This window comes from Lagenorhynchus albirostris, chromosome 20 (assembly GCF_949774975.1).
Source record: "Lagenorhynchus albirostris chromosome 20, mLagAlb1.1, whole genome shotgun sequence".
In the NCBI taxonomy this organism is placed as follows: Eukaryota; Metazoa; Chordata; class Mammalia; order Artiodactyla; family Delphinidae; genus Lagenorhynchus; species Lagenorhynchus albirostris.
Window position 1 is genome coordinate 480137 of NC_083114.1, and position 68241 is coordinate 548377.

The 68241-nt window shown below is 55.3% G+C and overlaps 4 protein-coding genes and 1 long non-coding RNA gene across 8 annotated transcripts; 3 read left to right on the forward strand and 2 right to left on the reverse strand.

Moving 5' to 3' along the window:
* Positions 1-18330: 18330 nt before the first annotated feature.
* On the forward strand, positions 18331-28442 carry NATD1 (N-acetyltransferase domain containing 1). Its single transcript, XM_060134782.1, has 3 exons — positions 18331-18490; positions 24505-24623; positions 25961-28442. Exons 1-3 carry the CDS (start codon positions 18385-18387, stop codon positions 26075-26077), a joined length of 342 nt encoding a protein of 113 aa, XP_059990765.1. The 5' UTR covers positions 18331-18384; the 3' UTR covers positions 26078-28442.
* LOC132511446 (uncharacterized) lies at positions 27837-29742 on the forward strand. Its single transcript, XM_060134626.1, has 5 exons — positions 27837-27902; positions 27961-28427; positions 28642-28728; positions 28864-29012; positions 29597-29742. The coding sequence occupies exons 1-5, from the start codon at positions 27837-27839 to the stop codon at positions 29740-29742; spliced, it is 915 nt and encodes a 304-aa protein (XP_059990609.1).
* A 647-nt stretch (positions 29743-30389) lies between these two features.
* LOC132511552 (uncharacterized) lies at positions 30390-32542 on the reverse strand. Its single transcript, XR_009537641.1, has 2 exons — positions 31422-32542; positions 30390-30787 (listed from the first exon to the last, which is right to left on the reverse strand). It is a non-coding gene; the product is annotated as an uncharacterized LOC132511552 (long non-coding RNA).
* Positions 32400-42834, forward strand: TMEM11 (transmembrane protein 11). Of its 2 annotated transcripts, none has more exons than XM_060134780.1 (2): positions 32400-32628; positions 41991-42834. In XM_060134780.1, exons 1-2 carry the CDS (start codon positions 32570-32572, stop codon positions 42505-42507), a joined length of 576 nt encoding a protein of 191 aa, XP_059990763.1. In that variant the 5' UTR covers positions 32400-32569; the 3' UTR covers positions 42508-42834. The 2 variants fall into 2 exon arrangements, with proteins under 2 accessions (XP_059990763.1, XP_059990764.1); XM_060134781.1 differs by lacking the exon at positions 32400-32628 and adding an exon at positions 39251-39577.
* A 1076-nt stretch (positions 42835-43910) lies between these two features.
* On the reverse strand, positions 43911-57483 carry DHRS7B (dehydrogenase/reductase 7B). Of its 3 annotated transcripts, none has more exons than XM_060134588.1 (6): positions 57305-57483; positions 52617-52726; positions 47839-48055; positions 47319-47411; positions 44579-44723; positions 43911-44386 (listed from the first exon to the last, which is right to left on the reverse strand). In XM_060134588.1, exons 1-6 carry the CDS (start codon positions 57456-57458, stop codon positions 44005-44007), a joined length of 1101 nt encoding a protein of 366 aa, XP_059990571.1. In that variant the 5' UTR covers positions 57459-57483; the 3' UTR covers positions 43911-44004. The 3 variants fall into 3 exon arrangements, with proteins under 3 accessions (XP_059990571.1, XP_059990574.1, XP_059990573.1); XM_060134590.1 differs by having other exon boundaries at positions 43955-44386; positions 44571-44723; XM_060134591.1 differs by lacking the exons at positions 52617-52726; positions 57305-57483 and adding an exon at positions 52235-52547.
* Positions 57484-68241: the final 10758 nt, after the last annotated feature.

The following is a 68241-nucleotide window of genomic DNA, read 5'->3' on the forward strand; positions in this document are numbered from 1 at the left end:
GTAGGAGGAAAGGCATGAGCTATGGACTCATCAGGTTACAGGTTCAAATGCCAACCCTGCCACTCAGAGACATCCTGAGCCACTCCGTGCCTGTTGACGTACCTGTGCCACGGGGACAGGGCGGCCTCTCCGAAGTCGGTTCACAAGTGCAAGCTTGGAAGTTCCTGGCTTAGGTCCTGGCACTCACTAGGTGCCCAGCAAATGTTTTTAAAATCCCTACAGGAAGCTGACCCGGCCTCACAACACCTGGGTGTCTGGAGTGGCCCAGGGCGCTCGGTCCCAAATGGGTCCTGCTGCTTTTCTATCTGCAAAATGGGCCCCAGCAGCAGATACCTCCCTAGTGGGACTGCAGGCCTGGTCTGGTGGGTTTTCTGGGTTTGGGCCCCTGCCAACCACTTGGACTCCTGCTCCCCTCGTGCTCCCTGTCACCCCCTCCGCTCCATGCCATATGCAAGGGTTCTCAGTGCTGCCCCTTGTACACGCCAATACCGGTCCTGCCTCACGGTCTGTGCCTCTGCTGTTCCCTCTGCCTGAAACATCTTTCTCCCCCACCCTCCCACCGTGACTGCTGGGGCTGGTCCCTTTCATCCTGCAGGCCTCCTCTTAAATGAACTCCCCTAAGAGGCTTTCCGGCCATACCCCCAAACCAGTTGTAATTCTCTGCACAGCATTCATGCCACCAATGCCTTTCCTATTTCCTCTGCTTTTAATCTGACTCTTAATCTGGACGGTCAACGCCTCCTGGGCGGGGATCTGGCCAACTCACTCGCTGCGGGGCATTCCTGATGCACAGCCCAGGGCCTGGCACATAGTAGGCCAGGAAAAATGTTTGAGGAATGAGCAAAGGACAGACAGAAAGCATGCCACAGACATTGGGAGCAACTCTAGTCCCATGCTGGCCTGCTCCTATGACTCAGACGAGGCCCTGCCGTTGGAGGAGGTGACGGTTAGTCAGGGAGCCTGACAGACAGCCCAAGAATCACAAAACTCCATGTGGGCTGCTATAAATAGATGCATGAGCAAGAGACCCAGGACGGTGCCAGGCTCCACCTAGGTGAGGTCGGGAAGGCTCCTCAGAGGAGGTGACTTTGAGACTGGACCTTTAAGGACCAGTAGGAGCTTGTGAGCTCGTGAGGCAGAGAAGCGACAAACAGTCTCCCTGTAGAGGGTTGGTGCTGTGCAAGGGGCCCCGTGTGAGGGCCCGGTGGGGAGGCAGGGCTCCGTCGTCCCTTCCTCGCTGGTTGCAGCTCCATGACCACTCAGAAACCAGAAGGGATATTGGACAGGGTCCCTGTAACAGGCTGCTTCTTGCCCTGACTCCTAGAAGATAGGTCCCCAACACCCTTCTCCGTGGACTCAGGGAAAGGGGTGTGGTCAGATCAGGATCTGGGTGTGAGCTGAGGTGGGCGGGGCCTGGGGTTACCAAGGGCTGGAGAGAGGATGTCTGCGCCCGGGATGGCGGGAGCTCGTCCCTTCATTAACTCGACAGCTCCGTAGTGAGCACTGACTGTGTGCCTGGCGCTGAGGGCACGACGTTGAAGAGGCAGACACAAGGCCCTGCCCTCTGGGAGGTGACTGGTGGACGAAACACACAAGCGAAATGCCCAAATTAAATTATAGTCGCCGGAGGATCTGCTACCGGGAAAGGAGGGAAGGGGACTGGCGTGCGTCTGAGGGTGGGGCTGTAATTTTAAAGAGGGAGGACAAGCCTCACCGGCAGGTGACATGTAAGCAAAGACCTGAGCAGGTGAGGGAGGTGTCATGAGGGTGTGGGGAAGAGCATTCCAGGGGGAGGAAACAGCGTGTGCAAAGGCCTTGAGGTGGATGGCTGGTGGGGGAGGAACAGGCGGGAGCAGCGGGGGATGAGGGCCCTGCGCTCACCTCTATTCACCCCTGCACGTGCTCACTCATGCCCTCGCCCCCCACCCCCCCAGCTCACACCCAAGTTCACACACCGCCACGTGCATGCACGTGGCCACGACACATGCACACGCTTGTGAGCACGGCGGGGTGCGGCCACGCAGGCTCAGGCACGTGCACAGATACCACAAACACGCGCACACACACAGACACACACACACCGCACACGGCTCTGACTCCGCAAGGGCCCCCTCAGCTTGCGCCCACAGTGCCCTCTGGTGGCCAGCCCTGGCATGGCGGCTGGACGTGAGCTGGTCACTCTACAGAGCCCTGGGCACTTCCGGGACCTCGTCTTCTCCCCCTCCCCCTCCCCGTGCTTCCTGCCCCCAGTTCCTCCACAGCAGCCAGAGCGCCTTCCAGAACACGGCTGGCCAAGCTCAAACGCTGCCGAGGCTCACTCAGCGGAGAGCCTCCCCAGGCTCTCCCCAGTCCAGCCACTCCCAACCCCAGCTCTCCTCCCTGAACATTTCTTTGCAAAGGCTGTTCCCTCAGCTTGGAATGCCCTTCCCTGCCTTCTCCACCTGACTCATTCCTATCCCTCAAAGCCTACTTCTGAAACAGGGAGGGGAGGCTCTCCCTGACACTGCCCCCTGGGAGCCCATCTCTGCCAGCGGCGGAAACCCCACCTGCGTCTCCAGCACAATCGAGCCCCTACTATGTGCTAATCCCTTGAAGCTCATGATTCTGTGGACTCACTAGAATCAAGCTGCATGGGGGCTGTGACTTTGCTCTGGTCACTGCAGTGTCCCCACACACTGCAGGTGTGCAGTGAACAGCTGTGGAAAGGAGGAGCTCACAGTACTGCAGCAAGGGGCAGCTGTTATCATCATCCCAGTGTAACAGATGAGAAGTGGAGGCTCAGAGAGGGGCTGAAGGCTGCTGGCAATGGCAGAGCTGTTGTTGGAACGGTCAGACGGAGACAGAGTTTTCCCTGCCCAAGCTTCCATTAATTAAAGTAGTTTGCGACACCCTCCTTCTGGGCAAATCACATCGCCCTTGAACTCCCTCCACCGCTTTCTGGGAAGATGCCAAGCGCTTCGCTTCTGACTGAGCCCTCAGGTATATCCTGCCTAGGACCCTTCCCGGCTGCACAGAAACCCTGAGGCTTTCCCCCCAGGAAATCTTCCAGGTAGCCAGGGGCTCAGGGCATCCCAGGAGCCCTGGCCCGGAGCCTGTGTGTCCCCAGGCCCTCACACATAGCACTTCACGCCCGGGAGGCAGGGCCAGGGGTTCACTGACACGCGTTATACTCCAAGCCCAAGACTTGACGTGACCTGGCAAGGCCAGTGTGGTTAGACCTTCATCTCACAGACAAGGAAACTGAGGCCCAAGTCTTCAAGCAGCTGGCCCAGGTTCCACTGCCAGGTAGAACAAAGCCAGGCTTTTAGCCCTGGTCAGGAGCAGCCTGTCGTGTATCAGGCATTTTACTAGCAGGCTCAAGCCTGCCCCCTAGAATCCAGGGCCTGAGAGATGTCCTCATCACTGTGGTTTGGGGGAGAAGTACTGCAAACACAGAGACAAGCCACATTCCCAAGATCACAGGACCAGGGAGAAGAGAGAAAGAATTGTGTCCGGACCGGGCTGACTCCACGATCCACACACAGCCCAGTATCTGCCTGCAAAGGGCTGTTTTCCAATCTGAGGGGAGTCCTGGCTCCACCAGGATGGAGGTGAGTGACCTTAAGCCAATCACCTGTCTCAGCCAGGCCTTGGAGGTGATCACATCCATTCTCACTAGAGTTTGCGTCCCCTTTCAGCCATCCCCAAGCCTGGGCTTACATCCCTTCCCTGATGAGGGGTTCACCCTCTCACTGGCGGTGTCTTCCATTCCCAGGAAACTCTGCCCATTAGCAGCTTCTTCCTTAAGTTATGCTGAAATCGCCTCTTGAAGATCCCAGGCTCAAATCCATCCATCCATTCAACACATATTTCCTGAACATCTATTTTTGCCTGACACCATGTTACATGCTGAGGGGGCAGTGAAGAGCAAAACAGACAGGGTCCCTGCCGTCATGAAGCCAGCCTTCTGGGGGAGGTTGAAAAAGAAGGAAAATATATCAGTGAAAGTAAATCTATACATTAATTTCAAATAGTGATAAGGGCTAAAAACAAAAGTAAAGCAGGGCAACATGATAGAGAGGCACTGGAGTGGCTCCATTAGATGGGTGGTCAAGGAGGCCTACCTGGAGGAGGTTTCTTCTGAGCTCAAACTTGGGTGACAAAAAAGGAGCTATGTGAAACTGGGTGTAGGAGCCGACTTTAAATAGTCCACGGCACACAGCAGGTGCTCAAAGAGAAGGTGAGGGGGACTCCTAATTAACCATGAACTGAACAGAGATATTTTTCTCCCTTCCCTCCCAAAACTCCACTAAAATAAAAGTAAAATAAGAAAACATTAAGGCACAAACTCACAAGGACAAAGAGAACAGGAAAGGCAATGACAGGGACAGAATCTATAACACTTTTGAAGCTGTTAAATGAATAGAAAAATGGTAACCAACTTAGGAGAGTAGAGGAAAGTGAAATGAAAGTCTACAGGGGAGGAAGCCAATCTGCGGCCAGACCACCTACAGACAGCCCCTAGAAACAGCAGCCTGGGAGACACCAGGTCCCTCTGGAGGGGAAAGGGCAGGCAGGGATGAAAAGAAAATAAGCTAAGAGTTTGTGAAAGGAGGAGTTATGCCTTCCAACTTCCCAGAACGAAGGTCATGAGTTCCCAGATTGAAACGATCCCCCTCAATGCCCAGCTGGATGTAAGAAGAAAACAAGGCAATTATCAACTCCTGGAAAAACAAATAACACAAAATAGAAAATGTAGTAATTGGGACTTCCCTGGTGGCACAGTGGTTAAGAATCTGCCTGCCAATGCAGGGGACACGGGTTTGAGCCCTGGTCCGGGAGGATCCCACATGCCGCGGAGCAACTAAGCCCGTGCGCCACAACTACTGAGCCTGCGTTCTAGAGCCTGCCAGCCACAACTACTGAGCCCCCGTGCCACAACTAATGAAGCCCGTGCACCTAGAGCCCGTGCTCTGCAAGAAGAGAAGCCACCGCAATGAGAAGCCCATGCACCGCAACGAAGAGTAGCCTCCGCTTGACACAACTAGAGAAAGCCTGAGCGCAGCAATGAAGACCCAACACAGCAAAAAATAATTAATTAATTAATTTTTAAAAAAGAAAGAAAAGAAAATGTAGTCATAAAGTGCTGCACAGCTCAGCTGGGAACAATATTTACATAATCATAATACGTAAACCAAAACACCAAATGCTGATAGATCCACAAATTGTGACGAAAAGAGAGTGAGTACTGGGGGCAGGGGAAGTGCAGGGATCCTTGTGGAAGGGACTAAGTCCTTGCCTGTAGTAGGAAGCATCAGATACTGTCTAACACCGAAAAGAGAGAAAAGAAATAGCAATACAAGCATGTGATTGAGAAGTAAGGGGGAACTACAAGGGTTGGAAGCAGTCGCACCAGAATGGCAGCTGAGGGAGGGTCCGTTTGGGTCTCTGCTGCATCCCCAGTGCCTAGAGCCCAGTATACAGTAGGTGCTCAGTTCCTGTTTGTCAGCGGGTGCAAGCAGGTGGCTGCTGGTTTTCTGTTCCTGGTCTCATAGGCCTTGCAGTGCCGTCTGACTTCTAACACTATGTGCCTGCCTCGATCTAATAAGAATTAGAAGTCACTTGAAGGAACACTTAAAGGCCAGCGTGTCTAGAGTACAGCCCAAGCAGGAGGCGAGGACCGCGGAGTGAGGGCCTGAGGCTACGAGGTCAGCAGGCCCGGGGCGTGGAAAGCCAAAAATGGAATATTTTTAGAAGATCTGGGCTGTCCGGCCTGCCGGCCACCCGCTCAAGAACAAAGACACAAGTCTCCCCAGGGCCCTGCGGGCCAGACGCCCTCCCACAGCCTCGGCGGTGCTGGCCCTGCCACCCCGCCCGGCGCCGCCCTTCTGCCCTCAGCCTCGTTTCCAGCGGAGCCCGAGTGCGGAGCCGGTCGCGTGGGCACGGGGCCCGCGAGGGGCCCGCCGGGGAGGAATCCGGGCCGACCGGCCATCGGACCCCAAGTCGAGCCCCAGATCAGTCCTGCGTGGTACCCCACGGGGCACTGTGAGCAGCGCTTTGCAGCAGAAAATGCTATAAATGTCGAGTTTTTTCTACCAGCGTCTCCCTCCGGCTGCCCAGGCCTAGGGCGAGGGCGCGGCCTGGCGCCCTGAGACCGCGGAGCCCCACCGCGAGGAACGTTCTGCTCCCAGACCCTCTCCAGCGGCCGACACGTCGTCCTCTGAAAAGCCAGAGACAGTACAAGTTCAAGTGCTTGAACTTGGAGGGTCACAAACACTCTCGGGTAGAAAGAAGAATTTCCCGCCCTCCCCCCCTCGGGCTGCTGGGGGCGGGGTGCCTTGATGCCCAGAGGAAGAAATTCATTTCCTCCCCAGGCCCAGGACTCAGACTGATTCTGACCCTTGCTGGGCGGCCCCCAGGACCCCCCAGCTCCTCGGACAAGTGGCTTCCACTGCCCTGGGCCTGGGGGTTATTGTGCTTGGGGCTTAGAGGGCCGAGAGGTGGCAGGGAGGATGCTGGGTCTGGCACCCTCGGAGCTGTCCCTCCACAGGGCTGTTCTGTGAATGACCAGGGCACCAGCTGCATGATGACCTTTTTGTTGGTGGCTGGGCAGGGGCAGGGGAGGAGGGCTCCACGCCGGCCGGGACCACATGCCGCAAGCCTGGCTTCCTCTGCTGCTGGTGGGAACACCCGCTTCTGCCAGCTGGTTTGTGGATTGTTTGAACCACCGGGAAAGTTTGCCCAAAGTTGCAGCCTGGTCCCAGTTGCAAGGGGGGAAGGTAGGAAGTACTCCAGCAGGCCAGCCGTAATGAAATCTGGGCCTAAGTCCACAAGGAATGTGTTTATCTTCGGTACGCTTTTCTTTTCAAACATTTCTGCAAGAATTATTTGTTGTTGTTTCTTTAATAAATTTATTTATTTATTTATTTTTAATTTTGGGTGCGTTGGGTCTTTGTTGCTGCGCGTGGGCTTTTCTCTAGCTGCGGTGAGCGGGGGCTACTCTTCGTTGCGGTGCACGGGCTTCTCATTGCGGTGGCTTCTGTTGGTGCAGAGCACGGGCTCTAAGCACACGGGCTTCAGTAGTTGTAGTACGTGGGCTTCAGTAGTTGTGGCTCACGGGCTCAGTAGTTGTGGCTTGTGGGCTCTACAGCACAGGCTCAGTAGTTGTGGTGCACGGGCTTAGTTGCTCCGCGGCATGTGGGATCTTTCTGGACCAGGGCTCAAACCCATGTCCCCTGCACTGGCAGGCGGATTCTTAACCACTGCGCCAGCAGGGAAGTCCCAAGAATTATTTGTTATTTTTAATATAAATTAAATATATAATATTTTAATATGTTAAAAAAGTCAGTTAATATAATGATATTATTTTGATATTTTAATGTAAACAAGCAAAATGACATCATTATTTTTGACTCTGACTGTTCTTCACAACTAAATCCCGCCTCCTACATGCAGCCTTCCTGGATTACCCAAATTGATCCTCATGAGACTTGACACCACCTAGTGACCCAAGACTCTACTCCAGTGGTGTCAGGGGCTGGGTGTATGTAGTGGTTTGGGGGGAGCAGATGGTCATGGCCAATGTCCCCTGATTCTAATCCAGCCCCGTAGTTTCACAGGGAAGGGGTAAACAGTGGCTCTAGGGTTTGACCCTGGGCCGAGTTCCAAGACAGCACCGCCTCCACAGTCCCCAGCCCCTCAGAGGTCCCAGCAGAAATGTGTCGAGAAAGGAATGACATCAGAGATGGGGAAAGTCACAAAATCCCCCTCTGCTCATCTCCTGCCGCATTCCAACCTCCCTAAACTCACTGGTGTTAAACAACTCTTTTACCATGCTGTCTCTGTCCCACGATGTCTGGGGCCTCCGCCGGATTCATCCGGAGGCCCTTCATTTCCATTCATTTCCAAGTCTGGCACTTGGGCAGGGAGGACTCCTGGGCTGGAGCCGCTCCACACAACCTCCGTCCCTGGCCAGGGCTTCCTCACAGGGGCTGGACAGAGGGTGAGAGCTGCATGGTCCTTTCTGCTGGTATTGCTGCCGCCTGACTCTATGGACCAAAGCAACCCGCCCAGTGCTAAGGGGCGGAGACGTCGACCCTGCCCCACAATGAGTGGAATGACAGAACTTGCAGCCATTTTTCAAAACCTCCACACCCCTTCTGCAGCTGTCATGGGCAGTGACCATTCCCAGAGCTACCTACCGCACTTCCCATGTGACAGCGTGACTCACAGGGCAGGGACCCAGCGGGGACTTCCTCCTCCAGGGAGGAGGCTGGAGCAAGTCCCTGTGGGACAGGAGTGGGGCTGGAAGGTGGGGACGGGATCTGAGAAAGACTCGGAAGCCTTAGTGGCTGGTAGGAAGAGGGTAGAGGCCAAGGGAGGAGGTCAGGGTTACAGGGAGGCTCGCAGCCTCCTCCAGGGCCTGGAGGAGGGTGTCAATCATAAAATAAAATGGGGTGGGGCAGTAGGTGTGGGAAGAGAAGATAGCGAGTTTGGTGGGAACACGTTGGACTGAAGATTTGACGGCCACCTCATCTTTGCAGGCTGAGTACCAGCACCACCTTCCCCAGGAAGCCCTCCCCGCTGCTCCGGGTGCAATTACCGTTCCCTCCCCTGGGCTCCCGAAAGCCCCGTTCTGCCCTCATCACACTGGCTCGGAGACCTCGGTCCCAGGACAGCGCATCTTTGAGGTTCTAGCCTCATCCAGGGCAGGAGAAAGGCACCTACAGACTGAGGGGCCTCGCAGCTCCAGGAAGAGCCATATCCCTCCAAGGGCTGCCGGAAGCCTCACTAGGGTGGAATTCTGGCTCTTCCCTCACTAGTGTGTGACCCCAGGCGAGTTAAGGGATCTCTGAGCCTCAGTTTCCTCCTCCGTAAAGTGGGTATTTTAATGGTCTTCACTCTTAAGAGTCAGGCTGAGGATTAGAATGTGCCCAGCACACAGTCAGAGCTTCAGCGAGGCGAGTTGAGAAACCAGCCCCCTCCTGAGGTCAGGCAGGAACAGGCCTAGGATCTGGGCCAACTCAGAGGCCGCCTAGGGTCTTGAGCTGGACGCCAGGCCCCTCCCTCAGGGCTGCCCGGTGTAACCCAAAGGCCACAAGGGAAGGGCTGGTGGGAGGCGCTCCCCAAGAACTCGTGGGCGGGCAGCAGATTTAGAAAAGGGGGGTTCGTCACCCGACCCGCAAGTTACTCAAAACAGCACTGTGGTGGGGACACTTCAGGGGGTGGAATCAGAGGTGGCCTCCGGAGGAGGGAGACATTTCAGTTCGAAATTCAAACAGGGATAAGACATAGAGTGAAAAGTGTCCCCGGCTCTGTCCCCCGACGCCCGGGTGCCCCCCCGCGATGTAGCCCGTGTGCATCTTTGCGCGGCAAGGCAGCCTCTGTTCTCCACACACCGTCCCAAGGCCCCGAGTGTCCTTTCGGCTCAGCATGGGGAGAGCAGCCGTCCTCGTCACAGCGGCCTACAGAGTGTCCACAGATTGACTCCCCCCGCAAGGCACTCAGTAGTCCCCTGCTGGCAGGCCTTCGGGTGCCTTCCGGTCTTCCGCGCTGACAATGAATGTCTTCGTGCAAACACCATTTCCCACCCACGTGAGTGTATCCGAGGAAGACAGTCCCTAGGGGGCGGCTGGAAAAGGGCACACGCTCCTCAGTGTAGCCAGAGGTGGCTACGGTGCCCTCCGCACTCTGGGGCCAGCAGAGGCTCTGAGCCAGCCGTGTCCGCACGGAAGGGTCTACTGAATAGGGGGTGCTCGGGTCGGGAGGGCAGTCGGGAAGCAGCCCGGCACAGACGAGGGTACAGAGACAGGGAGGGGGGTCACAATGAGCTTGAAGGGAGAAGGGAAGTGGGGAGTCATGGGTGAAGTGGGGGTGGCGTGGCTGACTTCCCACGGGTATCGTGACGGTCATTGAGGTGCACGCCACCCTCACCCAGTTGGGGCAGGCCCCGCAGAAGGGACAGAGGCCATGGGTTCAGCCTGGCCCAGCAGTCGAGCACTCAGGCTGAGGGGCCAGGGTACCTGGGCTCAAATCCTGCTCTGCCACTGATTTATTGAGTCCCTTGGTCTCTCTCAGCCTCAGTTTCCTCATCTGTAAAATGGGACCATAACAGCTACTCCCTGGAGGGAGATCACTCACGCAGAGCCAGGTGCTCAGTGGTCCCTGTCTGCTTCCCCTGGTCCTCCGCTCAGCCTGGGGGACGTTTGCCAAGTGACAGTGCTGCAGATGACACGCTCAGGGCACGAGAGCCAGGGTCTCCGCAGCACCCCTTCTGGGCTGTGGACTCTGGGCGGCCACACCGGCTCCTTGAGCCTCCCCCGTCTCGTCTGGCACACGGGACTCGGATCCTGGGTGCTGTGAGGAGGCTCAGATGAGCGGCGTGTCTGCGCATGCGGACACGAGGAGCGTGGGCTGGAGATGGGAGGGGATGTGGCTCGGTCCAGGGGGCAGAGTGGGGCGGGTGAGGCGAGGCCATCTCGGCAGCCTCCTCTGGGCCCAGCCAAGCGGCCAGGGCCAGCTGGATGGTTTAGATAAGCGAACATGTAAACAACAAACAACACGGATGTCCTGGGCTCCAGCGGAGGCTGGGCCCCCTCAGGGAGTTCCAGCAAAGGGGACCTGGGGGGATGGGGTTCGGGCAGCCTTGTTGCAGGTGCCACGAGGAGTTTGCGCGGAGAGGCGTGAGGTCTTATTCTATCCACAGGACAAAACAGAGTGATAAATAACAGTAGCAAAAAGAATAATAACGATAAGAGTACCCACTTACTCAGTGTGTATGGTGTTATTTAATTCTCAAAACAACCTGAGAGAAAATATTTGCAAAACACATGTCTGATAAAGGGTTTGTACCCCGAATATACAAAGAATGCTTACAAGTCAATCATAAGAAAACAAACAACTTAATAAAAAATGTGCAAAAGACCTGAACAGACACCTCACCAAGGAAGCTATCCAGACAGCAAACAAGCCGATGAAAAGATGTTTTCACCACCAGTCACCAGGGATGCAAACTGAGACCGCGGAAAGCGTCCATCACACATCTGTTAGGACAGCTAAGGTTTTTTTTATACACAGATTTTTAAACATTGAAGTCTAGTTGATTTACAATGTTGTGTTAATTACTGCTCTACAGCAAAGTACTCACACATGTACATATATTTTTTCATACTCTTTGCCATTAGGGTTTTTCATAGGATATTGAATATAGTTCTCTGTGCTATACAGTAGGACCTTGTTGTTTATCCATCCTATATATAAAAGCTTACGTCTGCTACAAACATGTTGGCAATCTCCTATAAAATCAAATCTATACCTACCTACGACCCAACCATTCTACTCCTAAGAGAAATGAAAACCTACACTGACACACACACAAAACTTGTATGTAAGTATTAATAACAGCTTTATTCATTATAACTAAATCCTGGAAAGACCGCAAACGCCCACAGAACTTGCGAATGGACAGACGAATGTGGTCAATCTGTCAATGGGCGACTCCTCAGAAACAAAGAAACGAACTCCAGATGTGGGAACAACACGGTGCGTCACAAGGGCGTTGAGTCCAAGATGCCAGACCTAAAAGGTGACACTCGGCAGGATTCCGTTTGAATGCCATTGTGGAAAAGGCAAAACTAGACACAAGACAGAGCCGTGGCTGCCAGGGCGGGGGCGGTGGGTTAACCGCAAAGGAACTCAAGGGAACTCGTGATAAAGGAAATGATGCTGGTGGTGGTCGTTGCTTAACTATACATTTGCCAAAACTGTCAAACACACTTAAATGGTGAATTTTATTGTATGCAAATTATACCTTATTAAAGCTGAGGGGGCAGGGTGGAGGGAAGCCTGTCTTCCCTTCCTGTTGGGGCAGTCCCTGCTGTGTCACAGATGAGGAAACCAAGGCTCAGAAGGTGACGTGATGGCTCCGAAGCCTGTGGCAAATGCTGACCTGAGGGGATGTGGACAGGCTGGCAGTGAGGCTGGTGGGAAAGCCTCAGGTGGAGCGAGGGCTGGGGCAGCCAAGGCTGTGGAGGGAAGGGCTCAGGCCCAGGGCAGCCTGTGGGAAGGCTGCCGGAGATGCTGAGATTTCAAGGACGCAAGGCAGAGGGACATGTGACAGCACCAATGTGCACAGGGCAGCAGGCAGGAGCCTTCTCACCCGAAGCTGTGGCTCAGAGAGGTCAGGTGAGTCCCCCAGGTCACACAGCAAAGCCGGCGACAGAGCCGGACCTGCTGACTCCAAAGCTAGTGTCCTTGCTCTGGGGACAGAGGGAAAACGGGAGGCCTGAGGCCTCTGATGAACAGCCCAGTCCATTCACTTCTCTCTGGGCCTCAGTTTCCACCTCCATGAAGTGGGGGGAGAGAGACGAAGGCCTGGAAATCGCTGCCTGGGCCCCGTCCCCACGTGGCCAACACCTGCTCTCACGCTGGGTGGGGAAACCAATCAGGAAGGTAGGTCAGCGGCCAGAGGGGACACTCCCTCCTCCCTGGGCCTCAGTTTCCCCGGCTCGTGGGAGCAAACTGGCTAAATGACAGGTGGAAAACTGGGGGCCACAGTTAGCACCCACACACATTCTGCTTTCCCTCCATGCCTGCCTTTTCCCCCCTTTCCCCTCAAATTTGTATTATGCAAAGCTTAAAGCACACAGGAAGTAGCAGCCTGGGCCGGCCATGTTCACGCGGAGCTCCTGGGCTCTCTCACCGGCATAACCTTTTTCTCTGAACCCTTCAGCATGTGTCCCTGGAGAACAAATACATTTTCCTCGTAACCACAACACGATTATCCCACCTAAGAAAAAAGCCATCATGCCACACACACCTAATACACAGGCCACCTTCAAGTACCCCATTAACCCCGCATGTTTTTTATGGCTGATTTCTTTTTCAAACCAGGATCTGACAAGATTCACATATTCTACTTGGTTTTATCTCTTTTTTCCCATAATTTTTTTTTGGGGCCGCGCTCAGCGGCATGTGGGATCTTAGTTCCCCGACCAGGGATCGAACCCGTGCCCCCTGCAGTGGAAGCATGGAGTCCTAACCACTGGAACGCCAGGGAAGTCCCCACATTTTTAATTTTAAAAAATTTACATCTCCAGGGCTTCCCTGGTGGCGCAGTGGTTGAGAGTCCGCCTGCCGATGCTGGGGACGCGGGTTCGTGCCCCGGTCCGGGAGGATCCCACATGCCGCAGAGCGGCTGGGCCCGTGAGCCATGACCACTGAGCCTGCGCGTCCGGAGCCTGTGCTTCGCAACGGGAGAGGCCACAACAGTGAGAGGCCCGCGTACCGCAAAAAAAAAAAAAAAAATTTACATCTCCAGAAAACGGGCCAGAATCCTGCAATGAACGTGTAGAGGGACGTTGCCTGTCAGACCCTCTGTCTCCCTCTGCTAACCTTTTACGAGCAGGCAGTAGCCACGTGTAATTGTGCAGTTAGTCAGTTGCCATCATTTGAGCATTAGGAGGCCTCGCTTCATTTCTTCTTTCCAGCTCTCACTGAAACGTCAGAAGACCCGGCCAGGTTTCCCACGTGAGCTGTCAGCCCCAGTGGGGGAGGCAGGGCAGGAAGCCCCACTTTGCCACACTCCGCACTGACCCCTTTTGCCTAGCACCCGCCTGCCTTCCCAGTCCCTGCGCCATAGCAGGCCTGGGCCCGCCCCCATTGCACTGTTGACCCCGATCTACCCCAAGGGCCTCAGGGCCTCCGGCCGTCTCGGGAGGCTCCTTGGCCAGGCCTGCCCGGAGGCCCGACCTGTCCTCCACCTGGAACATCAGCCCTGGACTCAGCCTTCCCTGGTCTGAGTCCTGGCTCCACCACCTCCCCCCAGAGAGCTTCAGCAGCCCCTGCTCTCGCTCGATGGATCCTGGCCCCTCACGGGGGTGAGAGAGAAAATGAGACCTTGCCCGGAAGCACCCAGCACACACTCAGTGCAGTGAGATCCTGGCGCCTGACCCAACGGCCCAGTGACAGGGGCCGCTCAGAGGATCATTGTCTCCTTAAGATGGAAGAGCCGCCGTCGTGACAGAGGCTGTATTTAGAAATGACTCAAGTGCCTGACAATAAAGGGCCGTGGGGCGGGGGGGCTGCCAGGGCCTTGTCCTCTGCTACTGACGTCATGGTGTCCACTCAGCGGATGACCACACACCGGGCGGAGGGCGGGTCCTCGGCACGTGCTAGCACTGACCGGGCTGCAGGACCTATGGCTCAGTGACAGGCTTCACTTTGGGTTTATATGCTAACTTCGGGGTTCAAATGGGAAGAAAGGATACACATTTGTATTTACTTGGGTTTATGTGTGGAAAACTGGAAAAAATTCATGACAAGTGAGAATGCTTCCCTCTGTGAGGCGGGGGAAGATGGGAGAGGGAGGTTGAGTGTCCCCGGGGCTTGTGTACATTTTGTTTTAGTTTTGGAAACATGTGAATATATTACATAATCAAAAATTAAATATAAGAATATTCTTAAAGAATGATTCTGTGGTTTCCTATCTATTAACAAAGGAACTTGCTCACATTATACTGTTAAGTGGGAAAAAAGACTACAAAACAGTGAATATGAGTCCACATGTGCTGGAGGAAACACTGCCTGTGTGTAAAGAGCTCACATGAGCAGTGTTGGTACCTTATTTGCCGAGTTCCAGACTCTAGAACCAGGGCACTTACTCCATACAAGGAAGGAAGGAATGACGTCGCAGGAGGAGAAGCCACCCGGGAGGACACGCCACCCCAGGCGTGGACCTCGGAGGGGCTCAGTCTCCTGGATATCTTCCTGATTATTCGGAAGATTGTAAGTCAGGCCCCTCGTGCGTCCACTCAGGCAGGAAGGACAGGAGAGGCTCTGTCCCAGGGTGGAGGCGGGGAGGGGCCGCTGGGCGGGACGGTGAGCTCCCCGGGAAGGATGTGGGGCTGGTGAACAGCACGGGGTCGGGGGTCATAAAAGTGCTTTACAACTGGGTTGTGATGCAGCTGCACGGGGTACACATTTGTCAAAACTATAAAAAGGGGGAATTTTTGCTATATGTAAACACTACCTAAAATGTTTTTTAATAAAAGAAAAAAACACAGAAACAAACACCACAGCCACGATGGGTACGCTGGGCTTCATTTTATAATTCTCTCTACTTACATATGTGTTTGAAATTTTCCAACATTAAAAAACAAACAAACAAAAACCCTAAGATCCCTGGTCTGTTCAGAACCCTCCCACGGCCCCTCCTGGCTCAGAATAAAAGCTGGAGACGGCATATGGCCTCAGCTCTTTAAACCCACCCCAGGGTCTTTGCACTGGCTGTTCTCTCTGCCTGGACCAGGCTCCCTCACTTCCTTCAAGTCTTTCATTAAAAAAGCCCGGTCTGTAGAGGTCTGTCCTCGATACCCCCTCTGAAACCTCTCCAAAGGCACCTCCTCCCCTCCCCCCGACTGAGTCTCCCTGGGCCCTTGTCTCAGTGAGATGGACCACGGATTTATTTCCTTCTTGGGGCCTCTCCCTCCCCTAGAATGTCAGCTCCTGAAGGGCAAGGAGTTTGGTCTGTTTGTTCACTGGGTGCCTCTAGAATAGTGACTGACACATAGTAGGTGCTCAATAAATATTTGCTAAATGAATTAATGGCTGACTGAATAAATGATACCCTATATACAATACATGGGACCCGGTCTCCGTGTGGCCCCACCAAGCCGTAGCCATTGGGGCTTTCATGACCCAGGGCCCATCTCCCCAGGACTGCTGGGACCCAGCTTTGCTTTCTAACTTTGGGGGGGGGTCACAGGTTCATTCAGGAGCCCCTCCCCAAGGCTCCTCCATGACCAGCATGCTTTGGTGTTGAAAGATAGAGGCAAGTCCTTTCAACTCTGTAAAGACTGATCGCTTGCTTTATTCTTTGATTGATCCACTGCCTGTTCCACAAAGGATTTCTGCAAGGTTTAAAGACCCCAACAAGATAATAGACATTTAAAACTAGGACAGAAAGAAGGGAATCAAAAACAGGGAGGATCCTGGGCTCTTATGGTGGATTTGGTGTGCCCTCGGCCCTGCCAGGAATCTCCCCTGTACCCAGGAGGACTGAGGAGCTTCGATGAGGGCCTTCCAAGGGAGGTGATGCTTGGACAGCAGCTCATGCAAAGGCCCAGCATGGGAAACAGCATAGCCAGTTGATGGAATTTCCAGAAACTTCTTCTGGCTTCCCCACACCACTCAAGTTTATTTGGAGACAAAGAAATCACCTGAGACACACACAAGATTACGTCTTGCTCAGGATTGCAGCCAGCCCTGACTCAGCTCAAGTCAAGACCCCCTCTGACCCCAGGATCCTCTTCTATCTCCTTGTACGTTATGACTCACTCCTCAGCCTTGTTCTGTTTCCAAACTCTGTGACACAACACACACTTATTTTTTTTTAATCTGCTAGGATAGGATATGCTCAATAAATATATCTGACAAAGGACTAATAACCAGACAATAAAAAGAACTCCAAAACGAAAAACAAACAAACAAACTTAAACAGGCACTACAAAAGTAGATATCCAAATGGTCAAGGAGTGGATGAAAAAGGTTCAACGTCATGGGTCATCAGGGGAATGCAAACTTAAGCCAGTGAGCGACGACTTCACACTCATCAGATGGCTAGAACTAAAGGGACTGACAGCACCAAACGTAACTCTCAAAATTGTTGGCAGGAGTGTAAAAATGGTACAACCACTTTGGAAAAAGGCCTGGCAAGTCCTCATAAAATTCAAGGTACACTGACTACAAGACGCAGCCACCTGCAAGGAGCACCATGTTCAAGAACGTCCACAGTACGTTTATTCGTAACAGTCAAAAACAACCCAAACGCCCATCAACAGCAGGCGGATAAATTGTGGAATATGTACACAATGGAATACTATTCAGTGATGAAAAAGATACAACCACAAGGATTAACCTCACACATAAAATGTTGAAAAAAAGAAACGACCCTGAAAGTGCAGACTATATGATACTGTTTACATGAAGTTCTAGGAAAAGCAAATTAGTCAAGGGGTGGGGCACTGGCTGGAAGGGGGAAACACAAGGGTCGGGTATCTGGTATTGGGCAGTGGTCACGTGGGAGTGACGTCATGCTTACACCTTCATGAACGAACTAGTACAACCTGCAGTCACCTGACTCGGTGGGCTGCTTCTGATCTGAGCGAAGCTGGGGGTGGGGAGGGGTTGTCCAGTCCCCTTTCAAAAAAGTAGTCTGGTCCTCACACCCCCAGTCCTGTGTGTCCTCAAGCAAGTCCCTGGAACTCTTGGGACTCAGTCCTCCCCCCCCCCGGCCCCGCCTTGAGTGGCTCCAGGGATCTCCAAGGCGCTTCCCGCGCTGCTGCCTCTGGGGTAGAGGTGGCATTTCACCGGATCCAAAGCAAGCAAGGTGACCTGGCAGATCTCCCCGGGCCCCTGTCCTGCCGGTGACAAGGGGTTAAGCACACCTACTTCCCAGGCTTCCCTGGGGCTTTGCTGAGGCCAGGCACACAGCAAGCGCTTAATAAGTGGTGGCTGCGAGGAACTTCCCTGCTGGCGCAGTGGTTGAGAGTCCGCCTGCCAATGCACGGGACACGGGTTCAAGCCCTGGTCCGGGAAGATCCCACATGCCGCCGAGCAACTAAGCCCGTGCACTACAACTACTGAGCCTGTGAGCCACAACTACTGAAGCCCGCGTGCCTAGAGCCCATGATCCACAGCAAGAGAAGCCACCGCAATGAGAAACCCGCGCACCCCAAAAAGTAGCCCCCGCTCTCCACAACTAGAGAAAGCCCGCGGGCAGCAACGAAGACCCAACGCAGCCAAAACTAAATAAATTTTAAAAAAACAACAACTGGTGGCTGCGAGGGGACGGTGAGAATTGCCCTACAGGTCGTCACGTGTCTTTTTTTTTTTTTTGCTGTACGCGGGCCTCTCACTGCTGTGGCTTCTCCCGTTGCGGAGCACAGGCTCCGGACGCGCAGGCTCAGCGGCCATGGCTCACGGGCCCAGCCGCTCCGCAGCATGTGGGATCCTCCCGGACCGGGGCACGAACCCGCGTCCCCTGCATCGGCAGGCGGACGCTCAACCACTGCGCCACCAGGGAAGCCCCGTCACGTGTCTTTGAGAAGGGGTCCGTGCGGGCCCCAAAGTCTCCTGCCAGCTGAGGCCAGAGGCCCAAGGGCCCAGGCGCGAAGCGTGAGCGGCGCGGCGCCTTTAAGAGCCAAACGGAATGCACCAAAACAGAGCGGCCGCGCGCTTACTGGCTGCGCGCTGCACGTGACCGCACAGCTGATTTCCTGCCCCCTTTTTGTTGCTGCCGCCGCCGAGTGTCAGTTTCTGCGCCGCCGCCTGCGGTCGGCCCACTGTGCGGGTCCGCGCGCCTCTCGCGGAGCCCGCCGCGCGCCCGCAGCCCGGGTCCCAGCGCCCATGGCGCACTCGCCGGCCGCCGTGCCGCCGGGCGCGCCGGAGCAGGGCTGCCCCATCCGCGTGGAGCACGACCGTAGGCGCCGCCAGTTCACCGTCCGGCTCAACGGTAACGCGGGGCCCGGCCCGCCCCCGCCTTTTGTCTGCGCGCCGCGGGGCTGGGGGCGCACTCGCGGGCCGGGTGGAGGCGGGCTGCCGGGAGAGTCGAGCCCGCGCCGGGCGCCCGGGGTGGAGAGGGCCCCGGGGAGGCGGAGGCAGAAGCCGGGCAGCTCCGATCCCGCCTCGGCCCCGGGGAACCCGCACCTGCTCGGCCTGGCTGTTTTCCGGGCTGCTGCCGAGGTCCTGGGGAGCGTGGTGAGCCACCACCTCCCCTTTCCCCGGTGTTCAATGGCTTCTGGCTGCACCTGGGAACCTTAGCTTTTCTGCACCAAGGGGATTGGAAGAATCCTCTGGGCCGACCCGGGGCTGACAGACAGAGGGACTTCTGCCTGGAAGGGGCAGGGGGTGTAGGGGGATGGTGTCGCCATCAGACCCCAGAGGCTCTGGGACTTTGGCTAAGTTGCTTCATCTCTGTGCGCTCCAGTTTCTCCATCTCTACAATGGGGTTAACCCCAGCGCATAACTCCTGGCTGGTGGTAAGGACCAGATGCCCCAGTAAGAGTAAGGTTCAGAACAGCGCCTGCGGCAGGTAGTAAATGTTGGTGAACACTGACTGGGTATTATTATTATTATTATTATTTTGGCCAAGAGGTGCAGCATGCGGGATCTTAGTTCCCCCGCCAGGGATTGAACGCGTGCCCCCTGCAGTGGAAGCACTGGAAGTGCAGAGTCTTAAACACTGGACCGCCAGGGAAGTCCCTGGGCATTACTTTTTAAACCAGAAGCAACGTCAAGTCCTCATTTCCTGTAGAGAAAGGTTCCACCACTTACTAGCCCACACTCCCTCTGCCTAAGAGGTCTGGGGATGGGAAGTGGAATTATGAAATGGAGGAGTGAACTTTCATCCCTGTGTCCCACCCCTTCTGCCTTAATAACTTTTTCTTCCCTCCCAGCTGGGCCCCCTGTGGCAGTGTCCAAGCTGGAAGGGTCCTTATGGGCCACTGTGCCCATTTCTGAGGAGGGAAGGGGAAGGCTTCCTGAGGTGGGGGGGATGCGCAGAGCCTGGATGGGGTCCTGCTTGGGCCCACTCCTCCCACCTGCACTTGGACAGCCGGGAGGGGCTGGGGCCTGGAGCGCGGACCTTCCTCAGAAGCCCCCTTTGGGCTGTGCTGTGCATTGAGCTGGGCCCAGCACATCCCTGTCACAACATCGCTGTGACCTGGGCATCACCACCGCAGCTCAGGGGAGTAAGCCGAGGCCGGCGCAGGGGAGGAGCGCAGGCCGGAACTCAAACACGCGTCTTTCCACCTGGAGGCATGTACTTCCACCGCCACGCTGCCTGCAGTGGCCCGGCTGGCTGGCTGGCCGTGACTCTCCGGGCCCCGCTGCTCTCGTTGGACGAGGCCCCATGGCTTTTCAAATCCTCCTTTTGAGGCTCCAGAGAGGCCTTAGATTCCCTTGGGGGGCTCAGGAGGCCCTAGACACTCAGAGAAAGAAGAAAAAGGGAATGTTTTGGGGTTTCCTTCTTTCTTTTCCTAGTGAGTACAGCCAAAGGACACCCCTCTAGACTTGGCTGTGGTCTGAGCTGGACGTGACCAGCCATCTTTCTAAACTTGCACCTCTGTTGCCTACTGCTCATTTGGCTAACTGTAAAGTGGACCGGGATCCCCAGCCACGCCCGGGAGTAGCTCCTTGCCCGCCCGCGAGGCGGGGGCTGTGCAGCCAGGCCGGACCTGGTCTGGGTGTATATGGGGGGCGGGGAGTCATCTGTGCCCAAGCCCCCACCCCGCCCCAGCTGGGGAGGGGAACGGCCTGCCATGGCGTCTCCTAACCTGCAGGCAGTTCCCGGAGGCCAGCTCACTGCGCCTGTGAGAGATGTGGGCGCTGAGGCCGAGAGGCAGAGCGGCCCTGGGGCTCCAGGTGCAGGTGTGTACCGGCCATCCCCTGGCACAGGTGGGCTGAGGAGCCTCCAGCAGCCTCCAGGTCTGGGGAGGGAAGAGGTTTGAGCAGCTGTGCGCATTCGGTCCTCAGGAGGCCCCACGCACGCGGAGTCGCTTTATCCTCAGCCTTGTTGGTGGGGGGTGGCGGCGTTGTCCGAACTGCTCTGCCCATTTTACAGAGGAGGAAGCTGAGGCAGGGAAGGTGACTGACATGCCCAGGGGCTTGCACCTTGGAGGTAGAAGAACTAGGATTCATTCCACAAGTGCTTGTTGAACACCTACTGTGTGTTGCGAAACGTTGTTGTAGGTGCTGGGGGCTCCTGGGACCGACCATCTGGGGGGCAGTGGACGATAAAGTGTAGAGCGTCCTAGAGAGCAAGGCTGGTGAGAAATAAGGTCGGGCGTCAGGAAAGGGCTCTTCTTTGTTTGTTTTGGCTGCGCTACGCATCACGTGGGATCTTAGTTCCCCCACCAGGGATCGAACCCTTGGCCCCTGCATTGGAAGCGCAGAGTCTTAACCATTGGACCACCAGGGAGGTCCCAAGGGCTGTTGTTTAGAGTCAGGTGTCTGGGACGGCCGCCCTGAGAAGGAGGCAAGGAAGGGAGCTACGGTGGGAACAGCACTCCACGTGGAAGGGGTGGCAAGTGCAAAGGCTCTAGGATGCCTGGTGTGTATTGGGAGCAGCAGGGATGGGAGGACAGAGAGGCCGCATAGCAGAGGACGTCAAGAGGTCCCAGACGGGGCCGTGGAAAGCATTGTGAGGACTTGGCCTTGACTCCGGGTGAGGTGGGTGCCTGGGAGGGTCCTGAGCAGAGGGCGGGTGGGATGTCCTGGGCTCCCTCTGGCTGCTCTGGGGCAAGACAGGAGCAAGGATGGCTACTGCTCTGGAGCAGGCGGTGTGAGAGGAGGGGAGAAATCCCAGCTCCTGGATGGTTGCTGAAAGAAGCGTGGATGGGTCTTGCTGATGTGGGCTGTGAGAGAATGCAGGTGTCCAGGCTTGTCTGGTCCCCAGATCCAGGGTCTGAAAAGCTAGCTTGTATCACTGTTTCATCAGTGGGGAAAGCGCAAAGCCAGAACTGAGCTCCCACCCCTGGGCGGCCCCACCCTTGGCCTTTGCTTTCCCCTCTCAGCCAGCGCCGAGTGTCCCACTTGCTCCAAGAAGCATCATTTGGGGGTCCTGGAACCCAGCGCCTTCCACATCCTCTCCAGCCCCCACTTTGCAGATGGGAAGACTGAGGCCCTGGGGGCAGCAGGGCTGAAAGCGCAGCAGAGGCCTCCTACGTTCAGATCCCAGTTCCCGGGCAGGAGGCCCCTGCCCGAGCCACGTTGTGCTCCCAGGGCACCCTCATGCCCTTCGCGTCCTGGGATGCATGCTAGAGCGGGTCCCTGGGCAGGGTGCCTGGGGGGGATGGGACCAGCTGGGCCTGTGGGTGGGCTTCCTGGGCGGCCCCCAGGGTCTGCCCTCTCACGCTTCCCAGCTCTGAGCCACCAGCCCATGGCCCCTGCCCACAGCAGGCTCTGCAGGTGGAGATGCCCAGAGAAGCCAGGCGGTGCCGCCCGCCCTGGGCTCCCTCGCCCAATTGTCCTTGACCAGCTACGTCCCAGAGGGCACAGAGAGCCTGGGTTCTGGCTTTGCCTCTGCCTCATCGTCTGTATAACAGGCGTTTCGATCTGCCGGGCCTGCTCTCGGAACTGGTGCAGGCAGGGCGGAGACGGAGGGAAGGTCTCCTCATTTGCCAGGTTGCTTTAACTTTTCTCAAAACCAGTCACAGCCCATGATCTCGACGTGACTCTCAGGAGGGAGGTAGCCGCTGTCCCAGACCTGGTGACGTCTGAGGTCTCCTGGCAGAGCTGGGACTGGAAGCCGGGGCCCTGGCTGGCTCCATGGCCCCCACATGGCAAGTACTGGCCCAGCCCGGAGAAGGGCCTGGGGTCCAGCCAGGCTGCCACACGCGGAGGCTGTGGGATCCACGGACCCAGATGCCAGGGATGGGGTGGCCGTGGTGCCCAGGGGGGCAGGTCAGGGGGTTCTCCGGTGGGAGGCGCCAGGCAGAGGGAGCACCCGACCGAGGCTGGGTGGACGTGAGGGGCCACGAGGAGGCCCCTGAGCAGAGGACGGACGGGATGTGACTCGGCTTCCACGGGGGGCCCAGGGGCCGGCGGAGGTATGAAGTGGCCAGATTCCGGGCATGTTTTGAAAGCTGTTCCCACGGGCCTGCCGGAGGTCAGAGCAGAGGCTGAGAGACGTATGAGAAGCGCCTCGGGGGGTGGCCGTCTCCAGGCAGCGTGGGGCAGTTGGCACTGGGCAGCCTCTGCGGTCACTGAGGCCCAGGTGGTGCAGGGCTGTCCACTGGCGTCTGCCTCCTCCGCAGCTCAGGGAGGTGTGGGGCGGGGACAGCGTCGCGCCCTGTCCCTCACACGCAGCCACGTCTGCCCCGCGGCCCGATGCCCTTCTGCTCCTCTCAGCCGCAAGACCCGGGGTCCCCAGACAGCTCCACACATGCCGAGCTGCGCCATAGCCTCTCAGAGCCTCGGTTTCCCTGTTTGTCGATGGGGCTGTGAGAACCCTGCCCATCTTGTAAGGTTCTCGTGAGGATTGGTGTGTGCAGGGGCTGAGCGGCCCCAGCAGTGTGAGCTGCAGCTGTCCTGTCCCCGTGTCCCCGTGTCCCCGTGTCCCCAAGGGCGTGGGGTCGGGCTCCGGGGAGGCACTGGGCGCACAGCAGTCACGAGCCGGCCTTCAGCTCCTGCTGTGTGTGCGGCACAGAGAACAGCAGGACTTTGTGAGGCAGGTATTTCTTGGGCATCTGCTCCGGGCTGGGCACTGGGGATGTGGTGGTGACCAAGCCCCTGGGACCACCAGGAGCTGGCGGAGTGGGAGGGGCAGAGAATCCCCCAGGCCATCCTGGGATCTGGTCCATCTGTGGCCCAAGTTGTCACTCAGGAATGCTGAGGGAGGCGATGGGTGAGCGAGTGAGCAGGGACCGCGAGAAGGCTGACAAGTGCTCCAGACCCTGCCCCCTGTCTGCAGGGGGCCTCGGTGCAGAAGCGGAGGTCTGCGCAGTGCCTGTGAAGCCCCCACGTGGCCTGCTGCCCTGCGTAAACATTCTGCCTCGGGGCCTTTGTGCTGGCTGTGCCCTCTGCCCACCCCTCCCCTGCTCTTCCCTCAGACGTCTGCTGCTCCCCAGTTACCCCTCAGCTCAGAGGTTTCCTCCTGGGAGGTCTCCCCTGACTACCCTGGCTAAATGCCCGTCTCCCCTGGCCCAGATTATTTTTTCCTTCATACACTTGAAACTTCCTGAAATAGTAACCCATGGAGTTGTCCTCAGCTCCTGAAACAGTGTCTGGGGCTCAGTGAACTTTTGTCAAGGGGAACAGGTGGACAGATGGGTGGATGGGATGCCTGGGCAGGTAGATGGGCAGGCAAATGGGGGCCGGATGGGTGGGTGGGTGTGTGGTTGGATGGACAGACAGACAGGCGGATGAGGAACTGAAGACTTTGGTTGGAGGAACTCCAGTTAAATGTTTTTCCAGCAGGAAACCAGGGTAGACCAGAGTGCCAGGCCTGAGAGGGCATGAAGGCCAGTTTGCTCTCCCTCCTGTGCCTGGCGTGGCTTTCCTGTGTGCCCCTCCTTCTGCCCTTCCCCAGGTCCGGTGGGAGGTCCTGCTCTCTTGTCTCTTCAGGCTCTGGTTTAGTTGGCGACTTGCTGAGCTCTGCTCTTCATCCAGCGCTGGGCCTGGGGCTCCCAGTCCCTCGGGCAGGTGCTCCGGTGGGGATGCAGAGAGCTGGGCTTTGGGGGGCGCCGGGGGCCCTGGGATGCTGGCTGGAGGGTAACGGGAAAGGCCCACGGGGGGCTCGGTATGTTCGGTCGCTGTTCTAAGCATTTTACGGAAATTGCCTCATTTAACCCTCCACACACTGTAATGAGGAATGTTATGTTACATCCATACTTTATGGACGCGGAACTGAGGCGCAGAGAGGCGATTCCAGACCCAGCTCCCCAGCCGGGCTCCAAACGCCTGCGCCTCCAAGGCCCAGGCCTCCGTGCCGGCTCGGGCCTCACCCGCCAACCACCCTCCCCACAGGGTGTCACGACCGGGCTGTCCTGCTCTACGAGTACGTGGGCAAGCGGATTGTGGACCTGCAGCACACGGAGGTCCCCGACGCCTACCGCGGGCGTGGCATCGCCAAGCACCTGGCCAAGGTAGGGGCGTGGGGGCTGCCCCCCACTCACAGGAGACCACGCCCCGGGGGCCGGGCCCCGCCCTCCAGCGGCTGCGGCCGCCTCGCCCCCTTCCCCTCCTCTCCGGGCCAGGCCCCGCCCTCCTCCAGCGGCTGCGGCCGCCTCGCCCCCTTCCCCTCCTCTCCGGGCCAGGCCCCGCCCTCCTCCAGCGGCTGAGGCCGCCTCGCCCCCTTCCCCTCCTCTGGGGGCTGGGCCTCCGAGCCCCCACCACCACACGCACACACCTGCCCGGTGCCGGGAGCTCGCTGCCGGGACCCCGTGTATGGCACGTGGTAGGTGCTCCGTGAACCCTTGCTGAACAGGTGGACAGACATTGGGGTGACTTGGCTCTTGCCCCTGCGTCCCCAGCCGCTAGGAGAGCAGCTTGGGCTTCAAGGGGCTTTGACCTGGAGCAGGGCTCGGCCTTGCGTTCCCCTGACGGCTGACGGGGCCTAGCCCCTCCCCCTGCTGCCCCGTTGCTCCCTCCGCCCCCTCCCCCCTGGCCCCGGGGACAGGTGTCTTTTAGTAGCAGCTCGAGCTGGTCTATGGGCCCACCCCGTTACAAGCGAGGAACCCAGAGTTGCTACCTGGGTAACAGGAGAAGGGATCTGCCAGGGGTGAGGGCGCTTATCTGCAAAATGGGAGAAGAGCCTGGAATCCTGTCACTAGAGGCCCTCGGGTTGAAACCCGGGGTCAGGTGTGGGCCGCTGGGGGGTGGCCGGAGGGTCAGACGGCCGACCAGCAGCCCAGGCGCCTAGTCAGCCCTCGGCCTTTGTCATCAGACCCTCCAGCTACACCCAGACTGTGCTGTACTGTTTCAGCAAACGTTTATTGTGCACCAGTGTGTGCAGGGCACTGGGGCAGGGAGGTGCACCAGACCCACCAGGACGACACCTGCACGCTGACATCCCCACCCCCGGCTGCTGCTCTTGGGATCCCTGTGAAAACTGAGTGACCTCTGCCAGGGGCGGAGGGAGCCCCGGGCGCCCCAACCCAGCCCATAGGGGAGGCTCCTAGAGGAGTGTCCAGTGAAGAATTAGCGGAGAAGAGGAGTTTGTTGGGCACCCCGGCTCGCTGTGGAGACGGGCGGGCGGGGCTCTCCCGGGGCGGATCCGACCCTGGCCCCTCTCTTCCCTGCCTTGTTCCTCCGGCAGTTCACCAGAGCTTCCTGCCCCGGCTTCCCGACTGTAACGGGGGTGGTGGCAGCACCCCTGGCTCCATCGCAGACCCGAGGGAAAGCCCGGGGCCTGAGGGGCTGGGCCTCTGAGCCGAGGTGCCGCTGGGGGCCCTGACCGCTCTTCTCTCTGCCCGGCTGCCAGGCCGCTCTGGACTTCGTAGTGGAGGAGGACCTGAGGGCCCATGTCACGTGCTGGTACATCCAGAAGTTCGTCAAGGAAAACCCCCTGCCGCAGTACCTGGAGCGCCTGCAGCCGTAGCCCCGGCCCCGCGGGGCCCGAGCCCGCCCACCGGACCCTCCCTCCGGGCCTCGCCCCGGCCTCTGCGTGCTCTCAGGAACCTTGGTCCCCACGGGGACAGACTCAGAGTTATTTTTGTAAGGACGTTTGTCTGTGGCCGTGGCCCAGCTGCCGTGGCGAACGGGGCCCGGCTGTTCCTGCTCTGCAGACACCGTGAGGGCCCGCGGTCAGGACCGGAACGCGGACAGGGGCGTCCCTCTGGTCTTTCTGGGTCCCACCTGCTGCTCCCCGCTCCGTGATGGGCAGGGGGGCTGATCTGGGACCCTGCCAACATGCCCAGGCCGGGTCGTCTCCGCAGATGAGGAGCCACGAGGAACCTTGTGTGCCAACTGCTGGGGGCGTCGGGCCAAGCGCGCGCGCACATGTCTCCTTACTCCTTGCAACGCCCTTCAGCTCTGCAAGAGGCAGGCCCCCGTGGCTGCCCTCCCCCTTCCAGCCCGAGTATCTTGGGGGTCCCCGCCCCTCGCTGTGGCTGAGCTTTCTCAGAGAGGGCCCTTCCGAGCTGGGGTGGGAGGGAGAAAACCGTCCTCCACGAACCAGCCGCACCACCCAAGAGGAAGAAGTAGTTCTGCAGAGGGATTTCCTGTGCAGCCGCCAGACATCAGAGCGTCTTTGCCTTCCTGCGAGCTCGTGGCCCGTCAGGAGTCCTGGGGCCCCTCCCGGACCAGCCTTCCTGGGAACAGCCTGGGGAGCAAGCACCCCAGCACCCTTTGTCCTGTGGGGCCAGCCTTTCTGGGGGCTGGTTAGGGCTCAGGGTACCAGCCTCCGCTGCCGCGCTCCCCACGAGGGCTGAATCCACACCTGCTCTTCTGTGGGGCTGGAGGGGAGCCCAGGAGTCCGGTCCCTCTGGGGTGAGGCGTGAGTGACGTGGCCCCTTCAGCCCTCTGGCTAGGGTGGGCTGCTTGCCCCGTTGACACCTCCCTGCCTGACCTCGGCAGGCACTGGCCTGTGTCCTCTTCCCACTCGTCCGCTCCCAGTCTTGCACCAAGCCCCGCTCCTTCACTGCAGTGGCCCGGGGCCCCCAAACACCTGTGCGCAAATGCCTTCTCACCTGGTGGCGGGAACCTCTCTGCGTGCCTGAAGGCCTGGCAGCCCCAGGATCTCCGTCCTCAGCACCCCACCTTCCCAGGTCCCAGCCCCCAGCCCCACTCTGGCCTCCAGGAATCCCTGAGAGGGCCGAGGGCAACCATTGCACTCCCAGCTCTGTTTGCAAAGGGCTTTTGGGGGAGTCAGGGAGGCCCCTGGGCCTCTACCGTGCTGGCAGGAGGTGGGCTCGGCTGCTGGGTCCCCTCCGAGCCCGGGGGTGTCCCCTCCCTGGTGCAGCATAAGGAAAGAGTGGGTTGTAGGCCTGAGAGTGGACTGACGGGCAGCCCAGGCTCTGAGCCATTTCCCTCTCCAGCACCACCCGCTCCCTGTCCACATATCCCTCCCAAGTTCAAGCACAGACTCCGTCATGAGAACTTCTCTCCAGTAGCTCAGCGAGCTGGTGCTGAGCCCTCTGCAGCCTTTGGGGCAAGGTGGCCCAGTTCCAGGGGGCGCTGTCCGTAGCCGGGTGTCCTGTCCGTAGCCGGGTGTCCTGCAGCAGTGGCGCAGGGGACCCCAGGGCTGGGTGGCACCAGGGCCCACCAACCCCCGTCCCAGCCTGCACCTGTGTTCTAACAGCAGGTGACTGGGTGCCCAGCCGGCATGCAGACAAAACACTTAGTACTTGAACCAGGGGATGTGCGGGGTCTCCAGGGCCCCTGCAGCACTGGACCCAGGGACAGCCTGTCCCCAGTTTCTGCAGGTGCGACCCGGGCCTCCTCGCCTCGGGCTGCCTTAAAGTGCCGCTGCTGCTCCGCTAGAGCCCTCGGCGGCAGCAACGGCCAACTCTCCCAGGTCGGGCCGGGTCCACTGCAGACACCTGCACCAGAGCCCCAGCCCCCCCTGCCAGCACGCCCAACCCCATCCCGCTGTGGCTGGCTGCCCCCCCACCCCGTGCTACCCTGACTGACTGGCGTCCCAGCCTCGGGCCCCAGCCCCACCCATCCCGGGACACCTGGGGAACCCTTGCTCAGGAGGCAGGCCACGTGGGCCAGTTTGTGTGCCACTGGCAGGGCAGGGGGACACTCAGAGACCCACCCAGGCCCCCCAAGCAGATCGCCCCCGAGGCCCCGTGCCCTCCTGCCACAGCTGACTGTGGGTCTCTCTTTCTCACCCGGTCGAGACAGGTGGTCACTCACGTGCCTTTCCCACTCAGGACCTGCTGCAGGTGGCGTCTGGGCCAGGGCTGGTCTCCAGACGGATTGCATGACGTACATTTCAATAAAAGGTGTGACCCAGTGCAGCTCCAGGACTGCTTCTGGAAGGGCAGGGGCACTCCTCCCCACCCCCCCGCCCCACCTCCCCCGCCCCACCTCCCCCGCCCCTGCCTCTGCTCCACCCCCATGACAGTCGGGCTCCACCCAGGTTGGGGGGGGGCCCTCAGGTGTGAGGGAGGAGTGAGAGGGCAGACCTGGCAGGTGCTCTGTGTTCCCGCATCCTAGCTGGCGGCAGGGGAAGCAAGGCTCTGAGAGGCGCAGGTGGCGTCAGGATCTCGGGGCTTTGCCGGCCCGGCCCGTGCCTCCTCCCAGGTATGGGCCCCTCTAAGGCCACAGTCATGCCCCTGGCACTGGCTCCCCTCGCTGGGAGTGGCTGGATGGGGTGACCAGGAAGAGGCTGTCAGGTCACATCAGCTGCTGCTCTTAGCCCTGTCCCTCTCTCCCCAGGAAGCCTTCCCTTGGAGCTCCTGGCCCAGGGGGGCACAGGCCAGGGGCAAGCGGCACTCAGAACACAGACGATGGAGAGCCTCCGGCATGGTGTCTGGAGCCTGAGGACTCCTGGATGGGGCGTGTTCCTCTAGGTCCACCTGGCGGGGGTGGGGGTGGGGGGGAGGGGGTCACATCGCTGCCCCAACGGAGAGGAAGGGGCTGTGCGGTCACCAGGTCGCCAGCCTTCCATCATGGCCAGCTCAGCTCCCACAGCAGCTCCGTGAGACACCAGGTATTGGGGACCAGAGGCTGGGGGCGGGGGGGTCACAAGGCTGCAGGAAGGCAAGGGGACCAGGACCCACACCCAGTTCCTGGCCCTCCACGTCTGCATCCCGTGGCGGAGACTTCACAGGGCAATACCCGGGGACACCCCCAGCACCCGCCCTGCAGCAGCCTGGGGTCTAGAAGTAAAACCCAAGTTACCGTCTACCCTGAACCAGAATGAAACGGCGGGGCAGGGACAGGACAGACCCAGTAAAAGTCCCACCGGGAGAAGGGAGGGCAGGAGCCGGCAGCCGGGGCAGGAGTCATGGGTGCTGAGTGACCCCTGCCCACCCAGCCCTCCTCGTCCTGCTTCCCAGTGGCCACCTCTCAGGAGGAGCCTGCACACTTTCTGCAGCTCTTTCCCGACCACGTGGGTGTGACTAGGCTTTCCTCTGAGCAGCAACTCAGAGGCCCATGTCCCCTCCAGCCTGCAGAGTCCCCATCCCCAAAGCCGACCACATCCAGCTGTGGAACGGGCAGGATGGGGCCCAGGGGCCCCTCGTGTTCCCAGCACGGCTTCAGGGCAGGCTGGGGGTGAGTTCCAGCCATACAAACAAGGAGCCTGCGTTCTGAGGCCTGGATGGGGAGAGAGGAAAACGCACCCCCATTGGGATGCGGGGGGATTGGGGGAGGGCTCTTTGCTCACAGCATGGGGCAGGGTCCCCTCAAGGCAGCCTGGCTGGCAAGGTGGTCCTGGGAGGTTCTAAGCCTGGAGTTAAACGGCAGGACAGAGCTGCAGGCACAGCGTGCAGACTTTGGGTAAAAGAAAGCAGGTTTTTTTAAATTGAGGTATAGTTGATGTACAATATTGAATAAGTTTCAGGTGTTCAAGATAGTGATTCAGCCAGCCTGCCCAACACCTCCACAAACAATGGCCTGTATTAAATCCCTTCTGTTTGAAATACCTCGGGTGGATTTCTTTTCCTAATTAGACACTGACTAATATTGATAAAACTACCCCCATTTTACAGTTGAGAAAAGTGACATTCAGAGAGAGGAAACGACTAACCAAAAGCAAACCCAGTACCTCTCCTCTGTCAGTCTGGTCCCATTACTGGGTCACAATGCTGTCCCCAGCTCTTCCTTGCACACTCTTCATCCAGGCCCCATGCAGATGCTACCTCTTGAAAAGACCTCTAACCAACTGTAATCTCCAAGTCATCTATTACATCATCCTGCTTAGTTTCTTGTTAGTATTTATCATGCACTGAAAACTCCTAGTTACTTAGTTGTTTATTCGGCTGGACTGGAAACTCCATGAGACCAGGAAGTGTTTGTCTTACTAAGTGCTGTGACTCTGGTGCCTGAGAGTACCTGGTACTGACTGTGCACACAATTATTTGCTGTAAGAATGAATGAACAGAGGAGTAAGGGAAGTGGCAGAGATTTCTGAGCACCAGCTAGGACCCACCTTTCCTGCTGGCTGCTTCTCTGCCAGCAATCAGGGCTCTCTGGGGGCCCACAGGAATTTCAACTCCCATCATTCAGGTTGTGCCCTCAGTGGGAGCTCAGTTTCTACACGCTGCCCGTGAATCTTCCAGGTGTCTGTGCACTAGTAGTGATGAACAGGTGACATTCTGGGTGTCTCCACTCAAGTCAGCAGACTGCGGCAGATGGCCTGTTAGAAGTTAAGTGCAAGAGCAGGGAGATGGGGAGATGGTCCCAGGCCCACAGTTGCTTGAGCACTTTCCTCTGTGCACTAGATCCTGGCCTGACTCTTCCTGAGAGACACCATAGCATAGCGAAATCTCGGCAACCAGACAGCTTGGGCTCAAATCCTGGCGCATGACTTTAGCGAGTCACTCAGGTAGGGCCTCCTCATTTGCAAAATGAGAATGTGGATAAAAACAGTATCCCTTTCAGAGGGCTGTTGTGAAGATTTAAGAGTTAATCACTTAAAATAATTAGAACAGGGCTTGGCCTGACTTAAACGTCCGTTGACTGTTACCTTGTGTGGTGTTCTGAGTTCTAAGGTGTCACCTTATGTAATACTCATACTGGTCCTCTGAGGAGAGGTGCTAATATCACACCCAGGTTACAAACTGGGAGGCTGAGAAAGAGAGGTTATAAAAGCAGCCCCCCCCCAACACACACACAAAGCAGCCCCAGGTCCAGATCCATGCTTCAAACCCAACTGTTCTAGAATCCCTAGAAACCCTCTGAATCAGCAAACTGGTCCAGAGAAAATAGACTAATCACAAGGCGAGATGGTCATTGTTCGGAGGTCACTAAGCAGGGCCGCACACTGTTACCTGGAGGCGGGACTGTGACCCAACAGGAAGAGCAGGTGCTGCTGAAGGATGGTTGGCAGGGAGAGAAAGGCATTTTAGGCACAGCATGGACCGTCTGGGGACCTCCGAATCTGCTAACCTGGCTCTGGGCAGGGAAGGGAGGCAGTTGAAGCCGGAGAGGGGAGCAACCTCCACATTACGGAGGGGCTTCTGGGTCGCGCTTAGGAGCTTGAGTTGCATCTTGTAGGTACTGAGGGCCCGTGACAGACTCTTAAGACTGTTGTAGACTGTGAACCGAAAGGAAATCCTGAGGAATCCTCAACGATGGGAGCCGCATCTACACCCGACAGCCCTCGGGCCCTGGTTCGCCCGGTTCGGCGAGACCCGGGGGCTGAGAGCAGGCGCCGTGCTTCTCCCGTCTCTGGACACGGCGCTGATTTCTGCATGAGAGTTGCTCAAATGCTTATGGGACCAATTAATATGTCTAGCAACGCTGTCGGTCGGAAGCAGGGGAGGGACTACAACTTCAGAGCTGCGAGGGGTCCCCCGGATCAGCCCCTGCTCGGAGGGGACAGCGGGCAGGAGTCACTGGGCTCCGTCCGCCCTCCCGACTCGGCAGGGTCCAGGCAGGGCTCCCGCTGGCGGGGTGAGGGGCCAGCACCCGCCTTCGAAGACGCCCGAGTGCGGGGCTGTGTCCTCGCCACCACGGCCGAACGAGGGTGCGACGTGCGCGGCGCCCTGTCTCTCCCAGGAGTCATCACACGTTAAACTCTCCCCTTTCTCCGCTTCCAGACACTCTCTGCCAACAGCCTGCCAGCAGGGACCCCCTGGCGGCGGGGGCCGCGTCTGTCTCGCCTCCCGAGAATTTGGGGGATGAGCGAGAGTGGCCCCTCGGTGACCTCGGCGGTCGAAGCTCTCGAAGCGCAGGAGGCCTAGCGGCGGCTAGTCCGGAAGTGGGCCCTCAGCTCCTCCTGTCTGGGCCCGCGTTTCCCAGGCGGCCTCGGGGTGGGCTTCCGGCGCGCAGTGTATTGTGGACCTTATAGTCCCGCGGGGCCCGATCCCCAGCCGGCGCGCCGTCCGGGGCGGCGGCCGGACTACAACTCCCTCCCGCCCGCGTGGTGTCGCGAGGCCGCCCGGCGTGAGGCGTTCGCGAGCGGGGAGTCTCCAAGATGGCCGCGTGGGGAAGGAGGCGTCTTGGCCCGGGCGGCGGCGGCGGCGCCCGAGAGAGGTGAGGCGCGGGTTGCTCCCTGGGGGTGGCTCGGGGCTGGAAGCCGGCGGGGCTCCTCAGGCTGCAGCGCCGTCCCCGCCTCCACCCCGCGGCTCGCCCCGGTCCGCCGCTGGGCGCGCGGGGTCCCGGTCCTGGCCGACGCGGCCTCCGCGGAGGGCTCAGGAAGGGGCGATGGCGGGCTGGGCACGGCCGGGCCGCGGCGGGACCCGCCTGAATGCCGCGGGCCGAGCGGCGCCGGAGACCCCGGCCGCCTGGTCGCGCGCGTGGTCCTCTCAGCCGTAGCGAGGAGTGGCTCCTGGGACGGAGGAGGCAGGGGACGCCTTCCCATCGCGGGCCGATGCGGGGCGGGCGGGGTGGTTCGCACGGTCACCGAGGGGCCTCAGCCTTCCGCGCTGTGACTCCGGGCGGGGAGCCGGCCGCTTCCCCCGGGGGTGATCCTTGGGACTTTGGAGGCGTCTCCGCCAGCGCCCCTGCCGTGGAAATCCTTTGCAGCGACCTTTCGTAACGAACGGTGCGTGAGTAGGGCAGGGAGCCGGGAGCTTGTTTCTAAAAAGGTAGATCTCGATTTGAAAGACTCATTTCTAGAAGATAAGATTGGAGTCGTCGTTTTCGTGTTTCGTGTTGAATTTACAGTTTTTGCTTCTGGTGAACAGTTTCAGCTAGTAGAAGAAGCCACTAGAACCTGTTCAGGCCCCAGAAGTTTGGGAAAGGATGTGTATTCGTGGAGTCATCCGGTTTGCACTGTCCTGACCATTCTGTTACGAGTGGGCTGGTGCGGTAGATATAGGTCAGCAGGATCTCCGGGTTTGCTTTTGGGTTTTTTTGGTGAGGATTGTTGAACAGAAAAATTCTCTTTCTTTTCTCTTCCCTCTTTCTCCCCTCCCGCCCCGCTCTCTTTTTCTCTCGACTATTCTGCGTTATTCTCTCTCTTTGATTGCATTACATACTCATTGTGGTCGCCTTCCTGTTTGGTTAGCTGTGCTGATAGACCCCTCCAGCTTGCATTTTATTCTCGAGCTCGGAGTTATCCAGCCTTGTCCCTGCCGCACTTCCTCTTGGAGAAGGAGCAGTGAATGGCCAGCAAGTATTTTTGTTTTTCCATCTCCCACCTGGTTATTTCTTAGATCAGACCATACAAAGTTAAAGAAGAGATCTCGATGGTTTCCAGATGGCCTGAAAAACTAGCAAACATTTTCAAGATCTTTAATGCAAACATTAATCCTTTAGTAATAGGAAATAACTGGTCTAGAAGACTCAGTTGCAGAGAGAGAAGCATTCCTCCTTACTGGATAAAAACAGCAGAAAGGGCCAAATGAGGACGCCCCAGACACCATACAGGGGCCGTGCCAGCAAAAGTTACAATTTTACTGATCTAAGAAATTGGATATTGGGTTTTTTCCCACTTTGGTTTAAGACAAGTGTTAATTCGAAACTGAGTTTGCAAACCAGGATCCCAAAGGCTGAAACTAGTCCTTGACTGTGATCCTTAGTTTTTAAGAGAATTTAAGTTAGTTGCTAGTGGTTATAAATGGAAATAGTTCACATAAAACTCCTCTGGAAAAGCTGCGTGGTGGCTCTTTTTGGTCAGGGCAGGTGCTCATCATTCCTCACCTGCCAGCTTGACTCATTGCAGTTACCTGCCTGGTCTCCTTAGGTGTTCAGGTTGCACCCTTTGGCCTGACGGCAGGCTCTGCTTGCACATGCATATGTCGTGTGTCAGCCAGGAATGGGGCGTCTGGTTTTGTGGTTTGGGGGGCACCATCTGTCATCCTTCCAGATAACCGGGAGTGGCTGGGGGTACCCCTTTGTTTGCCTCTGCCATGAGGCCCTAGCTGGGCTCTTTTGGAGGAGTGTTTGCCTGGGCTGTTTCCCAGAGATCCTTCACGCTGAGTAGGGGATGGAAACCTAGCCTGGGCACACCTCCATTCCTGCTCAGTGGGTGGGAAGACTTCCGGGTGGGGCAGGCTGGATTAATTGATTGCCCACACCATAGATTGAGGCCCAAGCATACCTAGTGGCTCCTGTGACCGAAGTAGGCCGATTATGGTGTTCTGAAATGACTTTGTCCCATGGCATGTTTGTGCTGACTCAGATTTCAGCTCCACGCTGTAAGACCACTTTCCCGAGTTGCTGCACACACTTGGTTGCAATCTGCTTTATGCTGACACCCAAGGAAACGTCGTCTAATTTGGGGCATTGGCTGGAGCAGAGCAACGCTCTGGGCAGACTTTCCAGATTTCCCTGTGGCTGCAAACTCTGAAGCCCGCATTGTATTTGAAGGCCCTGCTTGGTGCCAGACCTTCCGCAGGAGTTACTGTTGTCAGCTGTGTGCTAATGATGGTCCAGTTTAGAATACATAGTGTGTGAATTCTTGCTTTACCTGGTTCTTGAGTCTAGAGCTGTGTTAATTCAGTGCCCACTAGTCACTTGCAGCAATTAAATTTAAATTAATTAAAATTAAATAAAGTGAAAAATTCAGCTCCTCAGTCACACTATTTACATTTCAAGTGCTTGGTAGCAACACATGGCTCGTGGCTAATACATTGCACAGCGCAGATAGAGAACAGAAAGGTCAGCGCTGGTCTAGACCAAAATAGGAGAGGGGTGGAAATAGCAAAATGAGAGCTGCTTGCACGCTGAGTTTTCTCTTCAGTCCACTAGATCTAGGGAACCCACAGTGTTTGTAATGAAGAACATCAGACCCTGAGCTGTAACCTGAATTCTTGTCCAAAACTCCGCACAGTGGCAGCAAGCACAGCAAACAGATTGCCACTTGTCCTGTCGGCCTCTTTGAGACAAACTTGCCCGTCTGGGAAGGCGCGGTGCAGGTATCTGTGTGTTCTGCCGCTTGGTGCCAACCTGGGCCAGCTCACAGAGTCGCCGCTCTGTCCCGTGTGGGCTGCCTGTCCTCCTCCTGAAGGGCCCCCGAGTGTCCCTAGTTCTCTGTGACTGTTGAATGTGAGTGCAGCCCGTGAGGATGCATGGGATCTGATTCTGATCACGATGTGAGGCAGCAGCACTGTTTAAAGGCCTGGAGTGTTCAGAGGGCCGGGCTCTGGCTTTAGGGTGAAACCACTTTTTGTGGCCTTTCCCCTCCCCGGCTTATGTGGGTGTCTGCTCCAGCATCTCTAGGCAGCCAGTTCTGTGGGGTTACTTCCACATCTTCTGTGCTACGCTTTATTCCCGGGGACTGGGCCGTCCTCTTTGACAGCTTTGCTGTAATCTTTGAACTGGATGGATGTGGTTCTGGCTGGCTGGTGGAGGGTTTAGTTCCCAGAACAGGTGGACCACGAGCCACGTGGGCAGGTGGCTAACATTCCCAGGGCGATGTTCCCCTCATTCTGACCTGGTCGTTTCCTTTAGAGCTGAGGGCCTCCAGGGGATTTGGATGTTTTCTTTCTCTTGCGTTTCTTTCCTCCTGGTCTGTATGAGTCGTGCCAGGGCAGCATCTGCACCCAGGTCCGCGGGTGTGCAGGCCTGAGAGTGTGGGTCCCGCTCAGCTGGCTGCCAGAAGGTTCTGATCCTGGAAGTTGGATGTTGTGGGTTAGGGTCTGCTGGGGTTCGTCCTCTGGGGTGAATCTCCATTTTCCTTGATTCGTTCAAGCCGTCGGGGTTCCAATGGCAGTAACTCGTGCCTCTATAGTTCAGTCCTTCAGGCCTGACTTTCTGAAGGAGGGAGGGTGGTCTTGTGTCCTGAACCGGGCCTCTCTGCACTGCCTCCTGGGTAGTCTCGGCCATTCTGCTCAGGGCTGTCCACTAGAGCAGCCATTGGTCACTTGCGGCTGTCAAGCATTGGAAATGTGGCTGGTGTGTCTGAGGAACTGAATTTTTTTTTTTTTGGCTGTGTTGGGTCCTCGTTTCTGTGCGAGGACTTTCTCTAGTTGTGGCAAGCGAGGGCTACTCTTATTCGCGGTGCGGTGCGCGGGCCTCTCACTGTCGCGGCCTCTCTCGTTGCGGAGCACAAGCTCCAGACGCGCAGGCTCAGTAGTTGTGGCTCACCAGCCTAGTTGCTCCGCGGCATGTGGGATCTTCCCGGACCAGGGCTTGAACCCACGTCCCCTGCATTGGCAGGCGGACTCTCAACCACTGCGCCCCCAGGGAAGCCCAGGAACTGGATTTTCAATTTCACTCCATTTTACTTAAGTTTAAACAGTGCTCGGGCCTTGCGCTGGGTGGCGCCTTGCAGCTGTCACCTTGTGTGCGTGCCCGGCCCAGCCCATCTCACCCCGTCTGCACTCTGCGAGCTGGGGCCTTTGCACGGTTGACACGACGGAAGCTGGCTCAGAGCAGCAAGGGGGTTTGTCCTTGGACACAAAGCCAGTGAGTGACTGAGAGGAACTCTTGGTGCGCCGTGGTCTTGTCCCCAAAGCAGAGCTGCCCGGTCCCTGGAGCACCACGGGGAGCCTGGTCCCTGGAGCACCACGGGGAGCCTGGTCCCCGGAGCACCACGGGGAGCCTGGTCCCTGGCACGTGGCTTCCTCTGAAACAATGAGAACGTCAGGTGCCAGTTTGGAAACGTCCTCAGTATTTGGAGCTACAAGCCTGTGCCTTTCAGCCCTAACTGGCCTTTGAATCCACAGCATAGGAGTTTACTGCTTTCCTTGGCTCCCAAGGAAGTGATATGGGGTTTGCCAGAAGTGGGTTTCCCTAGACCAGGGATGCAGGGGTGGCACCAGGCGGCATGTCACAGCTGGTCATGTGACCCTGTGCTTATTGGGTGGAAAGCAACCTGATGCATGGACCTAGTTTACTTTTCAGCCACAGGTGCTCTTAATTACTGTTGTTTTTCGTCTCCTGTCAGTCCTTTCAAACGTACTTCCTCTAAGTCTGTTGGGAACCTGTCACATTCAGGCCCAGGGTGGGGTGGGGCGGAGCAGACTGCGATGAAAACAGTCACTGCCCTCAAGGAGCTTGGCATCACCTCCTCCTCTGTTTGAGCTGAGACTGTGAGCCCAGGGCCGCTCCAGGAAGGGGCCTTAAGGCAGGTGTTTGGGTCGGTTCTTCTGGTTCCAGCATGACCAGAAAAGGTGGTGGGTTGCAGGGCCAGTGCCCACTGGAGCAGGAGGGGGGCCCCCTCTCCTCGGCTGGGAGGGCCTGCCCTGTCTGGTCTCTTCCACCCCAAGGGATACAGAGCTATTGGACAGGATCTTTCTTTTTATGAAAAAATTTATAATTAATTTTCCCATTACAAAAGAAACACGTTTATTTTTTCTTTTTGAAAAATACAGAAAACTAAAATTTAAAAGTTACCTGTTGGGCCACCATCCAGAGAAAACATTATTGGCCTTTTTTTATGCAGAGCATCTTTGATGCTTCCCACCAGATATTTTGTCTTGGAATTTTAAAAATTATATGTTAAATCCATCAAAAGTATGTCTTTACCATATGAAAAGTTATAAACTTGCTACCATATGTATGACCTTGGGAACACGAGGCTAAATGAAGGAATCAGCTCCAAAGCCCACGTGCCACGTGATGCGTTCCTGCAGAACGCCCAGAAGAGGCAGATCCGCAGTCAGAAAGTAGGTTGGTGATCGCCATGGACGGAGGTCAGGGGAGAATGGGGAGTGACGGGGTTACTTTTGAGGTGAGGAAGATGTTCTAAAATGGATCGTGGTGTTGGTTGCACAACTCAGTGAAAAGTGTCGAGCCACTGACTTGTGCAGTTTAACTGGGTGAATCTATCACAATTAAGCTGTCATTTAGGAAGCACAAGTCAAAACCACCATGAGATGCCACCTCATACCACTAGGATAGCTACTATGGAAAAAACAAAAGTGTTGGCCAGGATATGGAGAAAAGGGAACCCTTGTGCAGTGTTGGTGGGAATGTACATTAGTACAGCCACTGTGGGAAAGTGTGGAGGTTCCTCAAAAAATTAAAAATAGAACTACCACATGATCCAGCAATCCCACTTCTAGGTATGTATCCAAAATAATTAAAAGCAGGGACTAAAACAGATATTTTTACACCCGTGTTCACAGCAGCATCGTTCACAATAGCTAGAAGGTGGAAGCAACCTACCGACGGATGGATGGATAACGAAATGTGGTCTATACACACAGGGAATATTACTCAGCGTTAAAAAGGAAGGAAATTGACACTCGCTACAACGTGGATGAACCCTGAGGACATTATGCTAAGTGAAAGAAGCCAGCCACAAAAAAAGATACTGTGTGACTCCACTTACATGAGGTCCCTCCCTGAGCAGCCAAATTCATAGAGACAGAATGTAGAAGGGTGGGGTGGGGTGGGAGTTGTGGTTTAATGGGGACAGAGTTTTAGTTTTGTAAGACGAAAAAGTTCTGGAGATTGGTTGCCCAACAGTGTCTAAGTGTACTTAACCTTACTGAACTGGACACATAACACAAAATTTACAGATAGTAAATTTTGTGTTATGTGTATTTTACCATAATTTAGAAAAAAATTAATAAACCAAGTGCTAGCATCTCCCTGGCCCACACTTCCCTCCCGAGCGCAGGCAGCAGCCACCTTCCTCCTGAGTCCTCCATCGTCTCCGTGACAGCATGTGCTTGGTTCTGCATGCTCCTGAGCCGCGTGTGTGTGAGTGTGTGTGCGTGTGTGTGTGTGTGTGTGTGTGTGTGTGTGAGAGAGAGAGAGAGAGAGAGAGAGAGAGAGAGAGGGAGGGAGGGAGGCGTTCACGGGTGTGGTGCACCCACTTCCCCTCAGGGTCGGGAGGGACTGGGCGGCTGTGCCTCCACGGCTTTCCCTCCCTTGGCTGAGTCACGGTCTCTTTCTCTCTGCTCTCAAGTCTTCTGCTCTCACCAGGAGTGCTGCTTTGAACATTCTTGTGCACCCCTGACTTTTGGAGCTGTCTCCCGACTTTGTGGGTCCCATGTCTGAGGCTCCTGTAATCCCAGGTTCCTTCAAGACTGGCTTCGAGATGGCGTGGGATCCCCTGGGCCGGATTCTGTGCTGGCAAAATGAGGTTTGTTCTGTGGGCTCTTCGTGGTGGCTGCCACGTTCCCCAGGATTCCTTTGAGGACTGTCTCCTGGGTGCTGCTGGAACCGATTCTGATGAGGAGAGGAGACTGACCCCAGCTGGAGGCAGGTTCACAAGCCCCCAGGGGGAGCCCGTGATGCTGACCCGAGGCAGCGCCTGCAGCAGCCCCTGTGGCCCGGCAGGCTGTGCTCTTCTGTGCAGGCCAGTTCCGTACTGTAAGCTCCATGGAACCTGCCAAATTCAAAGAGTTCTAAAGTCATTTGGTAAGAAGGGGCCCCTTTTCTTTCTGGAGCCCCTCCATTCCCCTCCTCAGAGACAGTCGTAACTCTTGGGTCTTTGTGTATCAGCCCAGAGACATCTGTGCATCTAAAAGCAAACGTACACTTTCTCAGAAAGGCACTGAAGATCACAGGCTACAAACACTGGTCTGTACTTGACTTTTTCACTTTAAAGACCTCTTTCCATTATCGATGCGCTCTCAGTTTTTTCAACGTGAACCCTTTTTACTATGCTCTCTTGCTGGTCACTTCACACCTGCAACAAAATGCAAAAATATATAGTCGCTTAGGAAGCCCAGGACTCAAAGGATCCCAATTGGCTATTAGTTGTTGGGTTTTTTTCATCTGCTTTTGTGTACAGGGTTCAAGTTGGGGGTTGGCTGGTGGTGCTCTGAGATGGTTCACGGCAAACTTCTGACTGGGTTCTTTCCTTAATTGGGCGCTGGGGTAGCCGGGCAGAGGCGGCCATGGCTCACTCTTGAGTCCTCAGCCACCTGGCTTGAGAAGCGACAGTCCCTGTCAACTGCAGGACTGAATCTGGTGGTCCAGGCAGCCTTTGAAACTACATTTGCAGGGCAGAGGGTTCTCCGGCCCCCCCAAGCAGGTGGGGCTGTGGGTGCTGACCGCAGGGTGGGTCCTCTGACAGAGGGGGCGCCTGCTGGTGGGTCTGGGTCTGTTTTGGACCCTGTGCTGCTTCCCTTCCCTGCACACTGTGTGGAGTCCTGGAAACCTGCTGCTTTATGTGTCACGGTCCATCCTTTCCTGAGCAGGTAAAGCAGGTTTGGCCTCTAGAGCAGAACTGGTGGTGAGCCCAGGGCGGTGTGCCCGCTGGGCTGGCTGGCTCCTGAGCCTGCTGTGTCGGAAGGCGCCGGGGAGGGGTCTCCGCGCTGTGGAAGGCTGGTCACTGGTTGGCGGTGACGGACAGGAGTGGGGTGACCGGCCCAGCATAAGACTGGGGCTCCAGGCGGCTTTGGTGGGCGAGCACGCCATCCACACACCCTCAGCTGTGCAGTCCCGACTGCCCGTGTCCACTGGTAGTTGCTCCCGTGCCATCAGGGCTGAGCCAGCAGCCTGGAGGGACTTGGGGGCACAGCCACCAACCTGTGGAGATGGGCTCGCCCAGCACGCTGTGGGAGGAAGCAGGAGCCCGCCCCAGGGGTGGGCGGCAGAGGCGAGGGTGGGGCAGACGGGAAAGGAAGGCCTGGGTGAGCGCCAGGTGAGGGTGGGGTCTGCCCACTGACGTGTCCCCGAGATGCTGGGGCTTCAACTGGTGCTTCCTTGTTGGGCCTGTTTTGTCACTGCACTCAGGTGGGTTAGGGTTTGGGCAAGAATGTTCTCTAATCCCGGCCTTGACACCCGCGCCTCGCTCTGAGCGTTCCAGAGGGACTGTGTGGCCGGAAAGCTCACCTTGGACGCCGACAGGGAGGCATCGTCCCCTGGCCTCACTCTGACGGTCAGCGGGGCGGCACAGACCCTGCATTTTCCCGTGCTTCTCTCCCTGGGCCTGTCTTGGCTGATGAACTTGCCAGAGCTGCTCCTGCCGGGAGTGAGGCCCTGCCTCTTAGGTTTGCTTGTCTGCTAAGGTGCCTTGTAAGGTGCTGGATCCCACCTGGGAGCCTGTCTCCATTCTGAGTTAAAACCAAATGGGGAGGGGGACTTCCTTGGCGGTGCAGTGGCTAAGACTCCATGCTTCTGATGGAGGGGGCATGGGTTCAGTCCCTGGTTGGGGAGCTAAGATCCCACATGCCGTGCAGCACGGCTCCCCCAAAAATCCCCCTGGGAGCACAAAAGGGCGGGCACCAGTGGCCGGCTCTCCCTCGCCTGTCTTTCCTCCCAGGAGTTTACCCAACAGTCCGGTCTCCACTGCCTTGAACGCGTAACAGCTTTCCTCTTTGAAGGAAATGCTGACCCTGGAGGTTCTGGGGTGACCTCGTTCCACAAGCCTTCCCTGGTACCTACGCGCGCGGCCCCTTGTGCAGCCGCTGACCAGGCAGCTCCGAGCCCCGCTCCCAGCGGCCGCCTGGTGTGCTCAGGGCAGGCGCCTCTCCTCTGGGGACGGCATCTCTGCAGAGCAGCAGCCTCTAACCAGCTCTTCTTTTTCCCGACCCCTTCCTCCTAAGGGTGAGCCTGTCGGCCACAGACTGTTACATTGTGCATGAGATCTACAACGGGGAGAACGCCCAAGACCAGTTTGAGTACGAGCTGGAGCAGGCCCTGGAAGCCCAGTACAAGTACATCGTGATCGAGCCCACACGCATCGGTGACGAGACGGCCCGCTGGATCACTGTGGGCAACTGCCTACACAAGACCACCGTGCTGGCGGGCACCGCCTGCCTCTTCACCCCGCTGGCGCTGCCCCTGGAGTACTCCCACTACATCTCCCTGCCTGCGGGCGTGCTGAGCCTGGCGTGCTGCACCCTCTACGGCATCTCCTGGCAGTTTGACCCCTGCTGTAAGTACCAGGTGGAGTACGACGCCTACAAACTGTCCCGACTGCCCCTGCACACACTCACCTCCTCCACCCCGGTGGTGCTGGTCCGGAAGGACGACTTGCACAGAAAGAGACTGCACAACACGATAGCACTGGCGGCGCTGGTGTACTGTGTAAGGAAGATTTACGAGCTCTGCGCCGTATGATCGGGGCAGCGTAGGGGGAGCAGGCAGCCCGGCCCGCGAGGTGGCAGAAGGAGCCCGGGAAGGCGTCTGGCTGCACGCTGGTTATTTTAAAGAAATAACAGATCACAAGTGTACCAGGGGTTTTTTCAGCTCATCACACTAAGATGTGGATTCCCGTAACCCACGGGGGCCTGAGGTTGTGGAAGGCCGACCAGGCAGCAGGATGTGATGGAAGCAACGCTACTGAGGGGATGTGAACGCGCTTGGGGGGTCGTTAAGTATGTTGTTTAACTGTACCATCCAGAGCCAACCAGAAGCTATTGACCATTAAAATTATAAGAATTTCAACTCCAGGTGTCTGCTCTCTCCGTGACGGTCCTGGTGGGAGCATGCAGGTGGCAGGAGGGGCACCACCTGTAGTGCGAACAGGCCTCTGGACAGGCAGGCCCAGCCCCTCCCAGAGCAGCCTCACGCCTTGGTCCAAGGCAGCGCAGCTCAGTGCCGCTCAGGGGTGTGGCAGGACAGGTAGGTGGCGAGGCCTGGCAGTCGCTGGGTCTCCATTGGGCTCACCTGGAGAGCTGGGGCCTGGGACCTCTTGTCCAGATTCTGATTTAGGAGAACACAAACTAACATCTATTTTTTTTAAAGCACTGAAGCTGTCCTGAGTTCAACCTGCTGCCCCCCTCGTGTTCCACAGAAAAGGGGGCCATGCCGGCCCGAGACTCTGCTCGGTCATCCCTAAGGGGCACTTTTCTAAGCGGCAACCAGACTGATGTTCACGTGGTTTTAAAGGATCCCTCAGGAAGATCAGACACCAGAGAGTAACAAGGGGTGCTGGGAAGGTGTCAAAAGGGTGTATGGGGGTGATGGGGCCATCTGTTCACGGGAGGAGAGCCAGAGATTTTAGAAGAGTGAGAAACTTTGACTTAATTCCAAGGGCCTGGAAATGCTGGTCCCTCAGTTGGGTGCTGGGTGGCAAATGGTCTGGAACAAGGGTAAACTGGCAGTGATCCTAAACAGACCTATCTTGACCGTGCAGTGCCCACCACCCTCCTGAGCCTGCTGGGTGGACTGGGAGCTGTTTCTGTAACAGGGAGCCTGTGGTCTGCCCGCAGATCAGATTCATGGGTAAGGCAGCTGGAGAGGGACCATCTGTGGCCACCTTGGGGCAGCCGAGCAGAAGCTGTCACCAGACACAAGCCAGGTGCGGATAGGTGCGGATAGGCGGCCCCAGCACACGCAACGATGGGACACGTCGAGAAGCCAGCCGCATGCCGACTGCTGGCCGCGCGAGCAAGATGCTGGGGGGCCCCGTGAACGGCGTGAAGGCGGCAGCAGCCTTCTCCCCAAGCCCCCAGCGCTAGGTGAGTCAAATACGAGAACTGGGTCAGATGACAGGAAGTCTTCTGATCTCAAGACCCGAATTCAAAGGAGGCGCGGTTCTGCCTGCCCTCAGGGACCACAGCTCCACAGCTCAACCCTTTACTTCACGTCCTAGAGTTTAGATCCAGCTGCATTTTACCCCTCCCCCCGGAGGAAGCCTGTCCTCCTCCAGCAGGACAGGCTGGGGGTCTGCGAGAGAGGCATGACTCCCTCCCCACCCCCGCCATGAGGCAAGAGTCCAGTACAGTCCACGCAAACACCCCTGTCCCCGTGGAGCAGCGGTGCTGCCGCGCCACCTGCCCGGACAGGCACTAGCAATGCTTGGGTTTCTGCTCCTTCCTGGCCCGGGAAGCCATGAGGCTGAAGAAGAGCCTGGGAGCCAGAGTGCGCAGGTAAATAGCCAGGGAAGGCGCCACATCGGCCAGGACCACGTCCTTCTTTTTCTTCCCCACGGCAGCCAGCACGTCTCGGGCCACCTGCGAGGGGCTTCGGCCCTGGGCCGTGGTCTTGTCCATCACTGAAATGAAACGAGAGACTCACTGAGCTCGGGTTCAGCCGAGTGAGGTCAGTCTTCAGTATATACGACCAACACCCACACGTCAAGTGGTTTAGTTTTAAACTTATTTTCTGAAAGAAAATGAAAACGACCACAGAATCATCAGGTAGCTTTGCATAGAAGAAAAGCGACACCAGGGCCTAACCTCCGTACTTGGACCCGTCGGCCATGATGGCGTTGAGGGAGAGGTTGGTGTGGATGTATCCGGGGCTGACGACGGTCACCTCGATGTCATGCTGCTCCACCTCGGCCCGCAGACAGTCGAAGAAGGCCTGGGTCGCGTGTTTGGAGGCCGCGTCTGCAAAGGTCGGTGGCCAGAGAGGCAGGTGAGTGAGGGGCGGGGACGCATTCGTTCCCTGAGTCAGAGGCGCCCAGCCTGGGCCCTGGACAGGCGCAGGGGTGTCAGGTCTCCTGCTCTCGTGTGGTTCAGGGAAAACACTGTACACGATACACTGACCTACAGGTACACTCACACACAACATGACACAGCACACATGGTCAAACGTGAACCACTGGGGATGTATAGGAAGGGTGCATGGGTGTTCTTTGTACTGTTCCTGCAAGGTTTAAGTGTGAAAGTAATCTAAATTAAAAGTTTAAAAAAAAAAACACTTAATGCCTACTGGGTAAAATATTCAAATAGTTCAGGAGGAAATAAAGTAACCAAGTGAAAGTCCTCCTCGTGCCTTCCAGTACGGTTCCCCAGAGGGAGCCAGGCTGCCGGTTTCTCAGCATTCATTTCTCACATCAACCAGGTACCTACACGGGGTGCGACACAGAAGTCATATTTGTGCGGACATGGCCTCACGCTGTGCCTGTTTCCGTGTCATTCCTGCACGTAGCTCTCTCCAGCGGGGGACAGACGGGGCAGCTGCCATGCCCCTCGTGGTCACAGGCCACACTGCAACAGTGCGTCCAGGGAGGCTCCCTGCACGTGCAGGAGCGTGTGTACAAACCCGCATCTGGCCTTCTCACGTCTTTTGCCTGACAGCTTCCACAGGATGGCCTTTCATCTGGAAGAGCTGTCTGGGCCCCCTCCGCTCCCCAGCAACAGCCTCTCTGCACAGCGTCAGGTGCTCTGAGGGGACAGTGGAGCCCTCCGATGGCACTCCTGGGAAACAGCATCTCCACTGACGGTTTCCGGACTTGGAGCCCACACGTTGGAGCTTGAAGAAAGCGCATCCATCAGCCACGTAACTGTAGGTCCTGTGAGCAGCCCAGCAGCGTCCAGACTCTGCAGAGCCTCTGGAGGAGCGGCCTGGCCGAACGAACGCTCTGCGGGTGGGTGGCTCGAGACACGCTCCTACCAGCCGTGATTCCAGAGGCACGGCCCAGGCCGAGGCCCGAGAGGACCCCCGGTCTCCATGCCTCTCGGGCTGCATGTAGGTCCTCGGCCAGGCTGTGCGAACCGAAACGCCGTGACTGTGGTCCCCAGGGCTCCACGCGCTCTACACACATCCTGGATCCTCCCACTTGGCCTCACAACAGCCCCGAGAGGTACACGAAGCCACCCCCACTTCACGAGTGGGGAGACTGCTGCCCGCTGGGTTGGCCGACATGCCCAGGAGGCACCGCCTCGTCCGGCCTGGTGGTTATAGAGCACCCAGAACAACCAAGTGTGACCTACACAGTCACAGCCAAGGGGAGGACAAACCTCAGTGGGACTAAATCCAAGTGAAGTGTGGAAATAATTCAGTACAAGAACACTTTAAAGAACTCCTGTAGCCGTATGCCCTTTTCCCTATTACTGCCTCATCTGCTCTGTCCCACGTGATGCCTGCAAAGCTGTTCCTCAGGAGGCTGCCCTGTGCCAGCGAAGTGACACGGAACTGGCGCAGGGACAACCGCCCCAGAAACGAGCACGACTCGGCGGTGTCTCACGGTGTCCTGAGCACGGCCGCGGAGGGGGCAGCGCGGGCTCAGACGAGTCCCACGGCTGACCCGGACACACAGCACCAGGAGGATGGCTGCGCTGCGTTCGGGCTGGCAGGTGGTTCCCAGTCGTCCAGCTGGGTGTGCGTGGCCGTCCTTTCACGGTGTGGGGGCAGCTTCGCCCCTCCCCTCCCTTCCCGTGGCTACGTTGAGCATCTGGAGAGGGGGAGACTGTGACAGTTGAGTGTTTCCTTGCAGACGGTGGAGCAAAGAATGCAGTTCCCAGGACAGTTTGTGAAATCACCTTTCAAATCCTTTAACAAAAGTAGAATCTGCTTGCTGGTGCTCGTGATGGCGCAGTCTCAACATTCTGTCGTAGCCACTCACGCAGGGAGGTGAGAGTCGGGACGGAAGTCAAGCTGGCAGCGTTAATTTTTTGGTCCTATGTCCACTTTTTGGAACTAATCTTACTGAAACCCTCCCATGAGAGCCCAGAGATAAAAATGCTGAAGGATGCTGTACACAGCACATCACTGCTACTGGTCACCGACTGAAGGGAGGACACAAATCCTCACGTGTCACGAAAACTACTAAGGAAATGACGCCACATCCATTCGATTAATGACTGTGTATCCACTTAAAGGAACTAGGTAAATCCACATGTGCTGATGCAGAAAGACACTGTCAAATGGAATGAGCGAACCACAAAGCTACACATAACGTGCCCCGGTTTTGCACATTCGATCCCATGTAGAAGAATTCTGGAGGCACATGCGGCGAAGTGGCGGTGGGGCAGCACCTGGGGGCCGACACTCGGGCACAGCACGGGGGCCACAGGTGGCACGAGGAGCAGAGCTGGGGCTGAGCCCAGGCCTCTGCTCAGGAGCACACGCTGATGACGTCCCTGCACGTTCCGTGCTGAGTGTTTCTCTAACGTCTGAATTCTGGACAGTGAACGTGTTGTTTTTATAACAGGGAGAAAACAGTAAAGGGAACGTGGGAAGGAGAAGGAAGTACTCACACGCGGATCGGAAGGGAACGCTGATTTTGCCCTGGATACTGCTGATGGCGACAACGTGGCCCTGGCGCCTTCTGATCATAGAGGGCAGGAGCGCTGTGGGGAGAGGGGAGAGGTCACTGCAGCTCATGCTGAGAGCCTGGGTGGGGGGGGGGGGACTGTTTACTGGAACTCTTAGCCCCCTGCGCCCAGGAGGGGAGGGAAGGCCTCTCCCTGGAGTGAGAACCGTGGCTGGACGTCAGAACGCCCCACTCTGTAGGTGTGCAGACACAGTGGAAAGACGTGGAGCCAACACTGTGCAGATGAGGCTGTTGCTGAGGAAAACATCTCGATGTAAGACCATAAAGCAGTGGAAGAAAATGCAAATATAAGCCCAGAAAAGCCAACACCCAGGCTGTAAGGACACCACTGACTCCAGGGTCAAAGGGATGGGACAGGCCAGGTCTAGGAAGAAGGAACCAAGGGAAATACAAAGAATGCCGACGTACCTGTGCTCATCTTCCTTTTCACCCAAGACCATTACCTTTCGTCAGAGCAACCGGACCAAAGTAGTTTGTCTCCATGACTCTCTTGTCCACGTCCAGGCTGGTGTCCACAATGGTGCCGCGGTAGCTGATCCCGGCGTTGTTGATGAGCACATCCACATAGCCAAAGCACTGCAGGATCTCTGCAGCGGCCCCCGCTATGGCCCCAGGGTCCGTGAGGTCGAAGGTCACCATGTAAGGCTTGTGAGTCTGCACCTGGGCAAGAACAACAGAAGCCAAACGTAGCTTCAGAGCGACGGGCGTGGGAGCCACAGGCCCTGCTTCTCAGTGCTGGGAGGGCCTGGCTGTGAAGGGACAGGTCACAACACTTCTCTGAAGGATGTGACCTGGAGGAGCCTGCCAGCCCTGCTCATACCTCACTTGGGCAGCCTTTCTCCTTAACTGACTGTAAATGCCATGGGGCAGGGGTCACGTATGATGGAAGCATGGCTCCCCTTGCCGCCCAGTGCCAGCCTGGCGCTGACCTGTCCTACGTCACAGAGCTGCTATCCTTCTCAGGCCAAATCAGTTTCATTCTTCAGTCACAAAACATTTTTTGTTTGTTTGTTTGCGGTACACAGGCCTCTCACTGCTGTGGCCTCTCCCGTTGCGGAGCACAGGCTCCAGACACACAGGCTCCAGACACGCAGGCTCAGCGACCATGGCCCAGTGGCTCCGCGGCATGTGGGATCCTCCCGGACCGGGGCACGAACCCGCGTCCCCTGCATCGGCAGGCAGACTCCCAACCACTGCGCCACAAGGGAAGCCCTACAAAACATTTTTATATGCCCCTATATGCTCAACACTGGGGACATGGCAGAAAGCAAGACAGACGTGCTTCTGTCTTCCTAAAGCACGCAGTCTTGTGGGGGAGACAGACAAATTCTGTAATTGAAGAGAATGACTAGCCAAGCAGTCTAACTCAGGGGCTGTCGCAGAATCTAAGAAGATGAGGGAGGGGATGGAGTCAGAGGGAGCACGGAGACGGAAGTGCCTGGAGCCCTCCCTCTGCCTGGACAGCTGCACTGGCGGCAACTCTCTGGAGTGAAATGACGTCGTGACTCTGAAGTCTGTTTGAACGCTTGAAGCTTCCAGGGGAGTGCTCGGCTGGCAAAGTATAGACAATTTTGGCCAATTTCAACCATTAGCTCCATGGTGGCCCCACCCCTGTGGTGGGCAGCTGTGGGAAAGGCAACCCACATTTCTCTTGCAGCTTGAAGGAGCCAAGGTAGACAATAAGGACCTTGTCTTCCACATATCAGGACTGCATTCTGATGGTGGATGCTGTTCTGATCGCCGAGCTGCAGCATGGAAGCAGCCTGCACTCTTTTAACCACCACCTGCTGAAGTGGCTTCCAGTAGGTTTAATGGAGTTGCACTTGCCTTCTGGTATTCAAAAATGTAGATAAATCCCCAGAAAAACATTCCTCAGGAAGCCCAGACAATGAACTGACTAAAACAACTGTCTTAAAGATGTTCAAAGTGCTAAAGGAAGATGTGGACAAAGGCAGGAAACTCATGTATAACAAAATGAGAATATCACTAGAAACAGAAATTATTAAAAAATTCTGGAGCTCAAAAGTACAATAACTGAAATGAAAAATACACTACAGGGGTCCAAAGGCAGATCTGGGCAAGGAGAAGAGAGAATCCATGAACCTGAAGAGGGGACAACTGAAATTCTCAAATCCGAGAACAAGAAAAATGAAGAAAAGTGAGCAGAGCCTAAGGGATCTGTGGGACACCACCAAGTGGACCAACACACTCCTAGTAGGAATCTGAGAAGGAGGAGAGAGAGAGAAAGGGGCAGAGAAAACACTGGAAGAAATAACTGCTGAAAAAGTCCCAAATTTAATGAAGGACATGAATCTACACATCCAAGAAGTTCAACACCAAGTAGGATAAACTCAGAGACCCGCACTATGACACATCACAATCACAGCCAAGTGACAGAGAATCTGAAAACTGCAAGAGAAAAACTACTCCTCACATAGAAGAAATCCTTACTATCGACTGATTTCTCATTAGAAACCTTGGAGGCCTGAAGACAGTGGGTCGATATATTCAAAGTGCTGAAAGAAGAAAAATGTCAACAAAGAATTCTATATCTGTGTTCTATAATGTCAAAAATGAGGGAGAAATTAAAGTTCCCATATAAATAAAAGCTGAGGGAGTTTGTTACCACTAGACATGCCCTGCAAGAAGTGCTAAATGAGGTCCTTCAGGTTTGAAATGAAAGGAAGCTATACAGTGTAACTCAAAGCCATTTGAAGAAATAAAGATCTCCAGGAAAATAAATACATGGGGAATTATAAAAGCTAGTAGTATTTTAACTTTGGATTGTAACTCTACTCTTTATTTTCTACATAATTTGACAAATGCATTTTAAAACTTATTAATCTATGTTACTGGGCAAACAATGTATAAAGATGTAATCTATGACATGAGTAGCAGAAATGGGGGAGGACAGAGTGGAGTTTCTGTGTGCTATTGACATTAAGTTGGTATAAGTTCTAATTAGATTGTTACAACTTCAGGATATTCAATGTAATCTCCATGATAATCACATAGAAAACAGCTATAAAATATACATGTAAGGAAATGAGAAGGGAATCAAAGCATTTCACTCAAAAAAAATCAACTAAACACGAGAGTAATGCAGGAAATGAGGGACAAAAAAGCTACAAGACATATAGAAAAAAATAGCGAAACGGCAGAAGTCCCTCCTAAATAGTAATTACTTTAAATGTAAATAGTTTAAACCCTTTAATCAAAAGACTGATTGGCAATTTAAAAAAAAAAAACACCTAACTATATGATGTCTTTTTTTTTTTTTTTTTTTTTTTTTTTTTTTTTGCGGTACACGGGCCTCTCACTGTTGTGGCCTCTCCCGTTGCGGAGCACAGGTTCCGGACGCGCAGGCTCAGCGGCCATGGCTCATGGGCCCAGCTGCTCCACAGCATGTGCTATCTTCCCGGACCGGGGCACGAACCCGGCAGGCGGACTCTCAACCACTGTGCCGCTAGGGAAGCCCCTCAATAACATATCTTTAATATATCTTTGCATCTTAGGAAAACAGAGCAAACTAAACTCAAAGCTAGCAGAGGAAGGAAAGCAGATTAGAAAGAAGATAAACAAAATATAGGGGACTTCCCTGGTGGTCCAGTGGTTAAGACTCCACACTCCCAATGCAGGGGGCCCGGGTTCGATCCCTGGTCAGGGAACTAGATCCCACATGCTGCAACTAAAGATTCCACACACGGCAATAAAGATCCCGAGTGCCTCAACTAAAGATTCGGCGCAGCCAAATAAATAAATAAATAAAATATTTAAAAACAAAGATATATATAGAGAGAATAGAAAACAAAGAAAATGAATGAAATCACAAGTTGGTGTTCTGAAAAGATCAACAAAATTGAGAAACCGTTAGCTAGACCAAAGAAAAAAGAAAAGGTGCAAGTAACTAAAATTAGAACTGAAAGTGGGACCTTACATAGATAAAAAAGATTATAAAAGAATACTATGAACAACTGTATGCCAACAAATTAGATAACCTAGAAGAAATGGACAAATTCCTGGAAACACACAAATTACCTAAACTGAGTCAAAAAGAAACAAAATCTCAGCAGACATGTGACGGGTAGAAATTGAATCAGTAACCTAAAACGTCCCAACAAAAAGTATCCTGAACCAGATTCACTGGTGAATTTTATCAAATTTTAAAGAAGAATTAACACCAATACTTATACTCTTCCAAAAAACTGAAGAGGAGGGACTTCCCTTGTGGTCCAGTGGTTAAGAATCTGCCTTCCAGTGCAGGGGCCGCGGTCTGATCCCTAGTCAGGGAACTAAGATCCCACATGCCACGGAGCAACTAAGCCTGCACACTCTGGAGCCCGTGCAATGCAACGACAGATCCCGCATTTACACAACTAAGGTCTGGCGCAGCCTAATAAATAAATAAATATTTAGAAAACAAAAAAACAAAACAAACCCGAAGAGGAGAAAACACTGATTCATTCTGTGAGGCCAGCATTACTCTGATACCAAGGCCAGATAAAGACACCACAAGAAAATTACAGACCAAACTCCTTTATGGATATCGATGCTAAAAGCCTCAACAGAATACTAACCAATCAAATTCAACAGCATATTAAGAGGATTATTCATCATGAGCAGGCTAAATTTATCCTAGCAAGGCAAGGGTAGTTTACCGTGAGGAAAGCAGTCAGTGTAACCCACCACATTAATAGAACGAAGGGGGAAGGGCCACGTAAGCATCTCAATTGATGCAGAAAAGAGATCTGACATAATCCAACACCCTTTCATGATAAAAACTCTCAGAAAACCAGGAACAGAGGGGAAATTCCCCCAAGGTATTTATGAAAAACTTACAACTAACATCACGTCCAGTGGTGTAAGACTGAAAGTGTTCCACTGTGCTCCAGAACAAGACAAGGATGTCTGCTTTCACTGCAGCTATTCAGCAGAGCTTGTTGTTCTAATCGGAGCCGTTAGACAAGAAAAAGGATAAAAGGCACCTCAACGGGAAAGGAAATGTTAAATGTCATCTTAACTTAAAATGTTAAAAGTCATCGCCAGCCTCCCGGCTACCACGGCCAAGAGGTGAACAGGTATTAGCGGAGACATGGGGGAGGAAGAAGGCACTCACAGGGGGGCCTCCCTAAACTCGCGGCACTGCGGAAGTGGTGGATTTGAGCCCAGCTGGCCGACCAGGGCTGCACCTCTCCCCCATGAAAACCATCCCTGGGCTCACCTCGGTAGCCCGGGAAGCAGCAAGTTCTCGGGTGAGCTCCTCCAGGGCCTTGGCGTTCCGCCCACAGAGCACCAGCTTGGCACCGGCAGCGTGGAGAGCTCTCGCACATTCTAGAGGGAGAAGCAAGCGCGTGGCAGCTGGGGAGGCCCGGGCCTTCACCATCAGCTCAGCTCCCCGCTCCCAGCCCCAGGCCACAGGGCTGCCTGCTCCCCAGCCATCGGCCCCGGCCCGCCGTGGAGGCTGGGGGGCAGGGCTAGGGACCCGGCACAGGGAGCTCTGCTGTCACCACTGCAGAGCCCACGTTCGGGGCCGCGACAGACGTCCACAGGCAGGAGGGAGGCAGCAGCTGGGGGACAGACTGTTAGGTACCGGGCTCAGAACTTTCCGGCATAACCTTTAGCTCTGATCCACCCTGCGAGCAGTATCCCCACTTTCATGGCGAGGAGCTCGGTGAGGCAAGGGATGTGCCCGACGGTCAGGCAGCGCCAGCTCGGGGATGCCGCCACCTCAAGGCTGCTAGCAGGCACGTACCTGCCGGGGCTGCTGCTGTGGTTCTGCGCACGCACAGGGGACACAGGACTCTGGTGAGAGGGGCGGAGAGGCTCCCCCGAGGCCTGAAGCCTGCAGGCTGTTCCTCCCGAGAGTACACAGGCCCGAGGGATCGTGGACACACGCAGCGGGGACAGGACGTGGGGAGGCTGACAGCCTTGCGAGGAGGTTAAAGAGCTCAAGTATGCCGAGCGCCCGCGCAGCAGGGCGGCATTAAGGGTGGCGTCAGTTTATTTTGGCTGCGTTGGGTCTTCGTCGCTGCGCGCGGGCTTTCTGTAGTTGCGGCGAGCGGGGGCTACTCTTCATTGCGGTGCACGGGCTTCTCATGGCGGTGGCTTCTCTTGGTGCAGAGCACGGGCTCTAGTAGTTGTGGCACGCGGGCTCAGTAGTTGTGGCTCTCGGGCTTAGTTGCTCCACGGCATGTGGGATCTTCCCGGACCAGAGCCTGAATGCGTGTCCCCTGCATCGGCAGGAGGGTTCTGCGCCGCCAGGGAAGTCCAAGGATGGCATCATTTTAAAAGGTTCCCTCCTGCGGGGGGTTCCTCTGAGTCACTACAGCATCCAGGTGACAACTGATGAAGGCCATGGCGGGAGTCCAGAACTATCTGGGCACCTCTCTTAGTCAATATTCTTTGGTGGCAAGAAAAGGGACTCAAGTCACCCGGGGCAAAGCAAAAAGAGGATTTATCAGGAGGATTCCAGGGTAGCTCAGGAATTCAGGGAAGGAGCTGAATGGTTCAGATGCGAAGGACAGGAGTGGTGGTGGCCCAGGGTCCTGGGCAGCAGGAATCAAGCTCTCTGAATGCTAGCAGGTCCCTTCCCCACTGCATTCCCAGCCTGGCCTCTCCACCAGATGGGGGCGGGGCTGCAGACAGCGCTGCGTTCCCGTGGACACCACTCCTCGGCCAACAAGGGTGCCCTTGGCCTGTTCCCTCCAAGCTCTGGTGTCCAAATCCTTGGGAGGGACCAGGTCAGCCCTGGTGGGGGCGGCATCACTAGGACTAGGCCAGCCAGGGTCACGTGTGACTCCCAAGGCCACGACAGGAGGGGCAGGGAGAGGGAGGAAGCAGGGGCTGAGGTCCTCTCGCCCTGCCCCCAAACACAGCCGAGCGCTTGGTGCCCCGAAGCTAAATGCCCGCGGAGAGCCGCACAGCCCTGCGGTCAAGAGGACGGACACGAGCGAGACCTCCTGTGTCCGACTCAGACCCCAGCCCTGACGGCCCTGTGACGTGGGAAGTTTCGACCTCTTGGTCCCCACTTCCCTCTTCTGCAGGCGCAGGTCAGCAGCGCTAGGACTGAGCGGGTTACAGCGGCCGGGCCAGCACCGCGAGGAGAGAAAGCACTGCACAAGGGCTTCGTTGTGCTTCTAAGCTGCCCTCTTAAAATGTTCCAAAGACTGGCTGTTAGTGAGAATGGAAACGTGGGGCTTAAAGGGGCACAGTCTGTCCTCGCTAGAGGCCTAGTCTCCCTCAGGTGCCCAAGAGCAGGTGCGTGCGGCCCCAGCTGACCATGCGGCCACCCCCGGGGCCCAGACTGAGTCTCAGGGGCCGGCTGGCCAAGCGGAGTCTTGGTGCCGCGGGCTGCTAGGAGGGCAAGGCTGGCCCCAGGGGCCCACCGGAGGGTCAGGGATCCAGGAAGGGAGGAGGCTCTGGGGTCCAGACGGGGTCCTTCCCCCACCCACGCTGCGAAAGCGAAAGCAAAGCAGGGAGAATGCCAGCGTCCCTCAGGGCAGGAGGGAGGAGGCTCCCTGGCGGCAAAGCCTTCTTTCCAGACGCGGCGCCTCCTGCAGCGTCACTTGCTATCCCGGGGCCGGCGCTTCCCAGCCTGACCCCGATGGAGCCTTCTGGAAGGAGGTTCAACTCAACTAAACCAGTGCACTTCCAGGCGTGCGGTGTTGTCTTCTTTGAAGCTCACCCTGACCGAGGGCACAAACCCGGACGGAGCCACAGCCCCCGCTCTGGCCCCAGGGTCTGCCTGGGTCACGGCCCCCATCCCACCTGCCCTGCGGAGCCTCCTCGGGGGTGGGGCTGGGGGCAGGCGCTCCTGAGGCCCGTTTCCTATCACGCCCAAAGCCCTGCTGGCTTCCTCGCCCCATTTTGTCCCGACCTGGCCACCACGATGGACATTCAGTGAAGTGTCTGAACAGCTCTGGAAACTGGCCACCCGCGTTCTACTTAAGCTTTGCTTCCCAAGGAAAGCCAAGGGAGGAAATTAGAGGTCGTGTAGAGAATGACAGAAATGCCAACAGGCTGAGAAAATTCCATTTTCATTTCTTGAAAAAGCTGATAGAGGCGGGAGGGTGGAGAGAAAAAGGAATACATTTATCTTGGGCTGCCAGCCGGTCCCCAGCCACCAGCACTACCAGCTTATAAGTCCACTAGGCTCATGGCCTCGGGACCGAGACGTGTCCCTTCACCCAGTGTCCTGCCAGTCCACAAGGACAAGCCAGGAGACAAGGCAGGAGAAACACGAGATTTGTCCAAACACTCAGCACGTCACCCAGGCCTCCAGGGTGGCCTACAGGCTGGGCAGAGCCATGAGGGTGGCCGGGGTCTCCTCCCCACGCCTCCTGGGCAGTCGCTGAGGGGTGTTTGTACTGAGACAGCCAGAGGGGGAGGGATACACGCCCTCCTGGCCCTCCGATGGAATCTAGGAGATGGTGGGAAGAGCACGGACGCACACAGACACGCGGGCTTTGTGTCTTCCATCCCCTTCCCGGCCCTGGTGTCACAGGAGGAAGCGCGGATGGAGAGAGAACAGCATCTCCGTCACACGTGTGCGCGTCGGCGCCGCAGTGTGCCTTTCCCTCACAGCCAACCCCCTGACACACTTCAAGGACATTAAAAAAAAAAACACTTCTCTCTGTGGTGGAGCAGCGGCTGCTGACACCCTATATTTAGCAGCTGAGTAAGGTCAGAGGCCGGCTATGGCTTGGGGCCTGGAGATCTGATGGCAGACCCTGGGTCACCCCGAGAGCTCACCTGAACGCCATGCTGGTGCACGCACGGACCCCTGCTCCCCGTACTCTGCCCAGGTCCCCTGGCCGCCTGCACGCCACTCCCCGTCTGCTCCTCTGTGTTCCCGTAGCTCTCGAGTGTCAGCAGCCCCTGTGTGACCCATGCTCACGGCCCACCCTGCCCCCTCCCCCAGGGAGACAAGACAAGGGCTTAAGTCCTGGCTTCGCACTCCTGCCTAGAAGTCCCAGGGCAAGTCGCACCTTCTCTGAGCGTCAGCTATGAGGACTCAGGGAGATGAGCCCAAGCCAGCACGCACCTAGGTGCCTCCCCTGCCAGCCCACTGTGAACACCTGTCCTGAAAGGGCAACACACGGAGAGAAGTCCTTCCTCTCTGCACAGACCATGGGCTCCCAGAGGGAAGGGACCCTGCCTCACATCCGTCTGTTCCAGCACCTGGCCTAGGGGCCAGCACGTGGCCCAGGGCCACACTGGCTGTACTCCCACCGGCCAGGAGACGCAGGGGCGCTGAGTGTACCCCAACTCAGGGCGCCTCTCGGCCTCGTTCCATGGAACTGAGTGTGAGCATGGGGGGCGTGCAGAGGTGGCGCGGAGCATGTGCGGAAGCTGACACACCTGCACCTGCCCTGGTACACTGCCATGGTTGGCACAGGCGTGTGGGGTGGGCCTGGGACCCAGAAGCTCCATGTGGTCACTAGGTTAGATCTGAGCTCAACTGGAGAACCCAGCTGAGGAACAGCTGAGGCCTCACTGATCCCGTCCCCACCTGCCAAGGTGCCAGGGCACGGCTGGAGGCACGGCTCCGTAAGGGGACAGCAAGCTGGAGGTGACACCAAAGCCATAAACCTGGGATGCTCGCTGAACCCAGGGAAAGGAACGTTTTGTTTGGCCCTGAGTTAGTGTCCATTTTTGAAAGTCTCCACATACAAATGCCTGTTTCCACACCGACCGGCACTGAGGCTGCCCCACGTGCACACGCGGCCCCCTCCCTGGCTTCCGCCTCTGGCCCTGGTGCCGTAGGTCAGGGCCGTCTCTCACTGTGCTTAAGCTCTCTGTCTCTATCTGGACCAAGGGCAGTGCCACCCTTGCTGCCCAGATGCCATCCCGCCTCATGTGTCTGCACCCACACCGCTGCCCCCCGCCCAGCACTGCCCCACCACCCACCTCGGCCCAGGCCCGACGTGGCGCCGGTAATGACCACCACGGCGTTCCGGACGTCGGCTCTTGTGCGCAGCCACTGCAGCAGCTTGCAGAGGCTGAAGACGCCCACGCAGCCCAACAGCAGGGGCACGGTGGCCGTGGAGGTGATGAAGTCCATGATCCTCGCCCTCAGCAGACTCTTTCTGGAAGAACAAACCAGATAAAGCAGTGACGAGGTGGGAGGACGCCAGGGACTCACCAACCCTCCTCCCCCAAGTCTGACACAGAGCCCAGATCTCTCGCGCAGACCTCAGCTCTGAGCCCGTCAGTGTCTCCCCAGGCCCCGCGCCCCGTGTGGACCGTTCAGCGTGGTGGAACCAGTCTCCTCTCTGCACGGATGCGAGCGGGCGGCGGGGCGCAGACGCGCGTCGCCCAGGCAGGCTGAGGACCAGCTCCTGAAGTGTGAAGGAGGCCCCAAGCCTCCTGCAGAAATCTGTTTTGAGGGACTTAATACCAGCCGGTATCGTATCATTTTCAATTCCTGATATTCGTGAAACTAGGAAAGTTCTTCTAAACACTTTTCTTAAAAGGAAAACGGAGCCGTACCGATCGATCCTTACACTGCTCCCCTGGACAGGCTCCTCCACGGCCACAGGCCTCCGGATGCCTGGGCGACTCACGGCAGTGGAGGCAGCCCTCTGCCAAGTGCGCGCAGACTCAGGCCGCAGAGTGGAGGCCCCGCTGCACTGTGGCCTGTGCCCACCAAGTGCCACTGGCGAGCTGCGTCAGCCGGACCAATCAGGAGCCCACGGCAGCGTGGCGAGCGCTACCATGCGGGGTCCGCGCTTAGGAAACATCCGTTCCTTCTACAACTGCCCCTCCCTTCCCCATTCCCACCCTCCACGGCCCTGGGCCCAGAGCAGCAGCCAACAGGGGAGACACGGGGCTACAGGGACGCTGAGGAGGAGCTATGGCGGAGCAGCAGCGCGCATGCCGCCTTGGGATGCCCCCGGGCCCCCAGGACAAGGATGTGAGAAGCACGGCAGCTTCTGGGGGAGGAAGGGGCTGCGACGTAAGTGCACAGCGCCCGCGAACAAGCCTGCAGCCTTCAATCATAAGCCCTCGCCCACCTCCCAAGCCCTCAACTCCGCATATTTAAAAACCTATCTGCTCCCTTCCCAAGACAGCACCCACCCTGTGGATACCATGAAGCCAAGAACACACAGATCCCAGCACGCATCCGCCTGTGCCCGGAGCTGCTTTGACTCTGAAGTCCAGGTTTGGGAGGGGCCGTCCCGATCTAAGCTAAAAGGTTCTGCTCCGGTTTGAACCGTCAACTAAGCTAGTTTAGTATTTAGCTTGATTTTTCACCTCCCTTTCCAAACACACCCGAATTCTTGATCACTATAAAAAATGAACATCCTTGGACGAACATCTGCAAAAATGACTCTTTCCTATCAACCTCCACTTAATCTACTTCTGAAAGACGCCGGCTACCGTCTGCTAAGTGGACACATTTCCCTCTTACCCTACACTGTGCCAAACCCACAGGTGGACGCCCTGGCAATCCAAGTGGATTCTGAAGTGCCGAGCTCATTACCCGGGTACCACTGGCACCAACCCCTGCCCTCAACTAGACATTCAGGCAGGGCCGAGTCCCAGGGGAGAGGTGAGGACCCAAAGATCCTTTGTTTGGGGGCTTCCCTGGTGGTCCAGTGGTTAATAAGAGTCCGCCTTCCAAAGCAGGGGACGTGAGTTTGATCCCTGGTCAGGGAACTAAGATCCCACATGCCATGGGGCAACTAAACCTGCGCTCTAGAGCCCGTGCACCACAACTAGAGAGCCCATGTGCCACAACTACTGAGCCCACGCACCCTGAAGCCTGTGCACTACAACTAGAGAGAAGCCCACGTGCCGCATCTAAGACCCAACGCAGCCAAATTAATTAATTGATTAATTAAAAAAACAAAAACGAAGATCCTTTGTTTGGCACCTGGTAGTACTCAGAGAGGCTTAGAGCAGGCAGGAGCACCTCCGCCAGTCCGTGGGTCTGTGGGTGTGCTGCCCGGGGGCCTTCACAGGGCACAGCCCCTGAAGACGGCAGGCTGTGGGGTGCATTTCAGCCCAGCGGGACAGCTGTGCGGGAAGAGCTTTATCCCCAGGGCAATCCCACATCCTTATACCATGTAGGTCCCAAGGTGGACCACCCTGCTTGGCTCAAATTACCCGGGGCCCAGACAATGCCCAGGAAGCCCAGGGAGGTGGAGACACTGCTCAGGAAAAGACAACCGGCTCAGCCTCTGGGTCTGTGGGTGGACACAGGCCCATGGAGATCACAGCCCTGTGGAGTCTGCCTGTCTCAGACCCATAACCTGGGGCTAAGTCAGAACTTCACTGAAGGCTACAAGGGACCAAGCACCAATATGCAGCCCTATTGCCTCTAAAAATTCAGAGGTTTCAGAGACCACCTGGAAAACACCAACTAATGGCAATGGCAGCACAGGGGTTGCAAAGATGAGCCCTTGCCTCCTGGCCGGGTTCACATCCTGGCTCAGCTACTCACCAGCCTGGGTCAAGGCCACACCGCTGAGGCCTCGGCACCTCTGTCTGTAAAACAGGTTCGTTGGACTTCCCTGGTGGCACAGTGGTTAAGAACCTGCCTGCCAGTGCAGGGGACACGGGTTCGAGCCCTGGTCCGGGAAGATCCCACGTGCCGCAGAACAAACTAAGCCCGTGTGCCACAACTACTGAGCCTGTGCTCTAGAGCCTGCGAGCCACAACTACTGAAGCCTACATGCCTAGAGCCCGTGTTCTGCAACATGAGAAGCCACTGCAATGAGAAGCCCGCGCACTGCAACAAAGAGTAGCCCCCGCCCGCTGCGACTAGAGAAAGCCTGCTCACAGCAACGAAGACCCAACACAATCAAAAATAAATTTAAAAAAAAAACAGGTTTGTTGTGGTCTGATGAATTAACACATAGAAGTGTGTGTGCAGTCCCTGGCTCAGGGTAAGAGCTCAGTAAACACGGCTGGCACCAGCATCATCATGACCCATCACTAACTGAAAGCCAGCAATCGGATTTCCAAGGTTGTCTGAAAGGGGCCCTGGTTTATGACATAAAGCAAACTCATTAAACATATAGTTCACTATAATTTAATTTTTATGGCTTCATAAGCCCTCTGGTTTAATTAAATGAACAACTAGGAAGAAAGAGACCCAACTTTGTCAGGAATCAGAATCCCATATCCCAAGTTTTGTAACAGAAGATGTGGCCAAACATGGGAATTCCCTGATGGTCCAGTGGTTAGGACTCCGTGCTCTCAGTGCCAAGGGCCCAGGTTCGATCCCTAGTTGGGAAACTAAAATCCCACAAGCTGCACGGCATGGCCAAGAAAAAGAAAGAAAGAAAGGAAAGGAAATGTGGCCAAAGCAAACCTAAAGTCAGCAGAAAGAAGGAGATAATAAAGATCAGAGAGGAAATAAATAAAATAGAGATTAAAAAAAATAGAAAAAAAAATCAATAAAACCCAGAGCTGGTTCTTTGAAAGGGTAAACAAAAATTAACACACCAATGGCCGGGCTCCCTAAGAAGGAAAGAGAGAAGACCCAAATAAACAAAATACGAAATGAAAGAGGAGGAATCACAACTGATACCACAGAAATACAAAAAAACCATGAAAGAATACTATGAACACTTATATGCCAATAAATTTGACAACCTAGAAGAAATGGACAACTTTCTAGAAACATACAGCCCACCAAACTGAATCAAGAAGAAATAGATAACTTGAACAGACCAATCGTTAGAAGTGAAATAAAATCTGTAAAAACAAATGACCAAACAAAACTCCCTACAAAGTCCAGGGCCAGATGGCTTCACAGGCGAATTCTACCAAACATACAAGGAAGAACTTACACTGATCCTGCTCAAACTCTTCTAAAAGACTGAAGAGGAAGAAACACTCGCAAAGACATTCTATAAAGCCACAAGCACCCTGATACCAAAACCAAAGATACTATCAAAAAAGAAAATTATAGGCCAATACCTTTGATGAATATAGATGCAAAAATCCTCAACAAGATATTAGCAAACTGGGGCTTCCCTAGTGGCGCAGTGGTTGAGAGTCCGCCTGCCAATGCAGGCGACACGGGTTCGTGCCCCGGTCCGGGAGGATCCCACATGCCGCGGAGCGGCTGGGCCCGTGAGCCATGGCCGCTGAGCCCGCGCGTCCGGAGCCAGTGCTCCGCAACGGGAGAGGCCACAGCAGTGAGAGGCCCGCGTACCGCAAAAAGCTAAATAAATAAAAATAAATAAATAAATAACAAGGTCCTACTGTACGGCGCAGGGAACTACATTCAATATCCTTTGATAAACCATAATGGAAAAGAATATGAAAAACAATACGTGTATCTATAACTGAGTCACTTTGCTGTACAGCAGAAGTTAACACAACACTGTAAACCAACTATAATTCAATAAACTTAAGAAAAATAAAAAAGAAACAAACAAAATGCGGCCAACACACCAGTCATGGAGGCCAACACAGCAAAGAGAGAGCAGACAAGGGCCACAGTGTGCTGTCCACCCCTTTCTCATACCCAGGGGAGGATCAGGATGAAGATAAGCCCACCCAGCAAGGCGCCCCACTGAGACAACCAGAGCTCCACGCACCTGTTCGAAGCCCAAGCCAGCAACCCTTGACGTGAAGAAAAGAGGGAAACCACACACCGTCTTGTACGTGCCTGGTACTCCTTGAGCACCTGACCCAACGTCGCAAGCCAGCCTTGGTCGCCTGGCCCCAGGGGCCACTCTGCCCGAGGCAAATATGGCACCAGGCTAGGGGGCCCATCCTCAGCCCACCTTCTGTAAGGACAGTGCATCTGCATTCAGTCTGGCAAGTTCTCACAGAATCAGAACATAAACTATAAACCAGTGCAGCTTTGCCCAGTAACTCAGGATGATGGTGGGAAAAGACACCCCAGAGCAAGCCACTAACTTTAGAGTCAGGTTCGACTTCAGCATAACTCCCCTGACCAGGTGAAGCTGCTAATATAGACAATCTCAACTCTTCCTGGGAGTTTTTCAAATTCTTAAAGATCTCCCACCTGTCATTCTGTTCTGCAGTACCCATGGCCACACCGATGGGCCCTGGGTCCCCCAGACTCTCAGAGGTAGCTGTGCCAACTCCTTCCTGTCTCACCCTCAGCAGTTATGATGGCCAAGAGAGCTAGACAAGGAAGTAGCTCAGACCCACTGACTTGCTGTGGTGTCTGGGGGCCTTCTTTGAGCAAAAGGGACAGCTCCCAAGTGGAAGAAAGGAACTAAGTCTTGGCTGGCCACATTTCCAGATCAGGAAATAGATCTCCTATGTAAAGCAAGGTCAAAAGGGGCCTGGGTTTTTTTGAAAATGGCATATAACATGCTTATAAATTTTGCATTTTATGCCAAAATGCTTCTTAAAACTGCTAGTTTCAGATATAACTGGAAGACAAGACTGGTGGTAAAAAAAAAAGGGAGTGGGCAAACAATCTTGCTCACGATTCCCAGCATTTGGAGGTGAGCTTATAGCACAGAGGGACAGTCAGCCCAGCAGTGCTGTGAGCCAGAGCCAAAAGCAGGACAGGCACGTGCAGAGAGGGGAGGCAGGCTCCGCCCACCCACACCAGCCACGCCCACTCACTCCCCACACAGGAAGTGACCAGAGAGAGGAAGTCACGGGCCCAGGTGTCTGCCTGTGTTTTCTCGCAGCACACACAACGGCGCTCCAGACCTAAGTCAAAAGAGTGTGAAGGTGGAAAAGCACCTTCACAGGTGCCTGTCACTTGGGCCAGGCGGCCGGAAAGTCTGTGGGTCTGCACTGCTCTCCTCCTTTCTACTGAGGCTTTGGGAACCTCAAACTAGAAACAAGACCATCACCGAGAAACCAACTCGGAGCAGGCACGTCACCTCTTATGCCATCTGTTCCATTCTCAACCCTTTGGCCAAAATTCTACATTGCATTTCACAGATGGAATCTGTTCCTAAGATTCCTTTCTTCTCTCAGTTACAAAAATAAAATAAATTGAACCGTCAATAAAAACAAGTTGTTAGAATCTACTCAGAAACCACACATGGAAATTAAACCATTAAGAGCTACATCTGAAAATCAAAGGAGGGGATCTGAAAACCCTCCAAAGTGAAAAATGATAATGAGGGACTTCCCTGGTGGCGCAGTGGTTAAGAATCTGCCTGCCAATGCAGGGGACACAGGTTCGAGCCCTGGTCCAGGAAGATCCCACATGCCGCGGAGCAACTAAGCCCGTGTGCCACAACTACTGAGCCTGCGCTCTAGAGCCCGCGAGCCACAACTACTGAGCCTGTGTGCCACAACTACTGAAGCCCACACCCCTAGAGCCCGTGCTCCGCAACAAGAGAAGCCACCACAATGAGAAGTACGCACACCACAACCAAGACCCAGCGCAGCCAAAGATAAAATTAATTAATTTTAAAAAAATGATAATGAGTTCAGGTCTGGAAGGATTAGTCATGAAATAAGTTGCCATGTTATGCACAAGAAAATCAGGCTAAAGGGCAGAGAGGGGTTCCAACTGGACGGCAGGACTGAGGCCACAGGGCAAGGAGGGGCTTGGCAGCAAAAGCAGTCAGGCTCAGTTCCCACAGCCCACATCCACTCTTGTGTGTTAGCGCTGACAGCCAGCTGTTCTATTACAGGTGACGTTAAGCTACAGGTCATGCTTATGACCCATATCTGAAAATACGTATCTAATTTCAGAAAGTAAAAGCAGAGTAAAGCCACTCTTTCTTGGTCTCAAGTGTATGAGAAGCAGCAGCTAAGGCCGTCTCTGACTGAAAAGAAAAGATAGCATCCTACCTCAGACAGCAGATACTTCACCAGTGCCAGGTCTACTCTGGTCTTTTGACCCAGGGCAGAGTAACTTGGACCAGAGGATACCTTCAGGTCAGCAGGCCCTCTCTGGAATGCTGGAACGAGCCATGAACGAGTGGTCTGTGGGGTGTATTTTGGGATGCAGCCTTAGGGCCCCCAGTTTAAAGGAGTGCAGGCTGGCATTAGTGAAGACAGAACCAAGAGGAAGGCCTGCGAGTATTTCAGACCAGGTCCTGAGCATCCAGTCCTGGAGAAGCGAGCAATGCTCTCCAGTAAGATGCTGGGCCCCCGCCGCACAGCATGCCCAGCCTGGGAGGGTGGGATGAGAGGTGCTGAGCACAGCTCCAGACCCTGCAGCGCGGGCTCCTGACACTTGGACAGGGTGCTGGAGGCTAACCGTTTATTATGGGTCAAAGTCTTTGTCCAGTTTTTAAAAACAGCACTTATGATAGCTACCTAGACACATTGTCACAAAAAACAATTTTGGTTTCTTTTTTTTTTTTTTTAGTTTATTATTTATTATTGGCTGTGTTGGGTCTTTGTTGCTGCACACAGGCTTTCTCTAGCTGTGGCGAGCAGGGGCTACTCTTCATTGTGGTGCACGGGCTTCTCGTTGCAGTGGCGTCTCCTGTTACGGAGCACGGGCTCTAGGCACGCGGGCTTCAGTAGTTGTGGCTTGCGGGCTCTAGAGCTCAGGCTCTGTAGTTGTGGCGCAAGGGCTTAGCTGCTCCGCTGCGCATGGGATCGTCCCGGACCAGGGCTCGAACCCGCGTCCCCTGCATCGCCAGGTGGACTCTCAACCACTGCGCCACCAGGGAAGCCCCACAGTTTTGGTTTCTATTGTGCTTTATAAAATGAATTTAGTATTACTGGAAGATGCCTGAGTGATCTTGCCCTCTTTCCCAGAGCACACAAGAGGCCCAGACCCCTCGACGGAAACCACACAAGGCGCCCACTGTGAGTGTAAAGCAGAAAAAGTACCAAGTTGGCACTGGGGAGCAGGGTTCAGGTTCACCCTGTCATGTCCCTGCTGTGTGACGCAAGCAGATTTATTCTCTGCAACTAAGTGTCTTAACTTCAAAATGGGGGTGATTATTCCAATGAGAAACCACATGGGAAGCACTCTGTAAATGCTAAGGTCCTGCTGACTCATAAGCTAACTGAAAAAAAGCAATAAAACATTTCCAGAGAGGATTTCAGACAGGAACCGGGCAAAGGCAGCCAGGCTGGCAGCTGGGTTTTTTTGGCTGCACCACGCGGCCTGTGGGATCTTAGTTTCCTGACCAGGGGTCAAACCTGCGCCCCCTTCATTGGAAGCATGGAGTCTTAACCACTGGACCACCAGGTAAGTCCCCACACAGGCAGCGTTAACGGCGTTTCGTAAAAAGACAAAGCTCCCTACTTTACATCCACACCTCACGTGCTGAGCATCCTCTCAGCTCCAGGATGGCTCTGGCTCACCTGTTCACCTAAGGCACATGAGGTACCATTCACACCGCGTGCTGGCGGGGCCGGGTCTGCAGGGCGATGGACCAAGAAGACGTGGGTGCTGACCTCATGAAGCTCACCGCCTAGACAGAGTGGCGATAAACAAAGAAACACAAAAATTAAACGACTGGAATTGTGATAAGGTGGCCTGTCTAGAGGATGAGCCTCACCTGAAGCTTTGATTCAAAGTCAAAACCACCCGAGCTGGTGTGCTGGCCACAGGGCACACAACCGGCCCAGGGCAGCCCTAGCTAGTGACTCCTCCGTTTTAGGAGAGAACACTTTCTAACCCATTCCATGAGACCAGCATTACCCTGATACCAAGAAAAAACACTGTAAGAAAACTACAGAACAATATCCCTTTTGAAGAGTGACACCAAACTCCTCAACAAAAAAAACTAACAAACTGAATTTAGCAGCATAGTAAAAGGATTATACATCCTGACCATGTGGGATTTGTTCCTGGAATGCAAGGATCCTACAACATATGAAGATGATCAACAATATACCGCATCAACTGAAGGAAAAAACCACACGATCAACTCAACTGACGCGGAAAAAGCACTTGATAAAATTTAACACCCTTTCGTGATAAAAGCACTCAACAAATAGGAATACAAGGAAACTACTCAACACAGTAAGAGCCATACATTAAAAACCCACATCAAACATCAGACTCAATGGTAAAAGAGTGAAAGCTTTTCTTCCAAGATCAGGAACAAAGCAAGGATGCCAACTTTCACCACCTCTATTCAACATAGTACTGAAAATTCTAGCCAGAGCAATTAGGAAAGAAAAAGAAATAATAGGCATCTAAATTGGAAAGGAAGAAGTAAAATTATCTGTTTGCAGGTGATATGATCTTGTATGTAGGAAACCCTAAGGACTCCACAAAAATGTGTTTAAAATGTGTTAGAATAAATTTATTCAGCAAAGTAGCAGGACACAAAGTCAACACAAAAAAATCGGTTGTATCTCTATACACACAAAAACAATTCCATTTACAATAACAACTAAAAGAATTAAATACTTAAGAACTAACTTAACCAAGGAGGTGAAGACTTGTACAATGAAAACTGCAAAATACTACGGAAAGAAATTAAACAAGACATAAATGAATGGAAATACATCCCATGTTCATGGAGTGGAACACTTATTACTATTAAAATGTCAATACCGATCAAAGCAACCTGCAGATTCAATTCAATCCCTATCAAAATCCCAACAATGCCTTTTGCAGAAAGAGAAAAACTCATCCTAAAATTCACATGGAATCTCAAAGGTCCCTGAATAGTCAAAAGAATCTTGGAAAAGAACAAAGAAGCTGGAAGAACCACTTCTTGATACCAAAACTTACTATAAAGCTAGAGTAATCAAAATTGTGTGGTGTTGGCACAAAGACAGGCACAGACCAATGGAATAGAGAGGCCAGAAATAAATCTTTGCATATATGGTCAAATAATTTTTGACAGGAATGTCAAAACCATTCAATGGGGAAAAAACAGTCTTTCAAACAAATGATGCTAAGAAAACTGGATATCCAGTGACTTACCTGGCAGTCCAGTGATTAAGGCTGTGCTTTCAATGCACGGGGCATGGGTTTGATCACTGGTTGGGGAAATAATATCCCACATTCCGCATGGCACAGCCGAAAAATAAAAAATTTAATTTAATTTAATTTTAAAAAAACTGGATATCCACTTGCAAAAGAACAAAATTGGACCCTTATACAAAAATTAACTCAAAATGGATCAAGGATCTAAATGTAAGACTTAAAACATGTTTCTTACAAGAAAACATAGGCAAAAGCTTCATGACATTGGATTTGGTAATGATTTCTTGGATAAGACTCTATAAATGCATAGGTAACAAAAGAAAAACCAGATAAATTGGTTCATGAAAAATTTTAAATGTTGTGCAGTAAAAGACACTATTCACACAGTAAAACGATAACCCACAGGGTAGCAGAAAATATTTTCAAATCATATATCTGATAAGGGAGCAATATCTAAAATAGAGAACTCCTAAAATTTAAAACAAAACAAAAACCACCTGATTCAAAACTGGGCAAAGGGGGCTTCCCTGGTGGCGCAGTGGTTGAGAATCCGCCCGCCAATGCAGGGGACACGGGTTTGAACCCTGGTCCGGGAAGATCCCACGTGCTGTGGAGCAACTAAGCCCGTGTGCCACAACTACCGAGCCTGCGCTCTAGAGCCTGTGAGCCACAACTACTGAGCCCATGTGCTACAACTACCGAAGCCCGTGCGCCTAAAGCCCGAGCTCCACAACAAGAGAAGCCACCACAATGAGAAGCCCGTGCACCACAATGAAGAGTAGCCCCCACTCGCCACAACCAGAGAAAGCCCGCGTGCAGCAACGAAGACCCAATAAATTAAAAAAAAAAAAAAAAGGCAAAGGACTTGAACAGACATTTCTCAAAAGAAGACATAAAAACAGCCAATAGGTATATGAAAAGATGCTCAATATCACTAGTCATTAGTGAAATGCAAATAAAAACTATAATGAGATACCACCTCACACCCATTAGAATGACTACTATCAAAAAACCAGAAAATGGTAAGTGG

Excerpts from the sequence above, each read along its gene's own strand:
- NATD1 (XM_060134782.1), top strand. The coding sequence starts at position 18,385 with ATGGCGCACTCGCCGGCCGCCGTGCCGCCGGGCGCGCCGGAGCAGGGC. Across the intron at positions 18,491-24,504 it reads GTTCACCGTCCGGCTCAACG|GGTGTCACGACCGGGCTGTC; the intron begins GTAACGCGGGGC and ends CCCTCCCCACAG. Across the intron at positions 24,624-25,960 it reads TCGCCAAGCACCTGGCCAAG|GCCGCTCTGGACTTCGTAGT; the intron begins GTAGGGGCGTGG and ends CCCGGCTGCCAG.
- LOC132511446 (XM_060134626.1), top strand. The coding sequence starts at position 27,837 with ATGTGCGGGGTCTCCAGGGCCCCTGCAGCACTGGACCCAGGGACAGCC. Across the intron at positions 27,903-27,960 it reads CCTGTCCCCAGTTTCTGCAG|AGCCCTCGGCGGCAGCAACG; the intron begins GTGCGACCCGGG and ends CTGCTCCGCTAG. Across the intron at positions 28,729-28,863 it reads CGGCCCGTGCCTCCTCCCAG|GAAGCCTTCCCTTGGAGCTC; the intron begins GTATGGGCCCCT and ends CTCTCTCCCCAG.
- TMEM11 (XM_060134780.1), top strand. The coding sequence starts at position 32,570 with ATGGCCGCGTGGGGAAGGAGGCGTCTTGGCCCGGGCGGCGGCGGCGGC. Across the intron at positions 32,629-41,990 it reads GGCGGCGGCGCCCGAGAGAG|GGTGAGCCTGTCGGCCACAG; the intron begins GTGAGGCGCGGG and ends CTTCCTCCTAAG.
- DHRS7B (XM_060134588.1), bottom strand. The coding sequence starts at position 57,458 with ATGGACTTCATCACCTCCACGGCCACCGTGCCCCTGCTGTTGGGCTGC. Across the intron at positions 47,412-47,838 it reads TCCGGTTGCTCTGACGAAAG|CGCTCCTGCCCTCTATGATC; the intron begins GTAATGGTCTTG and ends CTCTCCCCACAG. Across the intron at positions 44,387-44,578 it reads ATCATGGCCGACGGGTCCAA|TGATGGACAAGACCACGGCC; the intron begins GTACGGAGGTTA and ends GTTTCATTTCAG.